General features: G+C 36.7%; 7 protein-coding genes, 1 long non-coding RNA gene and 1 pseudogene across 8 annotated transcripts; 5 read left to right on the forward strand and 4 right to left on the reverse strand.

Moving 5' to 3' along the window:
• The first annotated feature begins 1,857 nt into the window (after positions 1–1,857).
• Positions 1,858–3,356, forward strand: LOC132172867 (uncharacterized). The gene is made up of 2 exons (XR_009439208.1): positions 1,858–2,070; positions 2,961–3,356. It is a non-coding gene; the product is annotated as an uncharacterized LOC132172867 (long non-coding RNA).
• Positions 3,357–5,720: 2,364 nt separating this feature from the next.
• LOC132172866 (pentatricopeptide repeat-containing protein At5g04780, mitochondrial-like) lies at positions 5,721–9,024 on the forward strand. Its single transcript, XM_059584432.1, has one exon. It carries the CDS (start codon positions 5,828–5,830, stop codon positions 8,669–8,671), a length of 2,844 nt encoding a protein of 947 aa, XP_059440415.1. The 5' UTR covers positions 5,721–5,827; the 3' UTR covers positions 8,672–9,024.
• Positions 9,025–9,429: 405 nt separating this feature from the next.
• On the reverse strand, positions 9,430–14,802 carry LOC132172090 (MACPF domain-containing protein NSL1). The gene is made up of 7 exons (XM_059583529.1): positions 14,373–14,802; positions 13,468–13,706; positions 12,965–13,169; positions 12,240–12,323; positions 11,967–12,150; positions 11,217–11,383; positions 9,430–10,236 (listed from the first exon to the last, which is right to left on the reverse strand). Exons 1-7 carry the CDS (start codon positions 14,640–14,642, stop codon positions 9,547–9,549), a joined length of 1,839 nt encoding a protein of 612 aa, XP_059439512.1. The 5' UTR covers positions 14,643–14,802; the 3' UTR covers positions 9,430–9,546.
• An 11,626-nt stretch (positions 14,803–26,428) lies between these two features.
• On the forward strand, positions 26,429–27,663 carry LOC132170704 (ethylene-responsive transcription factor 4). The gene has a single exon (XM_059581785.1). It carries the CDS (start codon positions 26,647–26,649, stop codon positions 27,355–27,357), a length of 711 nt encoding a protein of 236 aa, XP_059437768.1. The 5' UTR covers positions 26,429–26,646; the 3' UTR covers positions 27,358–27,663.
• Positions 27,664–36,557: 8,894 nt separating this feature from the next.
• LOC132169814 (uncharacterized) lies at positions 36,558–40,703 on the reverse strand (annotated as a pseudogene).
• A 2,782-nt stretch (positions 40,704–43,485) lies between these two features.
• Positions 43,486–47,118, forward strand: LOC132169816 (uncharacterized). The gene is made up of 3 exons (XM_059580775.1): positions 43,486–45,116; positions 45,158–46,073; positions 46,627–47,118. Exons 1-3 carry the CDS (start codon positions 43,486–43,488, stop codon positions 47,116–47,118), a joined length of 3,039 nt encoding a protein of 1,012 aa, XP_059436758.1.
• Positions 47,119–48,296: 1,178 nt separating this feature from the next.
• On the reverse strand, positions 48,297–48,744 carry LOC132168582 (uncharacterized). The gene is made up of 2 exons (XM_059579578.1): positions 48,703–48,744; positions 48,297–48,637 (listed from the first exon to the last, which is right to left on the reverse strand). Exons 1-2 carry the CDS (start codon positions 48,721–48,723, stop codon positions 48,347–48,349), a joined length of 312 nt encoding a protein of 103 aa, XP_059435561.1. The 5' UTR covers positions 48,724–48,744; the 3' UTR covers positions 48,297–48,346.
• Positions 48,745–54,870: 6,126 nt separating this feature from the next.
• LOC132172721 (protein yippee-like At5g53940) lies at positions 54,871–59,958 on the forward strand. The gene is made up of 5 exons (XM_059584277.1): positions 54,871–55,080; positions 58,006–58,049; positions 59,249–59,357; positions 59,520–59,575; positions 59,657–59,958. Exons 1-5 carry the CDS (start codon positions 54,985–54,987, stop codon positions 59,733–59,735), a joined length of 384 nt encoding a protein of 127 aa, XP_059440260.1. The 5' UTR covers positions 54,871–54,984; the 3' UTR covers positions 59,736–59,958.
• An 8,463-nt stretch (positions 59,959–68,421) lies between these two features.
• LOC132171533 (ethylene-responsive transcription factor 12) lies at positions 68,422–69,264 on the reverse strand. The gene has a single exon (XM_059582870.1). The coding sequence runs from the start codon at positions 69,138–69,140 to the stop codon at positions 68,673–68,675; it is 468 nt and encodes a 155-aa protein (XP_059438853.1). The 5' UTR covers positions 69,141–69,264; the 3' UTR covers positions 68,422–68,672.
• Between the last annotated feature and the right edge of the window lie 2,134 nt (positions 69,265–71,398).

Raw genomic sequence — 71,398 nt, forward strand, 5'->3', positions numbered from 1 at the left:
TTATAAACACCAAAACCACGATGACATTGACATTGACATTGGCACTAATTTTTTCCACACCACTAGAAGTCTACAATAAAATCAACATCAAATAAAGACATGTGAAGCCCATTTCTCTAGCAATCAAATGATGATAAGCACAAATGATTGAAGTGCGCACAATAGTTAGTTGGGTGGCGGCTGGCGGTGCTGTTAAAGAATGACAGAAACGTCGTCACTTCAGCCAACCAAACATAAAAGAAATGCCAAATTCACGTGCGGCGACGCACTTACCTGCCGTTCTGCGAATTGCGATCCACAACAGCTGCACCATACGAATTTCCATCCACCCCCACCGCCTATCCACCCTGATTATCACAGCAAAGCGTCCGAATTAAAATCCCAAAAGACAAAGGAGATCCGACGGCTCTAATTAGGAATGAGTGAATAACGATAGAAGAGTAGCATGCGTTGGACAATAATATATCCAGTTATCCACCATGATATCCACCAATCAACAAAGGATCTAGTTTTTGTTGGAATAAGTGAATAACGATTAAATGAATACAACTATAATTTCTTTTTTTTCTTTTTTTTTTTTTTTTTTTTTTTATCGATGAGGACCGATAAAACAAGTACTTGACAAATAAACAGGTACTCATTTATTCTATACATGTAATTATTTTTTATGACGCTTAAAAGAACTTTATTATAAAAATACATATATAGGATAAACGTGTCATAAACAGGTCATGTCAAGGACCTATTTTGTCGGTCTTAAATTTTTGATTTGTGAAATAATTAATAATTTAATACGATATTAAGGAAATAATCAAATACCATAAAATAATAGTTACCTATGTCTTTATAAAAATTATAAAATCAGAAATAAACAATATTTTAAATAATTAAATGCATCTTTAATTTCTTTTAAATTTTTTTAAATGGTTTATAATTAAAATAAAAGAACAAAATGAAAAGTTAGTGACCGAAAACTTTTCGGAGTAAGCAAAAATATAAATAGGTCATTAGGCGTGTTTTTCATTAGAAAATGGAACATAACCCTTAACGTGTGAGCATCAATAATATTGGACCAAGTGTTTTTTAGATTAAAAAAATTAAAAAGAAATATAAAAACAAAAACAAAAGAAAAAATAAGGAGGGTGCATGTGATTCAGCCACCCTTTTTTTTTTTTTTTAATGTTTTATATTTAAGTTTTTATCTTTTTTTAATTTTTTTAATTCTAAATGATACAAGTTGCAGTATAATTAATGCTGACATAACATATTGATAGATTCCGTACAATTTTCTAACGAAAAATGTGTCCAGGAATCTATTTATATATATTTTTTTTTGTCTTAACCCAACAATTTTTCAGTTTATTTTTTTAAAAAAAATACTAGTTATTCTTCTAATGTTCTTCTGATGTCCTTCCAACTGTGATATGACTTTTAAAATCACCAATAGATTAAAAGTCAATAATGATAATCTCAAATTCAACGGTAATTTTAAAAGTCACATTATAGTTAAAAAGACAACAAAAATACACTAGAAGAACATCTAACATTTTTTTTTTTTTTTAAATCCTAAAAAATTATTTGCAAAATAGTGAAACACCAGGTGATCGAAGTGATTTGCATTTTTTTTTTCCTAAACTAAGCTCAAGCCTAGTTTACGTGAGTGACTCACAGAGTCTCACAGCCAATAACATAAAAACATCATCCTCGGATGATAAAAAGGTTGAAAAGTCAAAGCGAGCGCACGGTGAAACCCATCACATTCTAGATGGATACGATATAGGATATGGACGATGACGTCACTGAACGAACTATTCAATAACAAGAATATTAAGCTCCTTGTCGGATCCGACATTTATATAAGACTTGCTGTTTCTAGGTTGACGCGTTCTTTGCCTCTAGATTCCTCTGCGGGTGGTGGTTTAAGGCCGTGTTTGGCTGTCACAACAATATTAAGAAGGAGATGATGGTGGAGTTATTTGTGCTCGGGTGTACCGGAATCGTGGTGTTCCTCCACGGAGCCCATTTCTTCTTTCACCTTCTCTCCCAACACATGGCCATTCGATCCCTCAGGTACATATATATATATTGAGCTCTCTCATCTTTTCCTTTTACAAGGAAAGTATCCCCAACTTTTTCTCGGGAAAACTTTTTCTTTCCTGCAGCTCCATGAACTGTGCTGACTGTGTTGGCTTCGGATCGGAAAGTCAATAACTTTCCTTAATTTTTTTTTTTTTTTTTTTTTTTTTTTTTTTTTTTAAATTTCCTATTAATATTCGAGTTAAGATCATAATTTTTTTCAATGATTAACGGAATATTTCCGATGTTTTTTGTATAAACTTGTATTTTTATTTTTTATTTTTGGTCTGATCATTTCTATTAATTCCAAGGTAAAAGTAACATAATTTTAGGTGCTGTATCTTAATTTGTTTGAGAAATGGCTAGTCTTCCAATATGATAATCTTGAAGAATCGAAGATGCAATGTTTTGTTTTGTTTTGTTTTTTTTTTTTTGTGTGTGTGTTTGGAAGATGCAATGCATTTGTTCTTCCTCGTTGAAAATGCCATACACTACGTAGTGGTGAAAAGGCCATTAGAATTTGGAAGGTAGTGGAACAAATTATTAGCAGAAAAGTAAAGGTACCAATTAATCAACTATTCTATGCCAACCGTACAAAAATGACAAGAAAGGTGGTTCATATTTATAATTTGTTTTTTGATTCTACAATCATTGATGTATTACTGTATTATGCATTATACCCTTAGAGTTTTATTTTTTTATTTTTTTTAATAAGTACCGATTCAATAGTTAAATGGTTGAATTTCACTGATATTATCAAATTGAATGACAGTCTACTAAATAGTATTATTCAATAAGATAATTAATGTTGACTTGTTTTTAAAAGTTACATTAATGCATATACTTAACATGTGGGTTTTATTTTTTGTTGGGTTTTGTTTCAGTTTCTTGGGATTTGTTGGATGGTAGAGCAAAATGGGAATGAACAATATTGAAGCCATATGATATGATAAACAATTCTTCACGCCAAAGTTTTGATGAAGTATGGAGAATCATAATTACCTAACCAAAGAGGAAGTTCTTCTGAGATGGGAATTGGCTTGCACCTGCCGTGAGGCTTTGTATTTAATTATTATGATTGAATACATTTGGCAAGCTTTGGTGCATAAGGGGCAATAAAGCTTCAAATAAATGGGAGTTAGGCTTTTGTTGAAACTTACTACATATAGAGAGCTAAACCATTTTGTAAATTGTAGAATCCTTCAATGTTTGTTTCAAATTCTCCCACTTGAATAATGCTATATATAAAGAAGTAGTTAAATAATTACTTCCTCTATCAATGTTGTTGTATCAATTCTCAAAATGTTTGATGATTTTTAAGTGGTGGTGAGACCTACCTACCTCACCCACTGGCCTTGGCTTGCCCACAGTTGGTGACTTCCCACTTGATCACTTGGATCAGTCTAACGAGTGAAGTTTGTGATTCAGTGACCTTAAGAAAATTGGTTGAGCAATTACTAGAGTGAGAGTTCGACCTCCGCAATGAGAATATTTAAACCTAATTAGTATTAGTTATATTGGGTCCTACTGATGTTCTGTTGGGGATGGGTTAGACTATGGCTTAATCAAACTTGAAGGAGCACATGCAGTTTCTATCATCTAGACGTCTAATGCAGGGGCAGAAGTAGAATGTTTAGTTTTAAGGGGGCAAAATTAAAAAAATAAATAAAAAATTGGGGCAACCCTATGGCTTGGGGGGTCAGCCCCCCAAGCCAAGGGAGGGTTCTGCACCTGATCTCATGTGTGACTCTCAATAAATAGGTGCTACCATAGTTATGTTCAAGAGAAGTAGCCACTCTAATTGCTATTTCACGCATTTTTAATAGAAAAAGAAAAAAGAAAAAAAAGGTAATGTTAGAAACTACACTTTTATTTTTATCACTATCTAATCCTGTTGATGTAGCATGTCAATCAATCTTTGATTTTTTTTTTATTTTTTATTTTTTTAAGTAATACTACATACTACAATTTCATTTCACTAAATTGATATGATAACGCCCATTAACCCCTCATTAGCTTAATGGGATGGGAAAATATGCATAACCCATTGTCAACAATGAATTGGTAGGTATACCATACAAAACGAATAAACTGAGTTTTTTTTTTTAGTTGTTGGATTAACTTAAAATAGTAAGAGAGAGAGAGAGATTTTGATTGGAGTCGTAGGGGGCTTCTATGATATGGTAGGTTCACCACGTGAAGGGTAGCTAAGCTTTTACTTTCTTGAAGCACAATCATTCAAAGAATCTGAATCAACACTGTTTTTGGAATTGACGTTTTTAGATCATTTTTGGAAGGAAAATGATAGAGTCTCAATTTATTTGTCTAAACTTAAATTTGACTTTTGCTTTATTTTTTTATTTAAAAAAAAAAATTAAATAGCAAATAAAAAAAATGTGTGAAAGATATTTTTCTTCAGAAAAATATAATTTTCTTTTTAAAAAAAATACCAAATAAAAGAATGATAAAAAAAAAAAGATATTATTTCTTCACACATTTTTTTTTATTTGCTATTTATTTTTTAAATTCAAAAAAAAGAAGTAAAAATTGGACTTAAGTTGGACAAATAAATTACGTACCTATCCAATTGGTTGGAATTCTGGTTGGAAGTAATTTTGTATTAAAACTGCTGGGTCAGCATTCTTTTTATGTTTATTAAACATTTAATGTATAAAGGTAAACCATTAAATTAATTATATAAAGTATGATGGGAGACAAATTTCAGACTTTGTATATGTATAATTGTATGGTGTACAATATTACACATATAACCCTCAAATAATCTTCATTTTTTGATTTAAAAGAAAAAAAAAAAAAAAAAAAAAAAAAGGAAGACAGAATTTATAACTTTTACGGAGTCATCTAACATATAAAAGATATATAATCTATTGAATAGTTTAAAATCTAAATTATGTAAGGTGCATAATTACATGTAAAGAATAGGTATAACTTCATTGATCTGTATTCAACACTCTGTGCTTTCATGGTTTAAAAGTTGATCAAAAAACCTTTTTAGTATAGCATATTCGCCTATATATATATATATATATATATATATATGGTTGTCTTATAAAACAACGCGGTTTCGGGATTTAATCTCAAAACGAAGCTGTTTCATCTAGGAAATGAGTGAAAAAACAATTTTTTTATTTTTTTTAAATTTTTTAAACTATAGACTTATTTATATGGGCACATTTTATTTTATTTTATTTTTCAAAGCCTTTTATGAACTTTTTTTGATGGATTTAATCCAATTTTTGAATTAGATACATACGTAAATCCCAAAATGGTGTTTGGGGTAAAAAAATGAGCGCAAAATGCAAAGCAAATGTCACTGTCAATTAAAACAAACTAAGAGAGAGAAAAAAAATCCACCTGTGTATGGTTATGGGTGAATTCTGTCTACCCTGAATAGGCAAACGAATACTAGAATTCGCCATTTTCAATGCATATGCGAAATAAAGGTATTATCGTTCTATATAGTGCAATTTACTCCCATATCCAATAGACATCTCCCAAATAATAATAATAATAATAATACAAAATTTTAAAATAAATAAAAGGTCATAGAGAACACTAATTAGTAGGTTAATTGTCATGAACGACTGGACAAGTACCACGGAGAACCAGGCAGATTCAAAGAGTTCAGCTCAGCGCGCAAACATACTCTTCAAACTACGCTAAAGCTTCCTGGAGTTTGGACGGTTATGATCATCCTAGCGAAACTCTGTAGAAATCGCTGAGATACTAGATGATCAAATGGAACATGAAGCTTTGGGGCCTCCTTTCCCTCCAAAAACCTCTTCTTCAACGGCTATACCTACTATTTGAACCCTTTATTGTCCCAACCCATTTTCTCTTCCCCGCTAAATCTATCCAAACCTCCGCTAAATTTAGCGGAGACCCACAAACCACCGCTAGTTTAAGCTCAATCCAAAAGGGCAGCTTCGCACCTACATCTATATCCTACTCTAATCTCCTCTCAGAATGCACTGCTTCCAAGTCTGTAAGTTCAGGCATGGAAGTCCATGCCCACATAGTGAGATTCGGATTATCTGAGGACCCGAATGTTAGGAACCATTTGATTAATCTGTATTCGAAGTGTCGGCGTTTTGGGTATGCCCGGAAACTGGTTGAGGAAAGTACTGAACCGGATTTGGTTTCTTGGTCTGCTTTGATATCTGGGTATGCACAAAATGGGCTTGGTAAAGAAGCCGTTTTGGCGTTTCATGAGATGCACTTGTTGGGTGTTAAGTGCAATGAGTTTACGTTTCCGAGTGTTCTCAAGGCATGTTCAATAATGAAGGATTTGGAGCTAGGTAAGCAGGTTCATGGGATTGCGGTGGTAACGGGGTTTGAGTCTGATGTGTTTGTTGCAAATACTTTGGTTGTTATGTATGCAAAATGTTGGGAGTTTGGGGATTCAAGGAGACTGTTTGATGTGATTCCGGAAAGGAATGTTGTTTCGTGGAATGCGTTGTTTTCTTGTTATGTTCAGAGTGATTTCAGTGGAGAAGCCCTGGGTTTGTTTCAGGAAATGGTTTTGAATGGAATAAGACCCAATGAGTTTAGTTTGTCTAGTATTCTGAAAGCTTGCTCGGGTTTGGGGGATGGTGGTCAAGGAAGGAAAATTCATGGGTATTTGATAAAGCTTGGATATGATACTGATCTATTCTCAGCAAATACGCTTGTTGACATGTATGCCAAAGCAGGAGATATGGAAGATGCAATTACTGTTTTTGACGAAATTGCACAACCTGATATTGTTTCCTGGAATGCTGTTATTGCTGGCTGTGTTCTTTGTGAGTCCCATGAATGGGCTTTAAACTTGTTTGAGCAAATGAAAAGGTCAAAAATATGTCCAAATATGTTTACTTTATCAAGTGTTCTTAAAGCTTGTGCCGGAATGGGGCTCAAGGAATTGGGTAGACAGTTGCACTCTAAATTGATAAAGATGGATTTAGAATCAGATTTGTTTGTGGATGTAGGACTGATAGATGTGTACTCAAAGTGTAATATGATGGATGAAGCAAGGATGGTTTTTAATTTGATGCCAAAGAAGGACTTGATTGCATGTAATGCTGTTATCTCAGGACATTCACAGAACGGGGAAGACATGGAAGCCGTATCCTTTTTCGCTGAGATGTACAAGGAAGGACTAGGATTCAACCAGACGACTTTATTCACAGTCCTGAAATCTGCAGCTAGTTTGCAGGCTATCAATGTTTCTAGACAAGTTCATGGAATTTCTGTGAAATCAGGTTTTCATTCTGACATTTACGTCATAAACAGCATTCTTGATACATATGGAAAATGTAGCTGTGTAGACAACGCAGCAAGAATTTTTGAAGAATGCCCAATTGAAGATGTGGTGGCTTTCACATCCATGATCACTGCTTATGCTCAACATGGTCAAGGAGAGGAAGCTCTAAAGCTCTATTTGCAACTGCAAGATAGGGGAATCAAACCGGATCCATTTGTTTGCAGTTCCCTTCTGAATGCTTGTGCAAATTTATCAGCATATGAACAGGGGAAACAGATACATGTTCAAATTCTGAAGTTCGGGTTCATGTCTGATGTATTTGCCGGGAATTCTCTAGTGAACATGTACGCAAAATGTGGAAGCATAGATGATGCCGGTTGTGCATTCTCTGAGATACCTGAGAGAGGAATAGTATCGTGGTCTGCAATGATTGGAGGACTTGCGCAACATGGGCATGGGAAACAGGCCCTCCAATTGTTTAACCAGATGCTTAAAGATGGTGTTCCCCCAAATCATATAACTTTAGTTAGCGTCCTTTATGCATGCAATCATGCAGGCTTGGTAACTGAAGCCAGAAGATATTTTGATTCAATGGAAGATTTGTTCGGTATAGAACCTATGCAAGAGCATTATGCTTGTATGATTGATCTCCTTGGCCGTGCTGGGAAATTAAATGAGGCAATGGAACTTGTAAATACAATGCCATTTCAAGCTAATGCTTCAGTTTGGGGTGCACTTCTTGGTGCTGCAAGAATCCATAAAAACGTTCATCTTGGCCGACAAGCCGCTGAGATGCTCTTAACTCTTGAACCAGAGAAATCTGGTACCCACGTTCTTCTTGCAAACATTTATGCATCAGCTGGCATGTGGGAAAATGTTGCAAGCGTGAGAAGGCTTATGAGAGATAGCATGGTGAAGAAGGAACCTGGAATGAGCTGGATTGAGGTGAAAGACAAAGTATACACCTTTATAGTAGGAGATAGAAGCCATTATAGAAGCAAGGAAATATATGCCAAGCTTGATGACCTGGCTGACTTAATGAATAAAGCTGGCTATGTTCCCATGGTAGAGATTGACCTCCATGATCTGGAACAAAGTGAAAAGAAGCAGCTTCTCCTCCATCACAGTGAAAAACTTGCAGTGGCTTTTGGTTTGATTGCTACTCCACCAGGATCTCCCATTAGGGTGAAGAAGAATCTTCGGATCTGTGTGGACTGCCATACTGCATTCAAGTTCATCTGTAAAATTGTCTCGAGGGAGATTATCGTGAGAGACATCAATCGATTCCACCACTTTAAAGATGGTTGGTGTTCATGTGGAGACTATTGGTGATTTCTGTGAAGAAGTACTGCCCTTCTTTGCAACCAAGTATGCACCCTGTGTGTCTACTTCGCATTCTTTCTCTGACATATAGAGGAATATTGGAGGCCTATCATGAACCTATGGTTTTTTCCCAACCCCCAAAAGAATTTTTGTATTTCTTGGTATCTATTGATTTATGGTTTTATCCCAACTAACCCACAAAAGAATCTTTGCATTCCTTGGTATCTATTGACTTATGGTTTTATCCCAACTAACCCCCAAAAGAATCTTTGCATTCCTTGGTATCTATTAATGTAATATTTCATTCTTCACATGTAATTTTATTAATAAAAGTTATGGGCTTTAGATCATGTACTCCTACCATTTTCGGGGCAAAGAATTGTGGTTTTGAATATACCCAGAATGAACATATGAAGAATGACTTACAAGTTCTATTGTTAATCCCTAACGCATTCTGAATAGATTTCTGCTTGTGTGAGGCAACTTGAAAATGATTGTTTCCCTGGGAAGATATTTTTTGAACATGTATTTCCTGGACATGATTATTCAACAATGTATGAGCTTTGGACATGATTATTCAACAATGTATGAGCTTTCTTCTTCTACGGATGATGAAAAAACTTTACTTATCCTCCTGAATTATCACGTTTTTTTCAATGTCATGTCCAAACTACAAAAATTTACAATGTGGGTATTCGATGTATCGGCCCTATCAATTCTCCATGCCATTGGGATTTTTCGTTAACTCAATTGTTTATGAAGTGAAATATCTCTTATACGGCTTTGCGCCAAATAATAATATTGAAGCCGATTTTAAATACAAAATGTACATGACACATCTACAAACAAGGGAAAAAATTGCTTTTGTTCCCTGTTCGGTTTTCTCACATCAACATTATTGACTCCTCTGACATTATGGTCAACAGTGAGTATTTCACTTTGATTGAGATTCTGCCACCCTCTACACACAGCTTGGCTCCGGTGACCACCCAATATCCAGGCGGGTCCTCTGGGCCCCTCACCATTTCCTTTGTATTTACAAAGCTTGACATTTTCGGAGCCCTTGTCGGTAAAGGCGGTCCACCGGTATAAACTGCTGAATTCATATCCACCTTGGCTGGCTTATCAGGTGGATTCAGTCCTGCACTAAATCTTGTGCTAATCATCATTGAGATGAATCCTGACTTTCGAGATGAACTTGTGGTTCCATCCCATGCTGATCTACGTATCCTTGCAGATGCCACCATGGAGTATCCAAGCCTCAGGAACAAAACTTTCTTCATTCCAATACCCTTGACTTCAAACCAGGCCTTTGTCACAATAGAAGCAGAGTCATCAATGTGAGAGATGTACTGTATTGGGGCAGTGCAGACATGTGAGAATATGTTCCACTTAACAGGTTCAAAGTAGCCTCGTTCGATCGGCTCCTCTGTGGGCTCATAACTGTGATCATCTGAGAGTTGGAGGATCTTGGGAAGAGTTGAGAGATGCTGAAGATGAATTGCAAGATGGTCACATTTCTTGCCTTCCAAGTATAACCGGACCCCTGTCACTGGCCGATTTCCAGAGTCAACCTGAAAATTTTAAATTATAAACCAGGAATTCAGTGAAACTGTGACAAAATGCTTGAGTACTGGAAAATATATCCATAAATTTTTTCAGTAATGGTTAAAATGACCTGCTTCCTGAATGGTTATGAAGATAGTACAATATTCTGTGTGATTTCATATTTTAAGTGGCTTTTTCTTTTTAAATTAAATTTATGCCCAGACCTTAGCTATCTCAAACCCTAATGCATCAAAAGTAATGAACCTAAAAGTGTTTATCCTGGCGGCACAAACACAGACCTTTGTAGTTCAGATGGGTTTGTCAAGTATATAGTCAAGCTTATCAACTCACAGAAACGATTGTTACTGTCTCCACATCCCAAGTGCTCCATCATTAGGAACAAAGCCAGGATGTTTATTTAGAGGGAGACAGATATAATTCTGGCACAAGATTTAAGAAAATATATTTTTTTTCTAACAATTGATTTATGTCTAATCTTGTAATGTAATATCAATCATAAGTATATATATAGAAATGTTCAATTCAATTAACAAGTACAGAAGGAAAATAAATTGGAAACAGGCTCGATCTTAATGAAAAGAGACATTTTTACAAAATTCACGAGCACACAAATTTGAGCAATTTTTTAATTAACAAGTGTACAAAATTCAACTAAATGCACACAATAACAAACAAAAATTTATTATTCATATTCAGAAAAAAAAAAAAAAAAAAAAAGTCAATTCTCTAAGCTGTATATATTCAGATAAAAAATTTCTCTCAACTCACAAAAAATCCTCATAAATAGTGTTTTGGAGCTTTTTCTATTAATATCTTTATTAAAAGTTTTAGGGGGTCTATTTTAAAAGTTTTGACAAGCTTTAACAATGGGCATCCATCACTTTTTTTTTTTTTTACCAAAATCGTTGGGGGATATCACTGGTAAAATTGAGATTTTTAGTATGATGATATCACTATTTTTATAAGCTGCAACAGAAGAAATTACCTGCATGGTGTTAACATAAAGCCTGGGACCCATGAAAGTGAACTGAAGTGATGGGGATGCTTGTTTTCTGTGCCTAAGACCAAGAGGCAGATCACCATACATTGGAGCCCATTGTCGAGGCAATTGAAATTCTAGAAAGTGATGGAGTTCCTCTATTGGTGGTTTATCTGCATGAATTATCAACCATCAGAGAGCAATACAATCATACAAGTACTAATTGAGAGTAACAGGCCACAGTGATTCAAATGAAAATGGTAATTACATATACAATATTTCTCAGATATAAGACTTGCAGATTCATGCACAGGCTACACCCAATAATCAGTCACAGAAGAATTACTAAGCTAAACTTATGTGTAAGAGTTTCCATAATATCTGCAACAGTAAATGCCAATCATATCTGACATCAAGTTGGATGATAGGCACCAACAGGATTAAGAAATGAAACCAAAGACAGAATTACAAGGCGAACCAAGCAGGGAGCAATGCATGAGCAAAGTTTAAGGCCTATCTGGCTGGGAAGTATCTGCTCACACAAATATGCCAGCAAAATCAAGGATTAGGGGTCACCTCCCTTGTGTACAACGTAGTTGTGTCAGTGTTATTATATAGGACCTTCAATAATATTCCATTAATTAATGAGACATTAAACCTCGTTGACTTATAACATAATCAAAATCACATTTTGTGCTTCAGTGAATGCTTGATTGGATTATGCTGAAGCTCAAAGTGACAGATAAGCATACTCACATCTAAGGTACAAATTCACAGCATGACTTAGAAATCCACTTCCTTTGACACCAGTCAAGAGTGAAGTCATAGGAACAAAGGACATCGATACGACATTAGGAGACTGCGATATGGTTGAAAGCCATTGATTATGACTTTGGCTGAGATCAACACCTCCTCTTCGGACACAGATGTGCATTATATCCTGCATATAGATAAGATTTTTAATGTAGCCAGTTTCCCATTGGATGCATTTTAAGCAACAACTGCCATAACAGATATCAGAATGCTCACCTCATTCTTTGAGTAAGTGATATCAGGTGGCCTTACTGAGGCACCAAAACCGTTACGAAGATCCCAGGGCATAGAGTGTTCTTCCTGAAGAACAAATAGAAATATTAAAGTAGAACAAGGACTCTCCTCGTTGTTTTCCACAACTTCCTCTTTCATGGTAAAAAATTCTGAATATAACGGAAGCCCATAATTACTGTAAAGTCTGAAATAGGTGATTTAACTCGGAGGAAAAATAATGTTAGACCCATTTGACCCATCAAGTCACATTTTTAACTCAAAAGAGGGGGGAGAGAAAAACCAATTTCCTGGCAATTATTTGAGAAAGTGATGACAAAACAAAAACTATGTTTTATCTTGACTCAATAACTAAATGACAAAGTTGATAGTCAAGCATCAAAATGTTTTTGAAAATGTTATTTTGGGCTTTTTTTTCTAGAGGCTTCCTTTTTCTTTTTTTACGTTGATGACATTTTCTCATGAATCAGGGATAAGCTAAAAAGTAGAAACATCACCCTGAAGCTAAAAACTTGAAGGAATTAGATTTTACAAAATGTTTTTTGGACTTCCCATAGCAGCCAAACATTACCACGTCCAATCATTGGGCCATGTTCTCTTCCTTCTTTTTTATTACTCACCATTGTATTGCATCTTACAATCACTTTAACAACAGAAATGATGTTATCACATGACAATCATAATAATGTTGACATTAAGATCTTATGTACCTTCAGTTTTCCTGATATTTCAGCAGGGTTCGATATGAAACTTCCATTCACATCTTCAGAAAATCTCTTGTCAGCACATTCCTTTAACAATTTCTGCACTTCAGTGGGCTGCAGATTTGAATTTTCTAACTGCTTTATGTGAATTACATCCTTACCTCCCATCTTTACCCCAACAACAACATGAGTACCATATTTTTCAATGAACCTGGAAAATCGTGTTATCAAACATTAACAATTAAAATAATAATCTAGCAAAAAATTACAATTAAAACCTTAATTTCAACTGGAACATTATGTTAAAAACCATTATGGCATAGGCCATTATTCTTTGAGCTCGTGTAAACTTATCTTTGACTCTTTTTTTTTTTGTTTAATACACTACTTTCTTAGCATTAACAAATTGCATGTGAGTCACTGATATCAGTTTTGTGGATGCCTTGCTTATTCACCAAAAATGCTGAAAGGCATTCAACTACATATCTACATTTTTTTTTAAGTCTTACTCAGCAAGGGCAGCGGGATCCCATGAAGAAGGCACTTCTTGTTTGACATGCTTGGACAGCGTTATCTGGGACCTGTCTAATTCGATGTTATACAGACTTATGAACCAACCATCAAATGCAAGACTCTTTGTTGCAGCTGCGTCCTTCTGCCAGCACCCCTTGAAGTCGAACATTGAATTGAATGGCCCCGATGGAATTTTGCCCGATAATGCCATTTCCTGATTAACTAGCTCCGACATCTGGCGTAGATTAACACATATATTATCAGCAGATTATTTTATCAAGTCAGCAAGATGAGTTGGGGCATGTTAGTCGATGTATCAGCTGGAGCAAGATGATCTTGATCTGGACGAATTAGTTTTTTATTAATTGAACCAGTGTCTGTATTTATTAGTTTCTGTTATTCTTTCTGTACTTTTATAAATATGAACCATCGCTTGTATTAGATAACAAGAATGAATATTCAGATTCATTTTTCTTTCCATTTTTCTCTGCTTGCTTTCCTTTCTGTTTCCACGGCTCTGTTTCTGTAATATGGTATCACAACTCTGTTTCTCTAATACATATATACGCCATCTGCTCAGAAAATAAATAATAATATATATACACCATCTAATCATTGAACTTTCCCAACATAATATTAACAACTTTAATCTTTAATCACTATTATCATAGCAATAAGAAAGCCAATGCTGCCTTTATTTGTTACTTTTAACAATAAACAAGCATGGTTCCAAGACTTTAGGCAAGATGAATGTTCATTGAGTACTAGAATTACTATATCCTTCTTATTTTAGGCATAATTATAACATTTCCCAACACCAAAATAAGTTCTCAGCTTCTTCTTCTTGAGTCTTAAGAATAAGTATTTATCAAAAAAAAAAAAAATAGAAAAAAAAAAGTACCTGATGAAACGAAACGACATCGGAGCGAAACCTGGTGCGCTCGCCTTTGTCGCACTTGATGGAGGTGGGCACGTGCGGGACGACCACGCCGCCGGGAACCACGAGGTCCCGAGTCTGGGTCTGGTCCAGCTCGATCAGCCTCGACCCAGAAGGCCCAGACTTGCAGGAAGAGAGCCTGAGATCGTAGCAGAGATCATATCCGAGGCCGATCGCCGCCACAGCCTTCTCCGCCGTGAAATGGGGGTTCAGGCGGGGGCCGCCGAGAGCCATCGCTCCCTGATCGCACGGTGGAGGTTGTGCTCGTCTCGAGGGGTGACTTCTAGGGCTTTTGTTTGACAACGAAGAAGAAAAAGAAGAGGAAGAAGAAGAAGAAGACCCATTGGAGTGGTGTTTGGGTTTTCAGTCTGAGAGGGTTTTTTTTTTTTTTTTTTTTAATTTTTTACTTGAATTCTTTATTACTGAAACCGACAAGCTCCTTGGTCAAACCTTGGACTTCGGAAACCGCAATGTGAACTTAGAAGTTAGAACTAGGAATAGTAGGCGGCCGGCGGCTGTCCAGCCTGTCCCGCTGTTCCTCCACGTGTCGACGTAATACGGGTTGCCTTGCCTCTGTTCTTTTTCTTCTATTGGAGCAAGAGAGAGCTTCAAGAATGGAAAGTCTTCTCTCATTGGTGAGGTGGACTTGGTCTGACCGGATGACCGTACACGATACACCTTCAACAAGATGGAAGAATTTTTATTTTTTTTAATAGGAAAAATATGAAAAAATAAACCTAATTAGGGGTTACCATTGGTATTCACATGTCAAATTCGGTCTTATGGAAGTATGTGTATAAGATAATATCGATGAATCATAACTCAAACCTTTTAATTAAGTTGGTCAAACCCCTCGATCATAACCTTATAATTTTGTATTAAGTTTGTGTCAGATTTGCAATTCATGTCAAAAATTACTTGCAATCATCTCGTGTGTCAGGTTCAAGTCATGTCGGTCAGCTCTAACTCTTTAATTTTCTGTTAAGTTTGCAAGTTGTGTCAAAATTTATTAACCCTAATTAAAATTAGGGAGGATACTGTTATGGTGTAACTAAGGGGCAACATTTAGGAAAAAGAAAATGGAAATGTGATAATCATGTAACCTTTCTAAATTTGATGGAGGTGGAATTTGATCGTAAGCTCTTTGAGCTATTTAACCTTCAAATTTTATTAATAAATAAAGAGTTTCGGATATGTTTGTAATTGGAGTAAACTGTAAAAGCTCTACGTTACAATTTCAACAAATTAATATTTTGCAATAGAGATATGTTATAGTGCAATAAAATAATCATTGTTGGCCCATAAAAGTCCTAGGCGGTAAAAGGTCATAGGCTTATCAATGGGTAGGGTCACAACAATTATAGATGGGGCCTGTGATCTTTTGCCACCTAACAATTTATGGGCCAAAAATGATCATTTTATTACATTATAGCATTTCTCTTTGCAATTTCATATGCAATTGTAGATATTAACTAGGGTAAAATCCATTTACCCTAATTGAAAACTCAATAGGGGTAATTTCGTTATTTTGCTCGTATTAGGGGGTACATTATCATTGTTTTGATAGTTTGGGGGGTAAATTGTCGTAATCAATTACAACAATTTACCCTCCAAATTATCAAAACAATGACAATGTACCCTCAATTTTTTTTTTTTTTTTATAAAAAAATGATGATGATGAAATTACCTTTATAAAAATAAAAATACTAAATTTTAATTTTAATTTTTTTTTTTCAAAATTTTTAGGGTATTTTTGTCTTATTAAAAATTCTATAGGGGTAATTTCGTCATTTTGCTAGTATTGGGGGATACATTGTCATTGTTTTGATAGTTTGGATAGTAAATTGTCGTAATTAATAGTTTGAGGGTAGATTATCATTGGGATGGTAGTTTAAGGAAGTTAAGTAAACTTTACGGTCTTTACCTTATTAACTATTTAAAAACTTTTTTTTTTTTTTTTTTTTCTAATTAACAACAAAAAATTATGGATAGCAAACAAGCATAATGTTTTGTGTTTTTTTTTTTTTTTTTAAGGTTTAAAACGTGCTCCGTCATTTACAGCGTTGTCAATATGTTGCACGCTCTATGTTTACATACTTTTTGTTGATTTTTTGGGAAAATGAGATTTTGTGATTAAGTGCATGCATGGGCATACGATTTATCAAATAACAACAAACGGTATGATGCATCATCCCAAAAAATGATTCATCAATTGATGTGTTGCCCTTTTTTAAAAGTGACAAGTTGATAATGAACTTGCATTATTTGTTCCCTCGATTGAGACTTGCACATAAATTCAATAGTGATCCACACATCTCAAGACGTTGCACATTTAACTACTTGTGATATAATTGATTACGTGAGAGATGCAATGATTGTGCCGAGCATCATTTTTTTTTAGTAAAAAGGTAAGCCGAAGAAACTAATTGTAGCTATTTTACCTGAGCGTGACTATAGTAGTATTTATTTACTATGAGCCGCATAAGAGGGACTTAAACAGTGGGAACTGAAGGCGCTCCCTCAAGTCCGACTGAGCCATAGCTTGACCCAACCACACCATAAAATCAATGAAAATCTAAGACAGATTATACTAATCAAGCATATATTGATGCTATGTATTCCAGCAAAGGCTTCATGTTTGGATTGTGTAGTGAGAGTTTGAGCAACAGAGGATCAATTGTCTACTGAAAGGGCCCATTACACGAGCCATGGGATGGGCCACGCATGCAGGCCCATTGAACAGAACCTGAATAAGCAGCCCTTCTCATTTTCTATGTTCCTGGTTTTGAGTAATCCCTTCCCACTAAAACATAATGTTGGGCCTTTGCACAGACACACACACAGAGATGGAGAAAAGAAAAGGCCATGTTGGGCCACCTGGTCTAAATATAAAATACTGGTATTGGAGTGAAATGGAGTGGGCGCTACACAATTCTCTACAATTGTACGCCCAAATTGCATGAGAGGAAGATTCTGTGAGAACCATTTGTTTTAAGCCTGAACAGGTGAACTTCCCAACTTATTCTATGTGAAATTGCTTACATGCAATGTAGTACAGTCCAATTGTAAGGAATTATGATCCCATTATAAGATGTAAGACACATAAAATCATTGGAAAATAATATTTAGGGTTAATAACTTGTTTGGTACCTCGGTTTTAATGATTTTATTTTTTTCCTAAGTTTTAAAATATGACAAATATGATACCTCACATATGGGAAAAGACGAAATCACTATCTCTGTTAGTTTTCGTCAGTACCAATTAATGGAAGTCCACGTCATCTACATTTATATCGTGACGCGTGTCCTAAATTTTTTTTTTAAAACAAAAAACAAAAATTAAACCTAAAAAAAAAAGAAAAGAAAAAAAAAAAAGGGGTTATATGGGGGTGGCCTATTTTGGCCTTGCCACCATCAAGGCTGGTCTGTGGTGGCATAGAATTTTTTTTTTTTTTTTTTTTTAATTTTTAGGACGTGTCGTGATATAAACGTAGATGATGTGGACTTCCGTTAATTGGAACTGATAGAAAGTAACGGATGTAGTGATTTCGTCTTTTCCCATATGTGAGGCACTAGATTTGTCTGGTTTTAAAACCTAGGAGTGAAAAAATAAAAAGGTCAAAATCGAGGTACCAAAAAAGTTATTAATCCTAATATTTAAGGCAATACTCCATTTTCAAAAAAAAAAAAAAAAAAAAAACTTTTTCTACTAAAGCTATTAAGGGTTTGTTTGGGTGTGCGTTTGACGACATCAAATGCATGTGCATTTAACACTCCAAAAGCTCGTTTGAAAAAAAAAAAAAATACACGTTTGGTAAAAAAAAAAAAAATCAAAGTGCTTTTGAATGTCAAAAAGCCTAAGAATATGTTTGAGATTGTGTTTAAGAAATAGTGTTTTTAAGTCAAAAAAATGTTTTTTTGGCAAAAGCTTCATTTTTAAGTTTTTACCAAATGTTTTTTGGCAATTTTTTTAGGCATTTTGGACCATTAAAAGTGATTTCAATTTTTTTATCAAAAGGATATATATATAAACGGACTTTTTGAGTCTTAAATACACTTTTAAGTTCCTCAAACGTACACCCAAACATGCTCTAAAAATTGTCAAAACACACTTTGGGAAAAAGCTAAAAATAAAGCTTTTGTTAAAAAAAACTTTTTAATTTAAAAACTCTATTTTTCAAACACAATTCCATCTAAATATTTTCCCTTTGTGAGAACAAGTGTACTTCACAATATTTTTAGTATATTATCTCAAAAGCTTGCGGTAACCCTTTTAGAGATTGATTTCATAACTCCACATCTATATATTATCTCTATGTATCCAACTAATTACGGTATAATATTTATTATTTCATGTTATTCTTATAAAAGAAACATCAAACCAACCATCTCTAAATTTAGACACGCATAAATTAATATTATCAATTCCATTTGAAATGAAAATGATCCTTGTCCCAATACAACACATAATTATTGTATCTTAATAAATATTTATTAGGGACAATAGCTGATTTCCACCAAACTAATTTCTTTTTGCCACCAAAGGATCCTAAGTGGGGATAGTGTCATTGTTTGGAAGCAGCCTCAACTCAAATTTGGATCCTAAATTTCAAAAATTCATACAGTTATAAATGTTTTGGTCATTTAGAGTTTGTACTAAGTATGGATTTCATGGAAAAAAGAAAAACACGGTAAAACTTCGAGTTTTTTCACATTAACCGAACCCTAAATTTGCATATGAATTTGTACTTTAAAAAAAAAAAATTTGAATTTGCTTCCAAATTTTTACCCATTAAATTTATACAATAATAAGAGTATATATATCACAATAAATATTAGCTAAAAATTTTGAAGATTGCAGTGTAATTAAGCCAACACTATCCCACTAATTACCGTACTAGGCATCTAATGAGATCATATTTATGATAGTCATTTATTCCTATAAATAAATATTTGTTGAATTCTATCTCTTTTGAAACTCAATTATCATTGATAAGAATGAAAAGATCAAAAAATCACAAGGTAGGGAGAGAAATCTCCTTACTCACAATACCATAGATGCTTGGTGGGAATTCTCCCATCCAAGTTTTATCTATAACATGGTTGGTAGTCTCTTTTGCTAGCTCGTGAGCAATACAATTGGCGTCCCGCATTGCATGAGTAAAACTACAAGGCTGAAAATTACAAAGACCTGTTGGGTCCTTTCCACAAAATGTCCCTAGCAACTATTATTTTCCAAAGTCGAATTAATTGTGTTCACTATTTGCAACGCATCTCCTTCAAAAATAACATTTGTAAAGTCCATCTCCTGACTGAAAACCATTGCATAGAGTGTTGCTTGTGCTTCGACCATAACTGGATCCATAAAGCTACGCTGAGTGATGCTTCGGGCTGCCACCACCCTCCCTTCACTATCACGAGCTATGTTCGCCGAAGGGAAGCTCCAGAGTATATGTTCAACAATCTCATCATCTTTTTCACATATAGGGCATAACTTATCTTGAACTACCCCCCTGCGAAATAAATTTGTTTTTGTAGGGAGGCGGTTTTTGGCCTTTAAAATTTGTGCAACCAAAGAATTGGGATTTTGGAAGAGCCGCCAAATTTGTTTTCTAATAAAGCTTTGTTAAAAATCACCAAATCTCTAAAACCCATACCACCTTATGATTTAGCAACCTCCATTCTTTTTCAACTCATCCAATGAATCTTCAAATTTTTCTCTTTTTGTCCTCACCAGAATTTTTGCATCAGCACATTTATCTCATTGCATAAGGATATTGGTTGTTGAAAGACACTCATATATACAATAAGTAGGGATTGCTTGTGCCAGTACCTTTAACAAGATCTCTTTTCTTGCTTGCAACAAAAAATTCACCTTCTAGTTGTACAGGCAATTCCACACTCTATCTTGTATATTTTCAAACGCATGCGACCGCAATTTACCCACCAAAGCAAGCAATCCCAAACATTTATGATACCTTCTTGTACGTAGCTTGGAGGCCTGAAAGCTGAGTGATCGATCTCCTGTCGTCATTTTGGGCTCGTGTTATGGCTGAAAAATATAGAGGTTTTCTCCTTATTAAATATATGTCCTGAGGCAGCCTCGTACTTTTCTAGTATCCTTGTCAACCGACGCCATTCCACCAAGTTGGCCTTACAAAATATTGAGCTGTTGAATTCTATCTCTCAAATATAATTGTAAGCAAGAAGGTGAAAATGACTAAATGAGTTTGGAGAGAAAAAAACCAAGTAAAAATAAACAGTAGAGATTGGCCGCAATAAAAGAATAATTAGAAAGAATATTAGAGTACGTACGTAAGATTAGAATTAAAGAGAAATGAAACTGGGTGAAGGAGAAAATACTCGAGGAAATTAAAATAAATATGTAAGAAATTAGGAAGCTTGGTGTTGAAAGTATCAAGGGCGTGGGCGTGTGGGGCGAAGTTTCCAAGTTCCACCTTTTAATGCTGACCGAAAAGGATCCAAAGTCTCAATCTCAATCTCAATCTCAATCTTAATCTCATCCTTTTAAGTCCAAGTAAACCAAAAAGAATGCAAATTAGTGATGGTCAACACGCTGGTTCCAGAATTAGGCAACATGCAAAATGAGCCATTTTGACTCCATATATGCAGCCCCTCTGCACTTTCACACCCCCTACAGCTACACATGCATTTACTCGGTCTTTTTCTTTGTTTTGGAAACTGCTTGCTATCAGGTTGACTCTAATAACACGTTTCAACTACTTGGAAACGTGCATGTACACAACTGTTCCCCGGTCATCATACGGCTCGACCGGGGATGGGGTCATACAAAATAAAGAAAATTGTTATTGGAATCTGTTGGTTCTTTAGAGTGTTAATGACATTCCAATGGTTAAGTTAGTATTTTGTTTTACAGAGTTTGAGAGTTTTTAGAGACAAATAGAGAGAGATAAAACCATTAAATAGGAGAGAGTGTCCAAGTGAGGGGCCTGTTGTTAGCTAGAGCAAATTTTTCGACGCTTGGACCGGCGATGGAGCTTATGCAAAATGGAGAAAATAGTTATTGGAATATGTTAGTCCTTAAGGGGGGATCAAGAAGTCTTACAAAGAGAAGAATTAAGAGAGTTCTTAGAGAGAGAGAGAGACGTAATGTCTTGGTCTCTCTATTTTTGAAGAGAGTGTTCCTAAAATAAGGGGTTCGTTGAATATGCTCTCTTGATGCTTGTCATGTGACGAGTTCAGAGCTATCTGATTACTCTCATGTAATGAGCCGCTTGAGTAAATCTTTTATATTAAATGACATTCAAGTGTGAGCCCTAATACCAATCAACAATATTGTTGATCAATTCCATAATGAATATGGTTTTACCCACTCTAACTTTCAAATAGTTATATTTTTATATCTTTGTTTTTAGTTATTTTTTTTTTAAAATAAAAACATTAACAATTAAAAAAAAATCACAAAATATTCAAAATTACTTTCAAGAACACAGGATTAAAAAAAAAAAAAAAAACCCTAAAAAGTATTACCAATCAAACCATGTGACCAAAGTAAAAAAAACCCCAAGCACATTTTTTCTACAAGGCTTCTAGAGCAGAAAGTGATGGAATGGCAAATGACAGTATGACACTTATCCGCTGCTACGGTGGCTTGTCGCAGACTCAGCTCGTCAACACGTAAGGCGACACGTGTAATTCAACGTGTTTCACGATAGCCTACTATTGTACATCATCCTCTCTCAAACGCCCTCCTTATCTACAGAGACACCATTCAGCATTTGACACGTACCCTCGTGCAAATACACAGCCCCTGGATGCCAGTTGTCACAATCCTATGAACCGTATGGGCGCGAGAAGCAGATCCAAATCCAAAAAGTCAATCAAATTTTAAAATCAACCCGATATTTGGTGGGTCCTTTTATACCAAACCAGATTTTCTCTCAACATGAAATCTAGAAATGAATGGCGGTGGTTGTTTTAGGAAAGAAGAAGAAGAAATTTTATATGTTGTGTGCTTTTTTATGTTTTATTTTATAAAATTTTGGGACATGTTGGTAGACAAGGGTAATGTGATAACGATGCTGGATCTTTAAATCTATAATAATATAAGATATCTTACAAAATTGTCCTGTCGGTTTTTTTTTTTTTTTTTTTAATTGAAAACAGTATAGCATAACTTTCATTCATAAATCATTTTAAGCACTAGCGCTCAACAAAAATAATATAAAAATACATTGAAAGACATCCTCAAGAGTAACGTGTTTTTCGCCAAAAGAAAGTGTTTCATTTGCAAGACGATGAGCCACTCTATTTGCATTTCGAATGACATGATTTATCCTCAAATGTTGTAAACAGCTACTCTTATGGCATCCTCAATCAAATAGTTATCAGTTTTTTTTTTTTGGTATTTTCGAAACGCTTGCATCACCTGAAGAGCATCACCTTGATTGAGATTTTTTTTAATTAGAGGCATGGTGTGGTGCATGTGTTATGGATTTGGCTTACATGTTGTTATTAACATAACAGCATGTATGTTGTAGTTTAATCAACGGTCAATATTGAATTTCTCAAAATCTCTCTTCATTTTCCCTCTTCTATTAAAATCTTCTAAAAGTAAGTCAACTTTAAGATTCAATCTTAACCGTTGATTAAACTATAACATAAATGCTGTTATTAAAATAACAGCATGTAAGCTGAATCTCATGTGATATAAGGTTGAGCGGTTGTCATATAATAATGATTGTATTATTTGTACAAAAAAAAAAAAAAACTCTGAAATCATAGTCATTGGATCGTGAAGATTTGTAAAATAAAATAAATAAATTTAAACTCTTAAAAAATAATAGAAATTTCCTCCAAACTGGTTTGGAGGAAATTTCTTTCAACCTACTATAATAAGTAACAAGTGTCATCTCTTACATATTTTTTTTAATAATTTATCAGTCATTTATTGTCATGTCATTAACTGACCCAATATTAAATTTTTAAAAATTTAAAAATAAACCAATTTTTTTTTTAAAAAAATTCTGTCGTGGACGGATTTTTTACGTCACCTAAGTAAGCCAAATACGTTTGTAGAGTAAGAAAAAAGAAGTGGGAACATGAAGGCGTGCCGGCTAATTAATGCCTCTACATACTCGTAGCTGTAAAAATCAAGGAGAAAGACTTATTAACATCAACTGAAATGGACAAATATTTATTTTTAGATTTTAGATTTTTATTTTATAAATTCAATAATGTATATATTACCACCTTATTTAAAATTTTAAATAGCACAAAAAAATATTAATGATAAAATAAAAAAGAGAGAATCCTCTTGGAAATGGTAGGTTCGAATTTGCAAATTCGTAGATAGGCACACTAGCACACTATTTTTTTTTTGGAAAAATAACGTTTTATTTATTCCAATAATCAAAGAGATAAAGCAAATTGCTCTTCTCAGATAATTTACGAGATATAATCAGGAATCTCTCCCAGCCATTTTTTTGTCTAAACCCACTTGGACAGCCAATTTTGCAAAAGAATGACACACTATTTGTTGTACTTGAGCACGTCATAACATTAAAACATCTCAATATTTCTTTTAATTCGAAATATTTTATTAGCAAAAACTTTCTTCTTCTTTTTTTTTTTTTTTTTTTTTGAGATTTTCTGATGGGTTGGTAGAAGATGGATTTTTTTTTTAAAAAAAAAAAGTTATATTAATTAATTGCTTTAAAAAAGGAAAAAAAAAATGGATAATGGTATTAATTAAGGGTGCTGATCATGTAGCTATTGGACCATTTTATCAACCATTAAGCATAGCTATATTAATTTTCGAAGAAATAAATGCATAATATATTTAATTGATTATCAAGGTGTAACCACTAATCAAAATATAGTTGATTAGAGGGAGCCAACTCTCAATCTTTCTTCATTTCATCTCTCATATTAAAAGCTTTTCAAAATAAGTAAACTTTGAGATTCAATCTTAGCCGTTGTTTACACGATAGCATGTAAGCCAAATCCTCAATGCAAACTGCACACATTAAAGACACTAACATTCCCTAGCCCTATTTATTTAGTGCCCACCCTCTCTGGTCAAATCAAATTAAGTTTCTCTAATTTTCAAGCCCGAAAATAAAAGGTAGGTGCTATTTTTCTATTCAATCATTTGTCAAATTTATTATTAGATTTGTATCGAATGATTAATTTTTTTTTTAAAAAAAAATTAGGTTGTTATGAGCAAATATTTTGTTTAAGTTAGAAAAAAATTTATTAAAAAAAAAATGTATTTTTCATGTGTTACTAAAAAAAATATATGTAATTGTGACGTGTTAAGAAATATATAAAAATGTCATAGAATGAACTAGAGTAACTTTCTCGAACTAAGTTACAAAAAAAAAAAAAAAAAAAAAAAACAAACAAACGTAATTATTCATTTTATCAACCAAGACGTTCCATGGGTGTTTTAGGTGTTACGGGTTTTTTATGTTGTTCTCTTCATTGTACGTCGATGTTGTCTTTTAAAAAAGATGGAAAAAAACGTATCTCACCAATTCCTTATTAGAAAATAATATCAATGTAGGAAAAGGAGAAGAAAAAAAAAAGTAGTATTTTTGTTTACATTTTAAGTTGTTTTGAACTTTTGGCAATGACATATATATATATATATATATATATATATTGTTTTTGTTTTTGTTTTTGGTGAACGTGGTAAAGCCAACCAGCATAACATAAAATCATTAAATCTACAACTCATGCTTACGTAATACATATTAATTTCGCATGCCAAATATACAAAGATTTAAGAATGTCATCATCTTGGGTGATAGCTATCTCAATAGTATTTCAATTTATCCTCTCTATTTTAGTTAAAGAGAACATAAAATAATATATATATATATATATAAAAGGTTAAATATAATAAAATAAAACTTAGATCAACAATATTCTGATGGGATTTGTTTAGGGTTTAGGCACTATAAAAAAAAATAATAGCCACATCAATAAATTGGCAAAGTTCTTTTGGTTGGTCAAGGTGGATTTAGTACTAAAATTAATTAACCATATATCCACGGTGTAACGCTTGCCATGAGTTTCATTCCATTAAAATACATTTCCAAAAAAACCAACCAACCATAATTGATAAAGTGACTCAACATACCCTTATCGGGTAACAAGGGTAATTGCGTAACTCCGGCCGAATCGCGTGTAGGCCACGAAGAAGGAGAAGCGTGGGAGAATGAGCTGTCGGGTAAAATAGATACTCCCGTCAGAAAACCCAGTTCCAGCTGACGTTTGGGTACGTGGTTGCGTGAGTTCGCACCGCTTGCCTTTAAGACGCGTAAGGAACAAAAGACGCGTGTCGAGACGTGATTGAGTGGCGGGGGTAGGGGAACACCTGTTGGTCCAAGTGAGCGGTTCAAAGGGGTGTGGGGGGCCGATAAAGAGTGGGCAATAGCCTGGAAATTAAAGCAAAGCCACCCCCATGGCAGCCATCAATCAAATCATAAAGTCCAAAAATACCGATCCAAAACACGCGGCGAGATACCAGACTATGCCGACAACTTCTTCAACCTGCTATCCCCAGTTGCCACTCCTAAATTTCCTCACGCTCCCCACACCGCTCACCTGGAATTTAGTACATAATTAAACATCTGAATTTACGAAATATTCTACAAATTAAAAAATATATATATATATAATAAAATATGTGGGCATAGGTAGATTTATGTGATTAAATAACTTTCGAAATACCCAAGAATTAGTCAAAAAGAAGATGGAACTCGTAGCACGCGGTAATAAATTGAATTAAATGCCGGGGTTAATTAAAATGAGGAGAATGATGATAATATGATATAGGAAGCGAGTATAGTTACGCGCGGAAAGGGAGCGTGGAGGGTGGCAGCTGCACCGCACGCAAAGTACTATAGCGTATGCAGCCGTTAGATAAAGAAGGGGTGATGATGAAACGACCACTCACAGCGACAAAACCCACATGCCACGTAATTCGGAGACAACAATACTAAAATGCACCACCCACGCTCTCATTCCCAGCCGCCCTCCTCCCAAATTCTCAGTCAAATCCCTCGTTGACTGCGCCCCTTTCTCTCTCTCATCAATTTATCGCCGAATCCTCTCAACCCCTTCTATAAAACCAACCATCCTCGCACTTCTCAATTGCGAGACCGGCCTTTGCCATCTCTTTCTCTAGTTTCCCAAACTCAACCCACGTAGTTAAAGCGAAGGAGGCTAAAAAGAAAAAAAGGAATATATGGCGCCGAGGGAAAAAACGGCCGCCGTTAAGGGTAACGGAAACGGTAACGGAAAGGAGGTGCATTTTAGGGGAGTGAGGAAGAGGCCGTGGGGGAGATACGCGGCGGAGATCAGAGACCCCGGCAAGAAGAGCCGCGTTTGGCTCGGAACCTTCGACACGGCCGAGGAAGCGGCTCGGGCCTACGATGCCGCAGCCATAGAGTTCCGCGGCTCCAAGGCCAAGACCAACTTTCCTACGCCCCCCGAAACCGCGAACAAGAAGAATAATAATAGTGATAATAACAATCAGAGCCCGAGCCAGAGCAGCACGGTGGAATCGTCCAGCCGCGAGCCGGCTCTGATGATGGATTCCTCGCCGTTGGATCTGAACCTCACGGACTGCGGCGCGGGATTCGGCTCCTCCACTGTGAAGTTCCCCTTCCAGCAGCACAACCGGCAGGTCCCGACGGTCGGAGTGTTCGCCGGTGGTATGCCGGTGACGAACCAGATGATCTATTTCGACGCGATCGCTCGCGCCGGGCTGGTGGCGAGTCAGCCCTATCAACGGCCGAAACTCGATCATTTCCACTCGGCGGGGTTCGTCCGTGTGGCCCAGAGCGACTCGGACTCCTCGTCCGTCATCGATTTGAACCATCAGGATGTCAGGACCCGGAGAGCCCTCAATCTCAATATCGATCTCAACCACCCTCCGCCGCCGGAAATCGCCTAAGCTTTTCCCGGAAATCTACGGATTTTAATCTCGTTTCCTCGGTTTTTAATTTCGTTTTCGTTTTCTCTAAGTTAGGAAGAAAAAAAAAAAAGAAAACGAAAGTACCAAAAGCTCGATGTGAATACGTAGCTCATGATCTCCTTTTTTTTTGCAACAGTGTAACGAAACGTTGAGTTTCCTGCTGTTGTTCTAAGGCTCTATTTATTTTCCCTTTTCCCCGGTTGTAATCTCTGATTTCACGGCATTATTTTTCTTCACTGAATTAACATCGATAATTTCCCAAATAAAAGCATATGAAATTCTACAGTTTCCGTGTCTGATCCATTATCCGCCGATTAAATCGCCGGCGAACGCCGCCGGGAATTCTGAGAAAGGGAGACAAATGGGACGTGGGGGATCGGATCCATGATAGTACGGACAGCACACGAGTTTTGGTTGTGCATTGATCAGAGAGAGTAAAAAAATGGTAGATGCCCAGAATCGGTGCCGCGTGGCATTGTTTCCATTTTGACTTTGACTAAAAAAAATGCATCTGAGTATTGTGGGCGCGCGAGGACATGTGTCAATCATCGGTCGGCTAGTGCTACTATTATGGGTTTTATTCGGAGGTGCATAATCTGTACTTGATGGACTCTTGTCAATATTCCAAACTTTTTTTAGCGGATAACAAAAATGATATTCTCGTAGTAGGCCGGTCGCTTATCTTCTAATTATTAATTTATTAATATGTTAATAAATAAATAATCATACGTGCTTGCGACACAAGTGTCTCCGCGATTCATTCATATATTCTCGAGCATTGTGAGGAATGAGGATACCACTTTACTTTTTCTTTTTCTTTTTTTAATTTTGGTTGGATGTAAATTGGTCATACGTTGTCGTATGTGTTTGGTTGTTTTTGCATATAATTGGAAACAACTTTTCCTTTTTCTTTTAATAAATACAAAGGTGCAGGCCCGACGGATAAGGGGGAACATATATATATATATTTGGAAACAACTTGATCTCTCTCCAACCCCCAAAAAAAAAAATTAATTAATTAATTAATTAATTCAAAATTAGTGAATTAAAGGTTAAATTTTTTGATCTGTTTAACTAAGTGATTTGGATTCGGGTTAACTCATAATTGACAAAATGATTAAACAAAAATTTAGCTTGTTAATTTAATTAATTAGTGAGTTGGTGACTAACTTTTGTTAATTATATACACTTTATATCATTTCACCCAATATATAAGCTATCATGTTATTTTACTAAAAATAAATAAAATTGTAGTGTAAAAGTTTAAATATGTTAATCATTTTCCTACCAAACATATAGAGTAGACGTAAACGGAAATTAAAGATGAGAAGAACATAAATAGAATTAGATATAAAGTATATTATGGATTTGAATCATGAAACTTTAAGATGAGGATATTACGTTCATCAGGAGTAATTTTACAAGTCCCTCTTGAGTTCCTTCAGAAATAATGTGACAAGTAAATTTACAATTTAATTAAAATTCAATAATGATCGATCACAAGCTCAATAGTGAATTTAATAGCCACATCATTCTTGAAAAGACATAAGAGAGACTTGTAGCATTACTCGTTTGTCAGAGAGTCGCTCTCCTCCTATTCAATATTCTCTAAATAAAGATACAATTATTATTATTATTATTATTATTATTGTTGTTGTTATTTGAGATTCCCTGTTTTAAACTGTGTTGGCCTTTGGCGTGGAAGTTGATAAATGAGATGATGACATGGGTTGATAGTGAAAGAAGATAAATCTTGGAGGCCAAGTTTTGTCGGTAATTACAAAATTGAAAGCAAAAGGTTCTTTGCAAAAGGAAGGAAAGACGTCTTCTTGCAAGCGTCTAATCCACCAGAATAAACCAATTACTGCAAATTACTGTGACAACCACCAGTAATTTATACAGGAATTCTTTTGGAACCATGGGTCTTATTGGCGGATTTTACCCAGTTTGTCTCTATGATTAAGAATATCTTTCTTTCTTTTTTTAAAAATAAAAAATAAAAAAATAAAAATTGAAGTGTTGCATTCGTATGAGCCAACCAAGCACTCCCGTGGGTGTTAATGGTCTACATATTTTATAGTCTAATATTTTAAAAGGTGTTCCTTGATTTGCCAAGATTGTCATGCTTGACTAAGACATTCTTTAGATGGTTTTGGATTATACCATATCTTTGAGAAAATTTTTTGTAGACTTCACGTGTCCGAACAAGATAATTGACGGTTTAAAACCTGTTTAGACGTATGAGTTTTATAAGAACTTTCATATCTAGCAATTCGAACAATAAAATCATTCAGAATTTGTGAATATTAGAAAATTTATCTTATTTTCCATAACTGGTGAAATGCGAAAAATAAAAAAATAATAATAATAATTAAAAAAAAAACCAATAAACAAGCATTCACAAAATACAGAAATTTATATAGTTTACTACTAAGGTCTACCTCCATAAAATTTCAACGATATTTCACTATTTTTCGAGAGAAACATTACACAAGGTGTCAATAACACATCCTTAATTACCAAACCCTAATCAGAAACCTTCGCTCCGTGGATTAAGGGTCTGTTTGGGATTGTGTTTGAGAGGCAACACTCAAAAAGTCTGTTTGAAAAAAAAAAATACTCGTTTGGTAAAAAAATTAAAAGAGCTTCCAAGGATTCAAAAAGCTTAAAAATTACCAAAAAAATACTTTTGACAAAAATTTAAAAATGATGTTTTTGTCCAAAAGCTTTTTTTAACTTAAAAGCTCTATTTCTCAAACACAATCCCAAACAAATTATAAGCCTCAAATATTTAAATTATAAAGCTTCTAACGTTGAACCAGGTCGAATATAAAACCAAACTCCATGTATCCTAACACTGAAATTGGTTAATAAAACTTATTAGATTCTATCTTTTACTTTTTAAGTGAAGGACAATAATTTTGAATATTTTATGTTTTAAGTTGTTTTAATTTTGGTTAAAAAGCAAAAACTATCTTAAAAGGCATTGTGATACGAGTCATGTGTAGTGCAACAATTGGTCACCTCACCTTTTTAACAAACAAACAGTAACGAAGCACATTGTCTTGTACAAAGGGAACTTTTTTGAACGGAAGGGAATGGAAGGTATAATCAATCGTGCCTTTATAAAAGCACCCTTTTTTGACCCAAAAATAAAACAGTCGTACGAGGGGAATTCAACAAAAACCTTAATACTATATATATATATATTAATGTCGATTGCCTCGAAGCTGCATGTAATACCCATGCCACCATTAGTGCTCCTAATTTTTTACCTAAAATTTTGACCCAAAAGGTAAACGAAAAATGTTGGAAAGCCAAAAACATAAAAAATAATAATATAAGTATGCTGAAGTTTATGAAGTAAAGCAATGATGATAATTTATTATAAAAGAAAAAGAGTTAATAACTTTTTTTGGTACCTAGATTTTAATGCTTTTATTTTTTTTTTCCTAAGTTTTTTTAAAAATAAATCTAGTACCTTAGATTTTGAAAAAGATCGAATCACCATATCTGTTAATTTTCGTCCATCACTTTGGCCTTGAGGGTGGTTTTGCCACCCCCAGAGGGCCGCAAGGGTGGCCGAATCACCTCTAAAGTCAAACTGGGAGTGGCAGTTAATTGGGATGGACAGAAACTAACAAAAGTGGTGATTCAGTCTTTTTTTTAAATATGAAGTACTAAATTTATCTTTTTAAAAACGTAAAAAATATATATATATATATATATATATTAAAAATCAAGTACCAAAAAAAAATTATTAACCCTAAAAAAAAAAAAAAAACTATACATGATGTGGAAGGGGCGGCCGTCCGAAAAGGAATCCCCATGATTCACAAAAAATTAAAATAATAATAATACAGGACGAGGGTAAAAAGCGCGTGGGAAAGCAATAAAGCGGTATTGGTAGTTATGAGAGCGTGTAGTAATTCTGTGTTGACTATTTAAACCCTCGAGATTCGAGTACGAAGTGGTGGGGGTGCACGTGTCATTTTCCTTTGCAAATAAAAAACAATTGTTTAAATGAGGCGAAAAAGATGGGGGAGGGCCGGAGGGGGACAGAGGAGGGGTCCACGTGGACGCGGGTGTTGGATGTGGAACTGGGGAAGCGCGGCTGCCGCTCTTGAGTGGGGCCCGGTCTTCGGTCGTCGATGTCTACGCCACGGCACAAAAAAAGGCTGATATCACTTTCTATATTTAACACCCCAAAAAAAAAAAATAATAATAATAATAATAATAATAATAATTGCTTCCTAATTATAGTAGCTAATAATAATAATAATGAATGGGGTTTGTTGTTGTCTCTTTTTTTAGTACAAGACTTGAACTGTTGAGGCGTAACCACGAAGCACCTTGTGCATGATGAGCATTACCGGGGAAGGAGGGTGTCACAAGATAATGAGAAGAGCATTATAAGGCAATTTTAGGCATAATGGACATCACTTTGAATTCAATTTTATACATCTTACTGGGGGCCCATAGTTTTTCCGTATCGATCTTCAATAGCTATCATGTTAAGTATACTTATTGACCGGAGATGAGAACTAAGACCTTATAAATTTTTGAGAAATTTCTATAAGAGTTGTACCCACTCTTGACCTTGTTCACTCGCATTCTATTAAGATACGAGATATCCCTTCATCTAATTTTTCTCGTTGACTTAAGTGTAAGAGGTGGTTTTGCCAAGTTTCATCCATTAGACATCTAGAGTGGGGCTACTATGTTAATGAATATGTTCTCTTTGAACGTAGTGGGGGAGCCTCTCCTCCCCCGCCGCATCTTGCTTGCCATTGAATATGGGAGACATTGTGGCAATTTGCCCCAACATCAAGACCCCAAGTTGCTCGTTAACACCACTAGGTTGGACCAAGGCCAGATGACAAGGAAATTAAATACCCCAAATAAAGTAACCCACAACATAATACAAAATGACATCATCTCTCCCTTCGCATAAGCCATGGGAGATCTATTTTTTTAAATTATTGTTAATAATTTTTGAATATTTTAATCAAAATTTAATTATGTTTTTTTTTAATATTTTTAATTACATTTTTTAATCTTGCCTCAAGTTGAAAGAACATACATAAATTTAGGTAGTTTGCTCACCAATATTGATCATACACTTTATTTATTTATTTATTTTATATTATGTTCAATAGTGACATTGTCCTTTCGGTCCTAAATTGGATGATAATTATTTGGCTGTCTCATAATTTAATCTATTTCTTATATTTTCTTATCTTTTTTTTTTTTTAAAAAAAACTAACTTTATTATTAAAATAATGATTAAGTGATTAAATTTATCTCTTCTTATAAGCTTATACTTTTAGGATAACTGGTAATTTAATATAGTATCAGAACCAAAGATTCTAAAATAACAAGTAATTTAACATATATATATATATATATATACCACCTTTAATCGTATTACTTCAAATCATTCAATCTAATTTAAGATTTAACCCAAATAAAAATCAAATTATATCATAACACTTTTAATTTTTTTTTTTTTTTTTAAAAAAAATAAACAAACAAACAAACAAATTTACACAACTTGTGGGTATACAAATTTAGCACGTGGGCCTCACCTACCCTTTAAACGCTTTACCTAATACATGTAAATGATATTTTGTAAGGTAATTAAAAGAGGGTGCCCCTAGATTTGTTTTAGTCAATACCACAATGATTAATCCAAAATCCGGATTTCAATCCACCCAAAAAAAAAAAGAAAAAAAACAAAAACGTTTCATTGCTTTAGTCAATTATTCCATTGTAATTAGTGTTTAATTAATTAAATTAATTAATTAAGGAAGACAAATTTTGATCCGTGACATTTTTGTAACCATCAAAGCAAAATTCCCTTTCGGTGATTGGTCCACACTCTAAAAGGTACGGTATGGCATGCAATATGCATGCACTATGTATTTTATATATATATTTATATATATAGATGGGCCTGAGCATGCGTGACGTGTCGGATGCGGACAGACAGTTACGCCGGCGGGTCGGCGTGTTTGCGTAAGAGATACACATTGCTGGTGGTGGGACCCAATCACCCAATCCAACCACAAGAGAGATGACAAAGAGAGAGAGTGTTAGGTTGCCTGGTTATCCGCCACGTTTCGCTCCCATGAGAAGGCACCAAACAACAGAAAAAAGCAACCGCCAATTTTAAAAAAAGAGCAAGAAAAGTTAGGTTGTGGGCGGCTCGAGCTGCTCCTGCTCTGCTACCCACTGTCGTGGCGTTTTCCTTTAATTTAAGTGGACTTTTTTGTTGGCTTTGAGGTGACACTTATACGTACAAACGGCGTTACCAATACGTAAAGTTACAGACGGCGTCGTATCAATCGGCGGAATCATCCATCAAGATAAGCCGGCGCAGGAGAGAGAAGGATTAATTAAATAATTTATTTATTAAAGAACATGTTAAATGTTGAGAATAATAATAATATAAAGAATTTTCCTGATTCCGAGATAATAATTAACGGCTGACGATTGATGGGCTTTTCGGTGCTAAGAACAAATTTAATAAAAAAAGATGGGTGGGTTTTTGGATTATTATTATTATTTGACAGCTGTCAGAGTGGAATGTGAAGGGAGGAGAGAAGGAAAGTCACAATCGAGTGCGACAAGTATAATTATTATATTTATATGGGGCGAGGGGGCGGTAATCTAATTAATGAGATTAATTATTGTGTTTCTTTATCTGTTAATTATTGAGATTAGTTATGTTTCAACATTTTATTCACGTTGATGGCTTTCAAACGATAAGGTTTTTTTTTTTTTTAGGCCGTCAGACACGCTTGAGGCTTTGTGGTCTGACAGTGTTGCACGTGATTACACAATAATTGCACGTGCGACTCCACTTTGCTTCTTGGATGTTTCACGTCGGGTCGGGCACTTTTTTTTTTTTTTCCTGTAATAATTACCTCTACATCGAGAAGCTAAAAAGTAAAAAGTACTTTTTATTTTTTTATTTTACTTTTTATTTTGACAACGATGTGATTGAAATATTAGTGATGAATCACATTCGAGGAACACTTTGTGAAAACAGTTAAATAATTATCAAAAAGAGCTCGGAAAGAAGTTAAAATTAATTGTAAAACTTGTGTATATTGTGATATTATGAATAATTATCACGTAATTTAAAATTTTTAAATAGTATATTATTAGTTAGGGTAAAGTTCTTTTAGCCTCTTCAAATTATTACTCTAATGACATTCTCTCCCCAAACTATCAATTACGATAATCTCCCATTTAAACTACAAAAATAATAATAATATACCTCCTAATAGTAGTTAAATGACGAAATTATCCCTACAACATTTTCAATTAGATAAAAATACTCCTAAAAATTTGAAAAATATTAAATATATTTAAAATAAAAAAATTAACTATATTTAAAAAAAAAAAAAAAAAAAACAGGGGTTGTTCGAAAGAATCACCCCCATGAAGTTGGTGGTAGGGGGTAGCAAAGCCGCACCCAGGTTCATCGGGTGGCTTGTGGGTGGCCAAGCCACCCATAAAGGGTGCTCGGCCACCCCTAACCTCATTACTGGAGAGGCTGAGCCACCCCCAAGCTAATTTTGGGAGTGACCGGCTACCCCTAGAAAACTTTTCACCACCCCCAAAAACATCTGGGGTGGCTTGGCTTGGCTGCCCTAATAATGAGGCTATGGGGTGGATCTGCCGCCCTTGGAACCCATGAGGTGGTTCGAAGTTTTCTTTTTCATTTTTTTTAATATATTTAATTCTTTTTTAATTTTATAAATTTTATAAATAGTTAAATAAGTTTTAATATTTATTTATTTATTTTAGTAAGGTTAATTTCGTCAAATTATGAGTCTTAGGAGTGCATTGTCATTATTTTGGTAGTTTGAGGGCGGGAAAGATTGTCGTAATTGGTAGTTTGGAGGAAGATTATCATTGGAGTGGTAGTTTGAGGGAGTTAAGAGGGCTTTACCCATTTAGTTATAAAATAAGTTCCTTAATCCAAGCATATGTATGTTCTCAAAGTCATTTATGATAATGATGTTTCCAATCTGAATTACTATCAATTTGTTAGTTGAATGACTAATAATTTAAAAAATAAATATGAAACCGTTCTTATAAAGCTCGTTTATTCAAAACAAGTGGGTGAATTGCCTGAAATTTATTTCTAGAAATAGGCCTAGTAAACGCTTTATCACACTTAATATTCGAATTGTTGAAATCCATGTCCATGAAAGTTCCTTCATATTTAGGTAAGCTAAAAAGTAGATTCGCACAATTGCAACTAATACATGTTTTTGAAAAACTTTTTAGAATTATCTTAAGGAAACCAGTTACATCATCATAAACCAATTGTGGTGGAGTAATATTATTTAGTAAAACGTTATACGACTGTTAAATAATATAGCAGTAACAATAAGTTATTGGACCAATACTTGTAAAAGAAAAAAAAAAAAAAAACATTTTAATTATAAGTGGAGTTGCTTGTACACGTCATTGAAAGATTCATGGAAGTGAACTCAAGATTGGAAGGGACTTAAGTGAAAATCTAGGGTTGAATTGGTGAAAGGAAAATGGGAGAAGAAAGAAAGGGATGGTCAAAGACTCAATTTTGCCCACCAAATAGGTATACAAGTGGGCCCAACTCACCACCTTAACATCAATCATACCAAATACAGCGTTGAATTCAAAGTCTAATTCCATCATTGGATTCCTTTCTTTTCAATTACAAAGTAAGCTTCCTTTTATACCATTTTTCTTCTTCTTTCACTCTTTTGTTTTCTCATTTTTAAATAAAAATATTAAAAAAATAAAAAATAACCCCCCAAAACAAGACTCGAGACAACTTTTACTTTATATCACCTTTTTAAATAAAAAGTTAATTTTGAAAGAATTTGTATAGATTTTTTTAAAAAGAATTTGTCCAAATTTGAAATTATTATTATTAAGATAAATATTGATTGACATATGGTTGGTATCTTACCAAGTTTCCTTGGGTTTAGTCCCCAGTCACCCCACCAATCCTATAATAATCGAGTGCCTACTAACAATACTAACATATAGCTTTGGAGTAATTCAGAATATTCTCATTGTATTTCTACAAAAATAATGAGATTTTTTAAAAAAAATTAAAAATTAAAAATTTTAAAAACATAAATCTCTATCGGTGATTAGGAAAAAGAATCAACTTTCTAGATGTCATGTTCTTACTGATAGAGCAAATTTGACTCATCAAGTAACTCTTTACTCCACAGCCATGGCTGCCTTACAGTTTGAAATTGAAGGGGTAAGGGAAGGGTAAATAACAGTAAGTTGTTCTTGCTGGGGAGCTTCCAACCCAAATGCTCATAATGAACTGTCAATTGTATTGGACTCATTCTCAGATCCTTTGTAATTCATCAGCATATGGAGCGAGTACCAAGACATAACTAATGAGAAGATCATTTTTCTCAGCTGAGAGCCTTTTTGACACAGGAGAGAACACTGTTGAGAACTTCTGGTATAGAATGCTTGGAGTTTTGTGGCCCTTGAAAGAGGAAACACCATCCATGGAATGCTGATCTTTGTACTTTACAAGATGAGTAATGTATGACAATATGCAAGAATGTGTTCTATTCTCTTCCTCATCCTTAATCTCCTACAATTTATGGATTCTGTTGCAGACAAAGGTTGGGTAAAGTGTGGGAATACTGCTGCTCCCACTTGCAAAAGCTCAAAAATATCTTCAAAGAAGCCCCACTCTCCCTTGAGGATGATCTTGTCCAATGGATAAGCCTCCTGGGGAGAACATGCAGAAGCATCATATGGTGGAATATTGCAGGCGGAATTGGCATAAGTACTTTCAAGGGCCTCCTTGATTCTCCCATCCAGCTCCTGTTGAGTTTTGGGATTATCTTCTTGGTTCAAAGAGTGCTTCTTTTCGCCTGCCATATGATAATAAAGTTAAGGTCAACTGCTAAGTGCAAATGCTTCCAACAAAACTCAACTCTACTCAGCGCCACAAGGTGTTCTATCCAATTCTCAACTACTTTGGTTACACTGCTCAAAATTTCTACATAGCTCTAGGGCAAGGTCTTCCAATAACAAACGGAAGAACACGTTAAAATGATATATAAGTTCAATACGAGAAGAGGTCTTATCAGTGGAGCATTCCAAGTACCTGTAGCCGTAATATTGCTATACACGCATACCCACAAAATTCCCATATGCTAATGAATTCAATGAAAAATCAAAGAAGAGAAAATTCACCCCATGACACTAGCACCCATGGAAGGCCATTCAACTAATAACATTCCCTTAATGCCAACAGATACAATCCAAAAAGACAATAAAGTAGAGAATTGATCTAGTTCTACGAGGATCCATAGAGGCCCTAATCTCTCTCTCTCTCTATCTAAGAGGAGGTAATTCTACCTACTATATTTTTTTTTCCCTTAAATATCTATCTATTTATTTTGTACTTCTTGTAGGAGATGAGGGCAAGTAAAACAGCAAATGCTACGTCTTCACAATAGAGATAAACATTTGTAATATACATTACAAATAAAGAAATAAAAGAGATGGCTTGACAAATGTAGAAGCACCAAATGATATCCAAGTATTCCTTTATTTATTCATAATCTTTTCTTACATTCGCTAGTTCCAATCTAGTAGTAAGGTGAACTTGTATCTATGCACATCAAAATTGAGAATTATATATGGTTAAGATTATCCAAACAGCAGGACCAAATATTGCAACATTACTACGAAAATTATGGGTATATTTGTTAATGTGTTTTTGGGTTTTTTTTAAAAAAAAAAATTTGAAAAGGTGTTTTAATGTGACATAGATGTGAAAACATGTTTTTTTGTGTTTTGAAGAGTGTTTTATGTTTTGAGATTGTTGTTAATATATTTGTTTAGATAAGAGAAAACAAAAAAAATTAACAAACATGGCCTACATTTTTTTCATCCAAATTAAATTGGTCTCCATGTAATTTATGTTATTCCAATGAGCTCTAACTCAACATCCACACTTCCTGCCCGCATGATATAGAGTCGAAAATGAGGTTGTGGATTGAAGACCCACTACATGCATAATATATAACTTACCAATAAGAAAAAAAAAGGGTTTTAAAATAAGTCAGAATACATAGAAATACATCTCACATTCAAGGCAAATAAAACTAATATTATTCAAAAATGCAAACCTATCACAGGCCATTGCTTCCATTAATCAAAAAATTCTAGTGTCTCGACTAGTACAATGATTGTCAAACGTTGAATCCCTCCTCAAAAAGTCATACAAGCCCCATACTGTGTGGGACTTATGGGTATGTTTGTTAATTTATTTTTGGTTAAGCATTCTGATGTAAAATAATGGCGAAAACTGTTTTTTGAGAAGTTTTCCGAAGGTTAAGAATATGTTTTCCATAGAGCATACCTTATTTTGGAAAACCCAAATAGTTGTAAGGCCCTACTTGGTAAAACACTAAAATTAAAAGAGAAAAAAAAAAGGTAGAGATGGTCGTGCAGTAACCCGGATGGCATTGGGGTGGCCGCACAGCCACCCCGACAACTGCATGGGTGTGGCCACCCCTCCTCCACTTAGAGTAGCAACAAGGCCACTGTCTCTACCCTATTTAAATTTAAAATTTTTTAAATAATAACTTAGCTCTTGCCCTATAAAAGTTAAACACTTGTTTTGTCAAAATATTCCTACAAGAAGAGAAGAAGACGGATTTACAAAAAGTGTTGTGTTTTGAGTGGTGTTCTTGTGTTTTGAGTTGTTTGTTAATGTATTTGACTTGAAAAAAAAAAAAAAAAAAAAAAACTTTAACACACATGGCCTACTATGTTTCTTTCTCTTAAAAAAAGATGATAATAATTGCTAACTAACTTTTGCATCCGATGGTATTTCAACTTGCAACCTTATCCATCACTCCATACTTATGGAGGGTCGAAGTGACATTACACCCTAAGGCTACTGGCTATGAGACTTACATTTCTCATTAATCAAACTAAGTATATCATAAGAACTTTGACATGCCCAAGAAAAACCAATATAACTGTTAGACTACTATTTGAAAAACACTAATTGTTATTCACCAACCGACGACCACCTTCCTTGTATGATCGCTTATCTACTAATAAAAAGAACCTGCAAGTATAATAGAAAGCTAGGGAGGGCCAGGGGCTAGGCTTACCTCCTCTATTGACTTCTTTGTTCCATATCAACTAGTAATCTCTTTCATTTTGTCTGCGTTTTTTGTGCAGAAAGTTCTTCCTTCACCAAGCTTTCAAGTTCCTCGTTAGCAACATCTAACCCTCTGACTTTAGGTTCTAGTCCAAATACCTGAACAATCAAAACTTAAGAGTTCCATTCCATTGTGAATAACAAATAATTAAACAGTAAAGAAAATAATAGTAAATTCTCACCCACAATCAAATTGATAATGTATAAATTTTCTCAGCACCAACAAACAAGAAAATTTCAACATTTCATTGGCAATCAAATTGTCAATACCTAAACTCTCCAAATTTATCAATAACCATATTCCCCACACATCTGCATCAACCAATCAATAAATAAATAAAATTTTCCACATTTTCTCAGTGACCAAACACTAAAAGAATCAAAACTTCCATACATTTTCAGCAACCAAACAGCAAACTCACCCTGTCACATGCAATAGGCACAATCTTCAAGCTATGCTCTCATTGTCAAACACCCTGAGTGCGTACTTATATACAGCTGGCCAGTCGTGGCCTCACCAGAGTAGTTGGTCCCAACGAAATCCACCCTAGACTGAGATGTGCTCACCACCATCTGGACCCTCTTGAGCCACTTCTGGCTCTGAAAAACCCTAACCCTAGGCAACCTAGTCTCATCACTTTCCTCGGAATTGTTCCCACCGTAATTTTGAGGGAGTTGCAACTGGAGGTAAAACAGCCAACAAAAGGCAGGGCTTTTTGTGGGTTCCTGTGAAGGACTTGCACTTTGGCTTTGCCTTGGACTGGTGGCGGTGGTGGTCGGGCTCGATGCTTTTTCTTCTTTTTCTTTATTGGGGTCTCCTGGTTTTGGGTTAGTTGTGATTTGGCTTCTTCTGGTTCTGAGTTAATTGGAAGAGAATGACCCAAACTTTCAGCAAGAACAAGAAGGCCACCAGTTTTTTCAACAGCAACTTTGATTTCTGCAAACCCATAGATTTACAATGCCAAGAGTCAAAACATGATTAAATGCAATACACAATGCATAAAAGTTCTGATTATCAAATGAAAATGTGATGACTCTGATTTTTTAATTGGTTGTACCTATAAGCACTTAAAAGTTTGACATAGAGGCCAAAAGACATGTATCTGGCTTTTACAAGATACTAAGAATAAAATATGCCCAATGTATCTAGAATTAGCAAATCTGTAAATCCACAAAAACATTAAGACCAAAAGTGCCACTAAAGGTTCCCGCGACACCTCTATTCTACAACTCTAGTCTCTAGCCACACAAACCAAGACATGGGAAGAAGTTCAAGATACATCAAAGTTAATTGCTTAACCAAAATAGTCATCACCTCTGTTGGGTCATGGGTTAACTCATTTAAATTTTCAACAGTCTTTAGGCCCAATCTGATAAAGCCCAAGACTCGGACCCAAAACTCATAAGTCCGAGACTCCTGTCCGAGACCTTGTGAGCCGAGCCTCTCGAATCCGAGACTATCAAATCCGAGACCCCTATGCCGAGACCGTAAAGTCCGAGACTAACTCAGGACATAGAGGTCTCGGTGAAGGGAATGGCTCCGATATCCTAAAAGATACTGCTGTTAATAAATAAGTGATCTTGTTATTTATTAAGGTATCGTATCTATTTATAATCCGAATCCTCTATATATATCAGTAAAGATACGCCAGATGAGATCTGAGATCACATGGGCAACCGAATTCCACTCGGATGCGCTAAACCTAGCACAGCCTGAAAGTTATGACTCTGATCCCCTGATCTCGAGACACTAAAGTCGCGGAACAACTAACAAACATGATCTCTCATTCAAATGTTTGTTCAGCTGATATCAAGGGATAAGATTCCTGAATATACGGGAAATCAAATCCTCTCCCTGCCTATAAATACAAGTCTTGTTATCAAAGCAAAGGTAATCACAACTCTCGTTATAAAAACTTCGTAGTTGTTGACAATATCCCCTTTCTTTCTCTTTCCTGACTTAGGCATCGGAGTGTTCCCACCGGCTCACCCCCAGTCACTTCGATCCTTCTTTCTTCTTTGTTGTGCAGTCAAATAGTTCGTGAGTTCGTGTGTTGGTCAACTCAAGCTCGGCAGGCGTGCCACGTCATCATTTGGAAAACTGTGCATCAACAGTTTGGCGCCGTCTGTGGGAAAAGTTGATTTTCATCAGTTCTCTACTAATCCAAAATGGTGACTACCCGTTCCACTACTGCAGCCTCCAACGCACCACCACCATCCGATCTAGCCGAATTCATGAAGCAGATGTCTAAATCCATGAAGGCTCTGAAAAAGCAGAATGAAGACCTGGCTATAAGGCTCACAGCCGCTGAGGGCCGTAATAGCCAGAGGGACCAAGAGCGAGCAAGAAGGCGTGAGAGGGAAAGACGAAGGGAAATTCACGATGGGAAGCAAACTGCAGGTTCACATCGCGATGAGGAAGCAAGTTCAGTCCAAGCTAGCCATCATACTACTGTCCAGAATGAGGAGCATCGTGAGCAGCAGAACCCAAAGAGGTCTCAGCATACTAGGCCTCGAAGGGTGCAATTTCAAGGGCGAAATGAGACCCAGATGAATGCTGACATGGAAGATTTAAAGAAGAAGTACGAAGAGCTAACTCGCAAGTTGGCTGCAAAGGATGAAAAAACCCTTGCTGCGGGGTTTATGGATAACACCGACCTGCCTTTCACTGATCGAGTGTTAAGTTTCCCTTTGCCTGAAAACTTCAAGATGTCTCGCGTCAAGGAGTTTAACGGTAGTGGCGACCCTTCTGAACATATGGAAAGCGTCCGTTGCCACTTTTCCCTTCATAGGTTTCCAGATGAAATAGCATGCAAAATCTTTCCTCTCACTTTGAAAGGAGTTGCTCAGGACTGGTTTGCCAGATTGCTTGCCAAGTCAATAGACAGTTTCAAAGAACTTGGAAGTCTCTTTTTAAGCCAATTCCTGGCTACTAAGAAGAGGAGGAAGCACTCGGCTTGCTTACTGTCATTGCGTCAAGGGAAGGAAGAAAGCCTGAAAGATTTCATGCATAGTTTTAATAAAGAAAAATTGTTAGTGGATAACCGGGGGATCAAACGGTATTATCCGCATTATGGCATGGAGTCAGGCCAAATGGGCCTCTAATGGCCGAAGTATCAAAGAGTTCGACAGAAATAACTCTTCCCGAGTTTATCGCCAAGACAGAGGAGTATATTAATCAGGAGGAAATGATTAAGGCTCTCACGAAAGGTCAGGAGGAAGAAGACCAAGAGAAGGAGGACGCCAAAAAGGAAGAGGACGCCAAAAAGGAGCCACCTATAGCATCCGCTCCGAAGGAAGAAAGGTTTCAGAAGAGAATAGTAAAGAAGGCTGTACCATCAGTCCCAAAGACAGAACCCCGGCGGCGTGAAGATCGAAGGTTCACACCTTTGAATACCAGGGTCAACAAAGTGTTTATGGAAATCAGAAGAGACCCAGCTTTCAGGTGGCCGAGTAAGTTGCGGGGTGATCCGAGGAAGCGAGATCGGACGAAGTTCTGCGAGTACCATAATGATCACGAGCATTTGACGGAAGACTGTATAACCTTGCGACAGGAAATCGAAACTTTCATTAGAAATGGAAGGTTGGTAAGATTCCTAGCAGGAGAAAGGAACCGAGACGCGGTGCACCAGCAGACCCTCCTGTTGGATGCAAACCGAGCTGAAAGGGGACGAGAGTCGAGACGTGATCAGGATGATGGTCCTAGAGAAGATCCGAGACCCCCTCGGGAATAAGGAGTGGTAGGCGAGATCCACATCATCGCTGGAGGAATAGCTGGTGGAGGACAGTCTAATTCGGCCAGGAAAGCCCACGCTAGGAAGACACAGGCTAAGGAAGTCTTTACAGTACAGAGACCGTCCAAAGTTGCAAGAAAGGATTCAATGACCCTTTCTTTCTCTGAAGAAGATGCCAGGGGGGTAATGCAGCCGCATGATGATCCGTTAGTCGTAACAGTGACAGTGGCCAACCATATGATCCATATAATTTTGGTGGACAATGGAAGCTCGACCGATGTGCTGTACTGGCCAGTTTTTAAGCAAATGGGTATCGATCGTGATAGGATCACACCATTTAGCTCTCCCCTAGTTGGATTTGCAGGAGAGCAGGTCCAGCCGATTGGTCTTATTTCACCCCCTGTAACGGCAGGGACAACACCTAAGCAGAAAACTGTGATGGTAAATTTCCTGGTTATTGACCGACCAGGTGCCTACAATGCCATTATCAGTAGACCTGCTTTGAATAAGTTGAAGGCCGTAACTTCAACATACCATTTGATGATGAAGTTCCCGACGGAAGGAGTCGGAGAAGTGAAGGGGGATCAGACCCAAGCGAGAAGATGTTACAATACGTCTCTCAAGAGGGTCTCGGATCCGACTCCTATTGTAATTGGTACAGTAGGTAGTAATAACAGGAATGACCCAAAGGGAGAGCCAGCTAAACCTCTGGAAGATGTGGTAGTAAGTGGAGACAAGACTTTGAAGATTGGGACACAACTCAGTCCCAGAATCCGAGACGACCTTATCACCTTCTTAAGAGGGAATTTAGAAGTTTTCGCATGGACTCATAAAGATATGCTAGGAATTGATCCTGAAGACATCCTCCACCAGCTAAATGTGGATCCGAGTGTGAAGCCGATGAAGCAAAAAAGAAGAAAATTCGCTCCTGAGCGGAATGTGGCCATACCTGAAGAAGTGGAGAAGCTTCTCAAAGCTCGTTTCATCGAAGAAGTATATTATCCCGATTGGTTAGCCAATGTAGTATTGGTCAAAAAATCCAATGGGAAGTGGAGAATGTGCGTGGATTTCACTGACCTCAATAAAGCTTGCCCAAAAGACAGTTTTACATTACCTCGCATTGATGCATTGGTGGACTCAACAGCTGGATATGGCTTACTCAGCTTCATGGACGCCTTCTCTGGTTACAATCAGATATACATGCATCCAGAAGACTACGAGAAAACTGCGTTCATAACTGACCGAGACCTATACTGTTACAAAGTCATGCCCTTCGGTTTGAAGAACGCAGGAGCAACCTACCAGAGGCTGGTAAACAAGATGTTCCGAGACCAAATCGGACGCAATATGAAAGTGTACGTCGATAACATGCTAGTCAAGAGTGTGCTGTCACGGGGCCATGTACTCGATTTGCAAGAGACGTTCGCAACCTTGAAGAAGTACGAGATGAAGTTGAATCCCTCAAAGTGTGCATTCGGAGTTTCATTAGGAAAGTTCCTCGGTTACATGGTGTCCAGCCGAGGAATAGAAGCTAATTCTGAAAAGATACAAGCTGTCTTGGATATGCAGTCTCCAAAAAACTTGAAGCAGCTCCAGCAATTGACAGGAAGGGTAGTGGCACTGAATCGGTTCATTTCACGATCGACCGATAAGTGTCTTCCGTTTTTCAAAGTCTTGCGAAAGACCTTTGAATGGGCAAACGAATGTGAAGAAGCCTTCGAACAGCTAAAAGAGTATCTAATGAGCCCTCCTTTGCTGAGCCAGACAATACCTGGGAGGTACTATATTTGTATTTAGCCGTATCTCAAACGGCTGTCAGTGCTGCATTAATCCGAGAAGAAGAAGGAATTCAAAAGCCTATATACTTCATAAGTAGAGCTTTGAGAGGCGTTGAAGAAAGATATCCCCAGATGGAGAAACTGGCTTTCGCCTTGGTTATAGCATCCAGGAAGCTCCGACCTTACTTCCAAGCTCATACTATCAGGGTATTGACTGAATACCCTTTAAAAAAAGTACTAAGAAAGCTAGATCTGTCGGGAAGATTAGCTAATTGGGCTATAGAGCTAGGAGAATTCAACATTGAGTTTCTCCCTCTGAATTCTCTCAAGGGCCAGGTACTGGCTGATTTTCTGGCAAAATTCACTAGTTTGCCAGACGTCACCAGCTGGCCAAGTGATGAGACCTGGGTAATTTATGTAGATGGATCATCTACTAAGAAGCATGGTGGAGTTGGGATAGTAATGATCACACCCGATGGGGAAGAATTGTGTAATTCAGTGAAGTTGAAGTTTAAAACCACAAATAACGAGGCCGAGTACAAGGCAGTCTTGGCAGGACTCGGTTTAGCTCTTGAAATGGGAGCCAAATTTGTGAAAATACGGAGTGATTCCCAGGTCGTCGTAGGACACATCCGAGGCGAATTTGAAGCCAAGGGAGACAAAATGAAGTTATACTTATCTAAAGTACAAGACCTGCGAAGTTTGTTCAATAAATTCAGCATTGTGAAAGTTCCGAGGCCGAAAAATGAGAGAGCAGACCAATTGGCCCGAATAGCCTCAACAGCTAACGAAGAGATGAAAGCCGAAACTCATATCCAAATTCTTCCACAATCATCCGTTACCGAGACAGTGTCGGTCTCGACAGCCGAGACCATACCCGATTGGCAACTGAAAATCGTGGAATACCTGAAAAGAGGAGTACTTCCTTCAGATAAAAAACTGGCTATCCGGTTGAAGGTAAGAGCATAAAGGTTTACAATGATAAATGGAATCCTTTACAAAAGGGGTTTCATGTTGCCACTCTTAAAATGTGTTTCAAAGGAAGAATGAGGTTATATCCTTAGAGAAATCCATGAAGGGATTTGTGGAAGCCATTCTGGAGCCAGAATATTGGCACATAAAGCAGTCCGAGCGGGTTTCTATTGGCCCAACATGGATCGGGACAAGGCGAATATAGTCAGGAATTTGACAAGTGCCAACGATTCGCTAATATCACTCATCAACTTCCTGAAGACCTGAGTGCAATCTCTTCACCTTGGCCTTCTCCCAATGGGGGGTAGATATAGTAGGACCATTGCCTCGGAGCAGGGGAGGTGTACGGTTCGCGGTTGTTGCTGTAGACTATTTCACTAAATGGGCAGAGATTAAAGCCTTAGTGAATATCACAGCCAAGACAATAGAACGATTCTTATGGAAGAACATAATATGCCGTTATGGCATTCCTCACGCTATTGTCACAGATAACGGCAAGCAGTTTGACTGCGACTCATTCCGAGCCTAGTGTGTCCAGCTTCGAATAAGGAACTATTATTCGTCTCCAGGGCACCCTCAAGCTAATGGACAGGTAGAGGCTACCAACAAAACAATCTTCAAGATTTTGAAAAAGAAGCTAGATGATCGAAAAGTTAACTGGGCGGAAGACCTTCCCGAAGTATTATGGGCATACGGAACAACCAAGAGAATTCCAACCGAGGAGACGCCATATGCCTTAGCATTTGGGACCGAGGCAGTCATTCCAGCCGAGGTAGGCTCGGGCAGCAATCGTGTAGAGACCTTCAGATCCGAGACGAATAACGAGGGTTTACAGCTACACTTGGACTTGCTACAAGAAAAGCGGGATCAAGCCCAGGTGACTATGGCAGCATACCAGGCAAAAGTGACTCAATATTTCAATAGGAAGGTCAAGCCTCGAAGCTTCAAAGTGGGAGACATGGTCCTACGTAAAGCTACTCTGGCAACCAAGGACCCTGCTGAGGGAAAACTGGCCCCTAATTGGGAATGACCTTATAGGGTGATCGAGTGCAGAAGAGCAGGAGCATACCACTTGGAAGATTCCAAAGGTAAGGCTCTTCCGAGGCCATGGAACGCTGAGCACTTTAAAAAGTACTATGTCTGAATACTGTGATAAATGATTTTCTTTGTCATTTCATTATTTTCATTTGAATGAATAAAAGTATCTCAGAGTTATGCAGTTTATAAAGCTCAGATGTACAAGATAAATAATTCTATGAGTCTCGAAAAAGATGTCTGTAAAGTCTCTTCCAATTCCTAAAAGAGATGCAACTGAAAGGAGTCTTCCCTTAACATAACATAACCCAGATTTAAAAGCCTAATAGAATTACCCTGAAGTTAACTCGGAGTAGCATAACTATGAGCAAGTCTGAGGTTAGATCAAAAAATCTAAATTAAACTCCCCGAGACCTGACTCGGGGTAGCAATCAAACTCCCCGAGACCTGACTCAGGGTAGCAATCGACTTCCCCGAGACCTGACTCGGGGTAGCAATCAAACTCCCCGAGACCAAACTCGGGGTAGCTCAACTAAAAGTTAGATTAAAATCACCAAACAAACATCAAAAGGTTATTCTTCCAAGATCCGTGTCAATACAAAATCCATTTCATTAAAAAGAAATCGGAAGTGTATACAATTACATCATTTTTCTTTAGAAGCAAAAACATGAGTAACGTTGGGAGCCTCGGCCGATGCGGACTCGGCAGTATTGGCCTCATCATGGTCGGATTCGGCATCTTGACGCTGTTGATCTGAAAAGGGGTCAAAGAAAAATTCTTTTATCCCAGCTGCATCAGCCATTTGTTCTTGGCCTAAGTTTACCAGTTGCGCCATAGCTGCATCTGAACAGGGGATGTCCTCGATCTTCACCCTGTCAAGATCTATCTTCCGGGTCGAGTCCTTAGCCCATGCTCGAAAGGTTTCGAAGCCGAGAATGAGTCTGTCAGCCCAGACAGAGTTTCGAACCCATGAAGCAAAGGATAGCTGATGCAAATAATTGGCAGCTTGGCCTTTAGCCTCCTTCAACTGAGCCCTCACCTGGACGTATTTGCCTTTGAAGAACTTCAATTTCTCCTCGGCAACCACCTTGGCTTCAGTTGTCTTCGCCACCAAGGCTTTCTGCTCCAGGAGTTCAGTCTGAGCCAATTCCAGCTGATCCAAGACCCCCATGTGCGTTTCTCCCAACTGGTTCAGATATTCTCTTATAATGGAATTGTCCTCCTAGAGTCGGTTTATTTCAGCTCGGAGACCCTCAATCTCGGCCGCCAACTCCGTGGCCTTAGACTCAGCCCTTGTCCGAGCCGTAGCCATCTCGGAAGTTTCGGCCTGCATTATTGACTGCTGTTGGCCCAAGAGCAGCAGCTCCTCGTCTTGCTTAGCCACTACCTCCTTTAGCCTAGCATTTTCGGCTTCCAGATCAGTGACTAAGCCTTGGAGGGTGTTAGTCTTAGTGGTCGAGTCATTAGCTACCTTCCAGAAGTAGCAGTACAAAACCAACGACCTCATAATACCCTGAGACAAGGATTTTGTCAGTATATGTATGTATGAAGAAAGAAAGAGAAAGGTAGTATACTTACAGTAAGTTGGAAAAAAATCATATGCTCTGTAATGCCTTGAGCAGAGATATCACGTTCCATTGTAAGGCTCTCGTGCGGAATTAAATCCACCAGTGCTAAGAAAGGGTTGCCCTTCAGGTCACCACTGAATTCCGCAAGACGTCCGCCGACAGTCCAATCCACTCCCTGAGGTCTTATTGGCGAAACGAAAGAGAATGAGGTCTCGGCAACAGACCCTTTCTCGCCTTCCGAGGCCTTCTCGGTAACTTTAGCCTTCCTGGCTGGTGTGGGTGTCGACGTCCGAGCCTTTGCAGCTTTAGGAGCATGGGCTTCCGGCACTACCTCGACAACAGGGGAGAGAGGTCAAGCTCCTTCGACAGCTACAGTAGGCTCCTCGGTCCTCTCACACACCATCGCTACGGAGCTGTCTGAATGTTCCACCAACTCTTTATCATCCAAGATGTGTTGGATATTAGAGCCCAAGGGTTGGAGCGATAGAGATCCAACAGGGATTGCAGTCCTAGCCTCGGCTCCAGCCAAGACCAAGGGAGTGGCATTCAATGGCCGTGCCTGGACAAGCTCGTTCGCAAGAAAGGCCTCAACCTCCGCCACTGGTTTTACCACAGGTCCAGGGGCAGCCTTTCGCCTGGCAGCCAGCAAGCTGGCAAATTGGTCATGCACCTTCACCTCTGCCGCTTTTACCAGTGTTCTCTTTTTAGGGTAAGGAGCTTCGGGTTCCTCAAATTCCTCAGGATCGTCAACCAAGTGCAGAGCCCTAGCTACCCGAGGAGGAGGGTTAAGTTTTGTAGCCCTCGCGTCCATTTTCAGCGGCCCCGTAGTTCAAAATTGCAGAGCGGCAGGTGGGTCCGCTCTCCCACCAATCTTTAGGGCTCCACCTGTTCGAAGTGGAGGATTCTTCTGCTTGGGTGACTCGTCCAGTTTGCCTTTACCTTTATCAAGTCTGGCCTTCCGCGGAGTAGCTCCCCAGGTGTTGGCCGCCGGAGGGTCTGAGATAGCAACCTTTGGGTCTCGGACGACCACGGAAGCAGGTCCCTTTTTACCTCCGCCATCACCTCTTTCCAGTGTGACGAGGCCTCTTCCTTCCGAGGCCGTACTCATTAGCAATGAATAGCTCAGTAGGCTCTCATGTTTCTGAGTCCACCTTAAGACATCATTCACACGCTGTTGTTCGTCATCAGTGAGGGCTGGCTCTTTAGAGGCATTCGCTGCAGGAACGCTGGTTTCCCGAGGCACTCTCGGACCTTGGGCAACTTCAGTAGTATGAAATTCCCACCTGCCTGTTGCAAAAAAGTACTTTCCCTTCCACGCATGGTTGCTGGAATATTTCTCATCTACGTGAACGAATTTTACTCGTCGTGACTGGAAGTTGTATAAACCATCGCACTTCGGGTTCTTTTGGAGCTGATATACCATAAAAATTCTCGAGCAATGAGATGGTGTCCCGGTCCGAGCGCCAAAGGCCACAGCAACACGCATGCATAGATAAGTCTCCAGGCGTTGGGCACAATCTAATGGGGAGCCAGATTCAGATAGCTCAGCAACTCTCGTATAATCGGTGGAAAGGGTAGTTGGAAACCAGCATGGAACATCATCTTGTACAGACAAACTTCGTGCGCATCAGAACGCACTATAGCACCTACCCGTTCATCATCGAATCGCAGCTTTACGGATTTGGGGATAAAACACTCCTTCCGAATTCTGGCTTCATCAGCCTTAGTTAACAACGGCCGCCAGCAGGCTAGGTAGGTGTTGCCGCCGAGGCCGTCAGATCCTGATCCCTCATCTCCAGACATGGTGTATAGGAAGAAGAAAGAAAGCTTTCGAAGAACAAAGGAAGAGCAGAAAACTAGAACTTGAGCGAAAGATAGAGAATGAAAAAAGAAAAGAAGACCACTGTGTTTTAATAAGACCGCCTTGGTAACGTGCGCATTAAATGCGCTGTGTGGGGCAGGCCTCGGCTAGCGACACGTGGACATACTTTATGACTAGGTTCAATATACCGATAAGGTCTCGGAATACCAACCGACGCAGCCTAGAAATTTGAAATTCAAATTTTCCCTCCGAAATTTGAAATTTGAATTTTTCCTCCGAAATTTGAAATTTAAATTTTCCGCCTTAATTGTCCGAGACAAGACTCGAAAGATCATTGGTCGTCTCGAAACTTCTCCCAAAAAGCAGGTCTTGGGAGGTAAATTTAAATTTCTTTAGTTCTACAAACATCGAAATTGGGGGGTAACTGTTGGGTCATGGGTCAACCCATTTAAATTTTCAACAGTCTTTAGGCCCAATCTGATAAAGCCCAAGACTCGGACCCAAAACTCATAAGTCCGAGACTCTTGTCCGAGACCTTGTGAGCCGAGCCTCTCGAATTCGAGACTATCAAATCCGAGACCCCTATGCCGAGACCGTAAAGTCCGAGACTAACTCAGGACGTAGAGGTCTCGGTGAAGGGAATGACTCCGATATCCTAAAAGATACTGCTGTTAATAAATAAGTGATCTTGTTATTTATTAAGGTATCGTATCTATTTATAATCCGAATCTTTTATATATATCAGTAAAGATACGCCAGATGAGATCTGAGATCACAAGGGCAACCGAATTCCACTCGGATGCACTAAACCTAGCACAGCCTGAAAGCTATGACTCTGATCCCCTGATCTCGAGACACTAAAGTCGCGGAACAACTAACAAACATGATCTCTCATTCAAATGTTTGTTCAACTGATATCAAGGGATAAGATTCCTGAATATACGGGAAATCAAAGCCTCTCCCTGCCTATAAATACAAGTCCTGTTATCAAAGCAAAGGTAATCACAACTCTCGTTATAAAAAACTTCGTAGTTGTTGACAATATCCCCTTTCTTTCTCATCCTGACTTAGGCATCGGAGTGTTCCCGCCGGCTCACCCCCGGTCACTTCGATCCTTCTTTCTTCTTTGTTGTGCAGTCAAATAGTTCGTGAGTTCGTGTGTTGGTCAACTCAAGCTCAGCAGGCGTGCCACGTCATCATTTGGAAAACTGTGCATCAACAACCTCTTTGGGTTGCAAAGAACAATTAAAATAAAGAAGAAACTGAAATTTTGAATCTTATACATTTTACACTTTTTTCTTTTGGACTCAAGATGTTTTACACAATGGAGATCCTAGCAAACACAAACCTCCATCACGATTAATCTTAACACAATCATCTAATATATAATATACATATATACTGTATGATATAAACACTAAATGCAATTATATATATATATATATATATATATTCAAGCATATGGTATGTACCATATCATAAGTCTGTTTATATCATACAGCAAAATCAAGCCATCTACAGAATTCCATAACCAAATGAGCGCAAACAAAACAAGAAAATCAAAGACAAGCAAGCATGTTTGCTTAACCAAAAAAAAATAAAAATAAAAATAGAGCGCAAACACTCTATGGTTGTGTTAAACGAAAAGAGATTGATCTGACCTCAAACATCTACATACTGAATGAAAATACTAAAGTTTGAAACTTTCAATCGTAGATGGCTTTAGAACTGAGCATTCATGAATAACACCCTTACACACAACCTGATGTATGTTAACAAAAAATAACTGGGGTACCCTCCAAAACTGCGTCAGCATACAAAACACACCCCGTATGCAAACAAAACAACCTTTTGGGCCTTGAAATGTCCTCATATTCTTGCATAAACACTTCCCAAAAACACAAGTCCACTACTAAGTAAACGATGAAATTGTTTGTATATATGGCCATGTTTTAACATTCACAATAAAAAATATGTATATATCTATGTACGAAATATGTATATATGTATGTACGCAATACTAGGACGATGGTCGACGGAGGCTTACCAGCGACAGAGGTTTGTGTGAGGGGCAGAGATCCCTGAGGAGCCTAGGGAAGGCGAGGATTTACAGAGAGTGAGTGAGAGATTCATTCGGATTTACCAAGCTCGATTAAACGATGCGTTTCACACGAGTCGACCGTCGGATATTCCCCACTCGGCAGGTTGTGGGGGACCTCTTTGAATTAAAATTCTCGTACTGTCTTTAAAGGTTTATGAGGTGAAGTTTTAAATTGATAATTATTTTTTATTAAAAATTTGATGATATATATATATAAACTGAGAAACTTAAACTATTTAATTATAAATCATTATTGTTATTTTTATAACTTGATTGTAGGATAATCTATAAAACATGATCCGTTTTTAACCGTCAAAAAAATAGTTTGTATCCGTTTTAGATTCACTTGATAAGTTTAATACATCCATATTTGGCAGAAATTTCATACAAATTAGATCATAGAATTTTTATTTATAAATTAGTTAAAAAAACAAAATAATAAAAAAAATGACCATCCCCATTCTTGTCATAAGGGTGGCCCGACCACCCCATTTGCCACGCCAAAGGCAAACCCAAATGAATGAGAAAAAAAAAAATTTGCCTTTGGGGTGGCCGAACCACCCTCAAATAAACTTTAAATAATAGTTTATTATTTTTTTTATTACAAGGACATGTGTCCTATTTGTGGCATTTGGATTTCTAATAAAAAATCTTAGCCATTAACTAGATACTCTTCGGTCCAAAATGGATTGGAGAGGATTCAGATCCCTTTAATAAGTGACAAGTGTCATTTTTCACATGTTTTTTTTAATATTTTAATAGCTATTTATTGTCATTCCACTAATCTAGGAATCAAAACATTAATTTTTTAAAAACTAAAAAATATTGAATGACATTTATCACTTTCTCTTTTTTTTTCCTTTTTTTTTTTTAAAGTTCACTTCTTCATTAATCAAAATCAAGCAGAAGCAATTTGTTCCGCTTGAACAATATCACAGATTCAGTCAGGTATCTCATCCCTCCATATTCGATTTATGACACTTCTAGTAGCGAATTTTGCTAATAAATGGGCTACAACATTTATATTTCGTCGTACATGGTTAGGTTTCCAATTTGATAGGGAATTCAAAATCAATTTTGCATCCTCCACTAGTTGACCATACATATTACCATTATGCTCCTTATCTTATAGCACCATGATAATTACCTATGCATCTCCTTCTAGAATTACATTGTTCAATCCCATTTCTTTGCAAAAATGGGCTGCTTGGACCATGACCATTGCCTCAATAGTTGTTGGGTCTAAACATCCCCTTCGCATGAAGCTGCAAAGATCTTTCCTCCATGATCTCTAATAATTATACCCCCTCACATCAAGCCCTTTTTGACATCAACAGTCGCATCATAGTTGATCTTATACCATCTTTGAGGATGTCTCGTCCACTTCTTAAATATTGCCTCACTGTTGGTGTCATCAACAGGCTTCGATGCATTACATCGCATGAATTCCTCCACAACCATAGACGCCATTCTGTCCACTTCATTTGGAGGAGTGAATAAACCTTCATGAATTCACTTATTCCTGTGAAACCAAAATTTTCTTGTTGTTTCCACAAAAATGGTAAACTCTTCTCCTTCCCTTTTTTGATATAATTCCTCCGCCAATAGTAGAAAATCAGGGGCTTGTGGGATGAATTTCTGGAAAAGCCGTGAACCTCCACTCTATACGTCCATCGAGGATGGACATGCCCATAGTATATGGAAAGTAGTTTCGGCTTCTAACCCACATATCGGACACATTGGATCAATAGCAATTTTCTTCCGAACTAGATTGTCTCGAGTCGGTAGTAGATCATGACACGCTCGCCACATGAAGTTCTTACTTGTATTTGCCATTTTTAACCCTTATATACCCTGCCAGATAGGACTGTCTCTATTCCGGAATACTTATCCCTTATTAGAATAGGTTGAATGAAATTTTCTTAAAAAATATGTCTTTTTTTTAGTACTATTCACTTTTTATATAGTTTGTTAATAGCATTAATTTTTTTAAAAAAATGGAATTCTCGCATGCTTAATAAATACATAACATTTTCTCCAAAAAAAAAAAAAAAATAGATACATAACACTTTTAAATAATTATACAATCTAGTTACTGGGAAATTTATATCCATTCATATTATATTGATATTATTATTATTATTATTATTATTATTATTATTAGAATTTTTTTTTCAATATATAAGATTTATACTTGCAAATTTTGACCATTCAACTTTAATGTAATTATTACCACAACAAAAAACGAAAAAGCACTGGAATTTCCCGGTTCCGGTAGTTGAAACGTCAACTGCCAAACCTGTAACTTAGTGGCTCATTGCCGCTGTAACCCCGAAAGCAAGAGTTGAATTTGGAGCAACGGGTTCAACATGGGGAGGGTGTTTCTGGTAGACCTCGAAGGCAAGACTTACCGATGCAGATTCTGCGAGAACGCTCTTGCTCTTGCCGACGACGTACTCTCTAGGGTACTCTCTCCCTCTTTCTTCCATTTACATATGATGCTAGTTATTACCCACATGCCCAAAGTTTTTTCCTTTGATTTGTGTTCATATGTTGCAACGGATCAAAATTTGAAAAGGGTTTATAAAGCCTTGCTAGATGGTAATTGGGTGTGCAATATTTTGTGGGAATCGGTAACCATTTTGTTGTTATTGAGCTGGGATTAAGAGCCTTGCTAGGAGGTAATTGGGTGTTTAGTGCCTGGTGAAAACTGGGGTGTTTTTGAATCATGCATGGTTTAGATTTGGGTGCCATTGTGATTATTTGTGTTTTGATTGTGGTTTTGTTGAGCTGAGAGTTTTTTTTTTTTTTATAAGTAACGATGATATAAAAGAGCGCAAAGGGGCGCAACCCATATACACGGGAAGTATAAATAGAGAGCGCCTAGGAGGGATAGAAATGAAAAAGAAAATCAGAGAAACTAATCACTAAAGGAGCTAGCCAAGCGGCCGTCCAAGAGTAAAAAGTAAAGAAAAAGAAATGAGTCAATTCCTCTATGGTCCTAGTGGAATTTTCAAAACATCTAGCATTTCTTTCATTCCAGATACACCACATAAGACACAGAGGAATCATCTTCCGAACAACCGCGCTTCGAGAACGACCTCCCGACATGCAATAGGATGGTTTGTCAGGGCATGCAAACGTGTGGATGGTGATGGTGTAGACTGCTTGAAAATGAAAGAAATGATGGTGAAGAGTTTTGGTTAATTTACCAAAACAATACTTGTATTCAAATATTTATACAGCACCTGCAGTACACGAATTTGTGTTCTAGTACAACTAAAACTATCTACTACAACTGAAAGGAATTTAAATGAAAATAAATCTACACTTAGCCAACTAAATTACAGATTATCAAGTCTTCTCATTCTTGTTATGCTGCTGATGAGTTTCAGTAGTTTGGTCTTTCTGAACTTCTGCATTATCCTTAGAAAATATCTTTGGTAAGGTTGTGGGGATAAGAAAATGGTGGCTTTGGTGGAGGAGAAATTTTAAGCAATGAGTCAGACATTGTTGTTGGGGGGTACACCATTTTAATAAGTTGTTTAGGGAACTTCGCATGAGATAAAATCATTGGGAAATGTAAAATTTAAATTCATGACAGAAAGGTCCAGCATGGAAGTTGGTTTGTTAGTTAGGGTGATCATGAAAAGATGAAGAAGCGAGAAAATATTTGTCATAGAAATTACAAGTAATCGGGCACTGAGATCCTATGGTGGATAGTATAAATTAGATAGTGATGTGATCAAGGATTTATACATGCATGGTTTAGAACAACAGGCTTAGGCTTTAGTTCATGTACCCGAGGTCTGGGGTGCAACTCTCCTGGATTGCCAATGCACGAGGTTTTCAGGTAATTAAGTGAATAGAGAAATAATAGCAATGAGAAAAAGGGTTCGTAAGTGGTTACTGGCTGAAATTCAACAGAAAGAGTGAATATTCAAGCACAAGTGGTTACTGACATAAATAAATTGAAACAGAAATAAACAACAGCTAAGGATGAACTGGAGCTGGTTTTCAATCACCCCCCTTGCCCCAGCCTATTTCCCTTAATGCATCCATCAATTGGACCTTTGTTTTATCCTCGCATTTTCCTGCTTCTCCTTTTATAACAGTTGTTGAGTTATTAGTAGTTCATAGTTTTAATATCCTATAAATACACAGCTTTTCTGGTTAGTCCTTTCCTTTGTCCTAGCTGACACAAGCAGAGAAACAGAGAAACTGAGCCGCTTAGGACTCTAGCAGATAATAGTTTTGACCATACCTCCATTTTTCCTTCATAGGGACGAAGTTAGAACTCAGAATAGGTAAAGAAGGTTGGTTGGGGATGAGGGTGAAATTTTAAACTGGGGTTGAGCTTCCAAGCTAAAGCTTTGAAGTTTCTCTATCATTTCTCTTCATGATGTTTGAATTCTTTATGGGTATACTCTTATGGATGTATTTAAATGCAAAAAAGTATACTTTTAACAAGGAAAAGTAAAAGAACGGTGTGTTTCTGACCCTATGAGGTGGGCTTGGACTGGTTTTGCTCAGCATTGGTCTCAATAGGATTATAGGTGGTATCAGAACTGATCAGCCCCAATACTCTTTCCTATTCTTTGCCACTTCTAATTGTCAGTTCTTTTTAATGTTATATATTATAGTGACTTGCCCAAAAAATATATATGTTCGACTGCAGTTTATTTGCATTTGCCTAACTATGTGAAAAGAAATAATGTGGTAGTTTTTGTAGGAAAGTGGAGGCATTAACTTATTCAGTCGATGCTTTTTCAGTCCAACTATGTCTCTGTTACTTCACTTCTGACGTGGATCTGCTTGAAACTATGCTCAGTTGGCTATATTATTTTGTACAATTGAAAATGTGCCTTACACATTTATCCACCCCTTCTTTGGAATAACAGTGAGGCTACCTGAAGTTCAACTGGTAACTTTAGAAACAAATCCTTCAGGTTTCCTAAGCCATTTTGGTTTGAATTGCTACAAGAAGAATGGACAAAATGTTGACATATATCTGTGTGTATTTGTCTCTACATATACATACATAAATACATAAGGTTTGGATCATTTGATAATTTTGGATGTTCTCATTCTCTTTTACATTATCACAAAATATGCTGATAGTTATAGTGGAGCTTTAGTGCTAATGATGGATGCAAATCATCTTTTTATTGTTCTCCGTCTTCCTAAATATATTTGCTTGATGACATAAAAGAAAGTCAGAGCAGGAGAAAACATAAAACCTGATCTATCAATTCCTAGATTTTTGCATCTTATTCTAAGTTTTAAAGTTTTGTCTCTACTATTTTATTTTTGCATAGAATATTACTTAAGTTGATATGCCTTGATTTTCAATAATATGACTCTAGCTTGTTGCTCTGTAATGTGATCAGCATTTCAATTGCAGTCGGGGGAGGGCATACCTTTTCAGCAATGTGTAAGTTCTATATTTTTTGTTCTTTATCTTGCTTTTATGTAATTTGTGACTGCATTATGGGCTTACATATAAAGTGGTGGACAATTATGTTTCTTTGTGGCAATGAATGAGGTCGGAGGCTGAAGTGACCTAGAAACTTCATTTCCATCTTTTTGTGCCTTTTGTCCCTTATTCTATTTTATTTATAACTATACCTCTGGCTTGATTTTAAGCCAATTCCTGAGCTGTCTTTATTATTTGATTCGTATTCCTGAGCTACTATGGGAGGTTGTTTTTTCTGTTACCAAATTAAGTGTCCTTCTGACATTAACCAAACATGATGTACCTTTCTACTAGTGACCATTCCTCTCCTCCAACTCTGCCACCAGTTGCAAGCCCTCTCCCTCCTATTCTCATGAAATGGTTTACTTTTTTTTTCCCTCTCTTTTAAATCCCTTTTGACTTTAGATTTTCAGCGATTTCTAGTTCAAATCTTGGCTTTCCCCTCTCCTTGGGGATAATTTCTTTTTTCTGACACAATTTCAATCTTTATTTAAGGTGCTAATTGCTCCAATACACTGGTACCCATTTTTGCTAGGTTTTGTCAATGGCCATTGTTTTAACCATTTGTGTTCTTTTTACTCTTGTCCACTTCTCCGTTGGCGCCTTATCATTGTAGTTTCTCATCCCTCCAGTTTTTCAAAAATTCAGACATTAAATAGATTAAAATAGAAATAGCATTATAATTTTCAAGTGCTTGGGGATTGAATAATAACACAAAAAGTTGGTACTTTGCGTAGGGGAGGGGCATAGGTTGAGGGTGTCACCAGATTCAAGAGAGAGAGAGAGAGAGAGAGAGAGATGGATTTGACCTTTTGTCTTTGAATTTTTACTCAACTGCCCTTTTCATGTAAAAGAGGGACAGTTTGGTCAAGAAAAAATGGGAATAACTAACCTCCAGATGAAACTTGGGACGGTAGGGCCCCCCCTATCTTGATATATATGGATATATTGGAGTTATTCAACATGTTGATCTCAATGATATGAACTTTGATATAATTGTGTGATCTGTTTGCAGTTAGAAATCTGTCTTATGATTAAAACCTGATTAATGTCTGACAAAATAAGATATTATTGTTCTTCTTGTTCAGGAGAAATGAGAAAATCTGAGTGCATGCTTTAGTCCTTAATAATTTCTGACCAATGGAAGTTTCATCCAGGGTAAATATAACACTTGGACATCAGGAAGAGCGGCTGATGCTTTCTGGTTTGCATACTGTAGAAGATATTTTCTGCTGCTGCTGTGGACAATATGTTGGTTGGAAATATGTAAGCTTCCACTTCATAAGTCAAAATGCTTTCCTAGGAACATATGAACTGTTTGTTTCAATAGAATATTTATTGAGAGAAATCTTGAAAACCAACGATATGGTTTTTTCATAAACATATTGTCTAGACATGATAAATTCTTCATAAGTTACATTCCAATAGGTGGCAGCACATGACAAGAGCCAAAAATACAAGGAAGGGAAGTTTGTTCTTGAAAGGTAGACTTTTCTACATTTCTCTGGATCTATCAAATTCTATAGCTAAACTAAGATCTTTAAATCTTCGCATCCATGCAACAGATGGAGGATAGTTGAGGAGGTCACAGAGGAATTCCATTTGGATGCCCGCCCTGGTTCGAGTGATGCAGAAAATCCATAGAAAGTTGCTGCTTTTTTCTTCTTCTTTTTCAAAATCAAATGCTAAATTCTAGAAAATATAGTAATGTATCATTCTGGAGTCTCACCGCCAAGATTCATATGATGCAGGAGGATGACATTTTGACCACAAATGTTCTTATTAATCACCCCATCATTGAAATCGATTTCGGAAACTTCTTTGAGGAGTTACATAGAATAAATCAAATGAAATAGTTTTGATGCCATGATAATGCCCTTCTAGTATTTATCTCTTAGTTAAGGTTTATTGTTGATTATCTTAGAGACTTGTTGCTTCAACCTAAAAATTTTACCTTTTTAGGGGTGTACATAGGATTGGAGTTGAAACCCATGATTTTGCATTTCGCCTCCATTAGCGTCGGAAGAATCGAAAAACCTCCTACTCTTCTTCCGACAGAGACTATTTCCGTCTGTACTGCCTCTGCCTTCAAAATGTTGGAGGTGAAGTTGGGTGGAAGTGTCAAAGATGGCTAGAGACGAATAGATCTCAAATCTCTGTCTTCGTCTCCAATGAAGATGCTTTGGGATGCATTTGTGCAAAGATAGTCGAGAAAACTATCTTTGAACGAATGAATGGCACAAGTGAAGAAGACTCTATGGCTTAAAATGATGAATATATGTGACTTTGAAGCAATACCGTTTTGCCTTAAAAAGTATATAATTAAAATATTAAACTCAAAATGTTGTTTTGCAAATATTTTTTAAAATATTAAAAAGAGACATGTCAAGTTGGTGTACGGATCACCGCAACAACTTCAGGCCGCGTTTCAGGGAGGAGCTCTATCTGCAAAAGAGGTAGAAGACGTTAAAAGCCCGCTGGCTTTAGAGAATTGAATAGACTCCAACACTCAAATCAGTAGGGGGCTAGAGGGAGAGCTCAAATCAGTAGGGGGCTAGAGGGAGAGCTCTTTGATAAGGAGAGTATTAGTGATCATGTGGAATGGTGAAATTGTGTATCTTAGGCCTTATATGCATGCATATAGCCTTTTAGAGTATTCTGAAGTTTGCTGAAAGGGGTCATAGTGGCTTAAGCTCACTTGTTAGGCGAGTATTATTGGATCCTACAAGAGTCTCCCCATTCCCTTTAATGATTAGTAAATCTATCCATTATAATTTTGAGACGCGTGCTTTTAGCCCGAAAGTGAGGTTCACTTAGATTTTCTGGCGGTGAAGTACACAAGTATTACAATGTCGGAAACCATAAAAAATATAAAAATCCTTTTGCCATTGTCTTTGACTTTTGCTAAAAATTAAAAATCACATCCGATCTTGTCTCTACTTGTCGTTGGAAGCAGCCTGTGCAAGTCGACTTCGTGCCGACAGTTGAAACGTAAGAAACTTGCACACCCTAAAACTGTTTTTTTTTTTTTTTTTTTTTCCCAAACTTTTGAGCTGTGACATGAATAAGTTAAAAAGCCTAACCACTACGATTTTTCTGGGAGAATCTGAGTCATATGGCGGTGCTTTTTGGTCCCCTAAACCTTAGTGAAAGTCCAGACTTTGAGACAAAGTCTCAAGATATTATAAAATTCGTATTGAGTAAGAAAGAGTTCATGCATTTAACCACAATGAAATAAGATGATTTTTCCTTGATTCCAAGTTTCCAACACAATCATACGTACCTGAGTATACTGTAGATCAGTGATTTTGAAGCAGACCATAACCAAAAAAGTAAGTGAATATCAAAAAAAAAAAAAGGTATTGGTTTGGTGGCGTATTGTACCTCAAGAATCAAAATGTGTCCCACATCGATTAGAAACAATCTGTGGGTTGGAGGGAGTTGTCAATTGTCATGGGTGGCTCGTACTGGGTCCAACTTTGCTTCTCTGATTATGAGCCACGCGGCTATACGGCTTGACAACACGTGGAGCGCGACAGAAAGCCACCAACGTGGTTAGCCCACTGTTTTTCTAAACCCTCTCTTTGCAATTCCACTTCTAATAACTTAACTATTTTCAGGAGGTATAATTATGAGCCACAAGATTTTTAAAATGACCCAAAAAAAACATTCTTTATATATATATATATATAATTTATTATTTTATTTAACTCTTCTAATTTTTTTTTTTTTAAGAATATATTTATCCCGGTGTCGGTCCCCTTATGTGTTGTCTTTCTACGTCCTAAACTTCTCTTCTAATTTAGCAAGTCAGGCCAAAAGAAATACCTTCTTTTTTTTAAAAAAAAAAAATGAAAATGAAAAAAGCAGAGACCCCTCAACAATGAGATTACTTCCGCTTCTGCCACGTCCGACAGCGCCAACTCAGTCCAACTTTTGGGTGTGTTTGACAAAAGAGCGGGCCGAGCTAGATGCAAAAATCCAAAAAAATTTCTCTCAAAATTAATACTAATCAATACTAATATTTTTATTTTTACGTTACATCAATCATTTTTTATTACTATTCAAATAAAAAAAAAATTACAAAACAAATTTTTTTATTTTTTTACACAATATTTTTACTTTTTTTTTTTTCTCTCATTAATCAAATTTATTAGAATTTCGGTCCACTTCCTTTTTTGAAATCCTTTTGCCAAAAACACCAAAAGGCTGGAATTTAAATTTCGTGTATTTAAATTAATATATATATATATATATATATATATATATATATATCCCCTTTCATGACATTCACTATGCATGATGAGCCATGACATGACGATGTTATTACAAATCTTCATGCCCCCATGAGTCCATGACATGATCGCGACATTTCCCATGTGAGATACGTGATACCCAAGTTAACGGAGCAGTTAACCCCACCATCCCCTGATTGGAGGGTTAACCAACAAAACGACGGCGCACCGCCGCCGCCGTCACCGACAGAGTCACGGAGTTTCTGTACGACAAAAGCACCAACAACAAACAAAAGCGTGCGAGTGTTTGTGTGTGTGTGGTTTGGTTGCTTTAGACCGCCGTGACGCCTCTGCTGCCGACAGATTCGCTCGTGGGCGGGGACCACTCGGACTGGTGCCGCCACGTGCAGCACGAGGGTCCCACTGAGTGCAGAGAAGAGGGGACCACATGGGGAGGTGGGGGGTGGTGGTTAGGGTCAAATCGGTCGTCGAAAAGAGTGAAATGACGGCCGAGCTGTGGTGCAGGTGCAGGTGCAGCAGCGCAGCGCTGATGGTGCTGCAGCAGCGTGTGGGTACGTACTGCAACGCTGATGATGGTGCTGACGCATATAGTAGGTGAAAGCTTGTAAGAGCAAAAGGTCGCACCTTTGCGTGTGTGAGTGTTTTTTGTGATAATGTGTGTTTTTATTTTATTCACTGGCTGTTGTTTGCACCCTGTACTTCTCTGACAAATATACTGTTTCTTCTCCCTCACCATCTTATTTTATATATTTTTATTTGAAATAATATTTTAATGTGACATAAAAATTTAAATATTTATTTATTATTATTATTATTATTTTTTGGTGTTTTGTGTTTTTGGGTTACATGTTTATTTATGTTTTTATTTCGAGAACAGGAAACAAAGGACAAAAGAATAAAATATTATTTTAACAATTTTCAGCTTGCAAGTAATAAAAGAGTTTTTAACATGTCCGTGTAGAAGGAGATAAAGATTTGAACTAGTGAACTTTGTTTTATTAGGTGTGATTTCAGCAAATTGTGCTACCTCTTGGAGACTAAGTAGTAAAAGAGTTGGTTTTATACAATGCAACGTACGACATAATTAAATAGCACATTGTTATTAAATGATTACGGAAATTTTACTTTAGACTCCTAAGTTATTGTACGTTTTGAGAAGATCTTTCAAAATTTAAAAACTCCCAATTTATATTTGTGAACTTTCAATTTCAATCAATTTACCTCTTTCGTCAAATTTTAAACGTTAAAAGTGATAAAATGACGTTTATACCCTCTAACTTTTTTTTATCAAATTTTAAATCTACCCTTAATTTTCTTTTTTGAAATTAAAAAAAAAAAACAAAAAAAGGAAAATCGGAAGGTAATTTGGTCTTTTTAGGCATTTCCGTAAGAAGTTTAATGGTTAAAACTAGAGGAGGGGGTAAATTGACTGAACTGAAAAGTTTAGAGGTGAAAATTGAAAGTTTTTGAATTTTGAGAGTCTTCTCAAAGCGCATGGTAATTCAGAAGTTTAAAGTGAAGTTTCTCCAAATAATTATTTGTATTGAAAATGTCTTACTAATGAAACTCCTTTTCTCTCTTTGTTTTTCCTTTTTTAGTTCAAGACATTACGGACGTATTAGGGTGCATTTAACATTACGATTTTATATACAAAAAGTGTAATTTTAAATTAAATCGCAGAAAATATATTGTTTGGCATTGCATTTTTAAATCTTCGCATCCATAAAACAAATGGAAGATAGTTAAAAGTGTACAATTTTAAATGTACAACTGCAATTTTGCTAAACGATTTAATTGCGTTTTTAAAAATCACATTTTTAAATCATAAATTTCAACGGGCCCATAATAAATTATACTTAAAAAAAAATTTTCAATTCGCCAAAAGCCGTCCAAACATTGGAATCAACGGCAGATTGATTGACAAACAGCTTGGAATTATGGGGCACCTATATAAAAATTAAATTAATCTTTGTGGGAAATAACACTAGCTAGAGAGAGATGTCTCGTTTTTTTTTTGTTTTATAGCTGTGGGTTTTCAATCTTTGTCCATGATATAAAATGTTAGATTCGAGATTAATAAATACTAATAAATTACCTTAATAATTTAATAATATTTATCATTCTTCTGATGTGGAATCATAGTTTTGTTGAAAATGAACGTCCAACCTTCAAATCAAAAGTAATGTTCTTGACAGTAGACTAAAATAATAAACAAATGGAAGATTATTGTAGAACTTTTGCTTTTGTTTTTTTTTTTTTTTTTGAAAATGACACCAAATTTAAAATAACCTATGTGTGCCGACCTTGATTTTTTTAAATAGTATATTAGACAGAGCTTTCGTACAAATTTTATTACAATAAATTATTAAAAATTTCCAAAAAATCAAATTAAAAGAAATGGGAAACTTCACAAATTCATTTATGAACTTCTATGCATTTTGAAATTACTTCTATAATGTTTATTATAGTAAAAAAATAGGGATAAATGTAAATTAGTTATTGTGGTTGGCCAAAATTATAAATCACTATATGTGGTATAAAAAATAATTGATAAGTCTCTGTAGTTGGCCTAAATTACAAATCATTCATCGTGCGTAATCCTCTCTCATCTTCATCTTCAACAGCCACTTCACAAAATGCGACTGTCAAATTCTCTTAAAATGCTTCTAAATCGTGGCGAGGAAGATGAAAATTAGAGAGGGTTACGCGCGGAGTAAAATTTTGGAGATATAAGAGATTAGGTTAATTTATGGTAGCAGTATGATGTGGAGTGAGGGATGATGTGTAATCTTAGTTAGCGTCCTAAAATGATGTGAAAAATTCTAGTTGTCATTTTTTAAAGTCAAAAATTAATAATAACACTTATAGCATTTTTATTGGGTATGAGGTGGCAAAGTAACAAATTCTGTTAAGTTACTTAATAGAAATTAATTTCAAAGAGTAAACTATTATTTTAGCCTACCATGAGGACCTATAAATTATTTTTTATACTATAGGGGTGATTTTTAATTTAGGCGAACTATAAAGACCTATAAATTATTTGTTATACCACATGGAGTGATTTGTAATTTAAGTCAATCACATGGATCAATTTTGCATTTATCCCTAAAAAATAAGGGTACTTTGAAAATTTTTACAAGATTTAACGAAAAATTCTATACCCCAGATTAAATTTTTTTAAGCATTTAAAAAGTAACGTCAAAATACTTAATGAGGTTCTCAAGGGGTAACTTAATCGGCTGTGAACTACGTCTCATGAAGTGGTGGTCACTAGGTTGAGTCTCTCTTCCCTTTCCTTGTCTGAACATAATAATAATAATAATAATAATAATAATAATGAGAGTTTTGTAAAATTTTTCCTTCAAAGAAAACTTTGTCCTAGTATGTTTTGTAACAACCGCGGTCCTAAAGGGGCCAAATACAGGGAACTTTGACCAAAATATGGTGGCAATCTCATCCATTACCCTTTCATTGCTTTCTTTTTTGGTGCTTCAATGCCTCTACTTTATTGTTTATTGGAAAGTTGTTGGTTATATAATGAGCATGAACCTAATAAGTCAAGAAAGTGTAATCTTTTTTTTTTTTCTTGGTAAGAAAATAAAGTGCCTTGTGTGTACTTTTATCAGCCGCCCAACCTATTTGATTGCATACAATTTTCTAAGTTAACTTTTATGTTGCCGTTTAAGTGACTTTAGCAACTACGTCAGTTGTAATTAAATTTAATTATTTAATAATTAACGTGATAAGTATGAATCTTTTTGGTAGACATAATTGCATGTTTATGGCATAAACAATAATCATATTTCTAGATAATTCTTGAAAGAAATGCTAATTTAATAAGTGTCGTGTAAACTCAACAATCAATTTGTAATAACTTATACTAAAATTTATAGGAAAAACTTCTAAAAACTCTCATGAACTTCTACTCGTTGGAAAAGTACTCCCTAAAGTTCAAAAACTCTCAATTAAGGGTATCGGATTTTCAATTTATTTCAACTACCCAATTCCATTAAAATTTTCTCTTAAATATTGTCAAAATTCCCAAATACTCATGTTTATAATAAGAAATTAAATAACAAATTATAAAAATATGGGTATTTTGGACATTTTGACAAAAAATTATAATTTGGTGATGAAAAAAAAAAAAAACTCAAGATTAGAGTAGCATTGAGGTTAAAACAAACGTGCAATGAGTGGTCAGTTTCAGACACACTGATTAGTATTCTCCAATGTGTTAAGTCACCATGAGGCATGAGAGGTCAATTTCAAAACCGAAATATCCGAGCAGAATACGTTGCCCACAGTTTCGGACCTAGGATCCACTTTATTGGATGGTTCATAGCACCTCGGAAAATCAAATAATTGGTGGATTATTATACATTACCATCTTTCATTTTTCATTTAATTTTCATAACTATTTCCTAATTTAAAATTTTCACCCCTTTAATTTTTTTTATAGCTAAAATTTCATTAAAAATCAAGACGAAGCATCTTGATCAACAAGTACAATGTCTTGAAAAAATAAAAAAATATGCTCCGGTAATTGTTGGATTGCGGCCTTTGTTTGACGGACTGATATGGTTCATAACAAGACGTAAAATGGCGGAATACTAAACTTTTTACTAGAATCTTTTACAAATTAATGTAATAGTTTATGTGTCAAGTAGTGGTCGTATATATAGCATTACCACATAACTGCAATACAATTAAATTATTTAGTGATGGATATAATAAGTCTTACGTTAAGCTAAGCTGTTAAGAACTAATATATATATATATATTACCCCAACAACACTTTAACAATAATTATGGGGCATGGGGGGACCAAATGACCTCAAAATATGAGCCGTAGCCTGTGTTAGCTTTTAACTAATAAGACTAAAACAAGTAACATGAACAAAAATTTCTTCTAAATTAGTTCAAAAGAAATATTTTTCAACCCAGTTAATAAATTGTTATTAATGACTTCAAAAATTTAATTTATTTTTTAAAATATTTATAAACACTTGATATTCTAAAGATCATGTTTTTATCCTTCGAAAGTTTATGTGACTTTCAAAATTACCATTAAATCAAAATTTAATTATAATTAATCTAAAATTTAATAATAATTTTAAAAAACACCTTAACTTTAAAAAAATAATAATAATAATTTATAACATTACTCTATTTTAAATAGATTAGAGAAATATTTATTCGGGACTCTTATGATGGATATTTATGTCCTTTATCGTATTAGATTGTTGAATAAGCTTTAATCAATGATTTCGATTATGGGATGGACCACGGATTCCAAGATGACGGAAAAGCGGGTTGAGGAAAATTAAAAAAAGAACCAAAAGCCGGCACATGAACAACGAGCCCCATTTCCTAACAACGACAAAGTGACGTCGCCAAATAAAGCAACTTATCCGAAACCATTGTAGACCCGCCTGGTCCCCCTCCCCAACCTACGATAAAATCACTTCGATTTTCTCGTACCGTATCGTCTAAAGACTAAACCCTTGTAGAGCCGCGCGTGTATTTTGTTTAATGATTAATTAAAGCAAAAGCAACACGACATGTTGACTGTTTAGGGTTCACGAAAGGGGGGCAGTTGAGTCATGAAAATTCAGGACGCGCACGCGCGCTGTAAACAGCGAGTGGGTCTGCGTTCAATGAATGTTATCCGATGCTAAACATTATCGGAACCAGATCTCTGAGTTATCTGACTAAAAAAGGAATGCTAATTATGCTTGAGCCCACACGCTCGCTTCGCAGTTAGCGCTCTCCGATGACGAAGCCTTCGGTCTCAACGAAGCGTAACCTACTGTCATTTCACTGGCGCGTTTACAGCACGCGCGTTGTCAGGCTTCATAGTTGTTTGTAGTAGTTGAAATAAAAAAATATATATATATATATATCACCGTTTGGATCAGTGGGCCTAGCCTAAGGTATCAACGGTCGGAAGCCGGAGGTGTCAACGGTCGACAACATTTTCGCCGATGGTCAGCGAACAAGCTCAGAAGTTTGGTCAGCGAACAAGCTCAGAAGTTTCTAGAACAACGAAGTAGATCAACAGAAGAAACCAAACATAAAGCAAGAACTCGATAGTATTTAATGGAAACAAAAACCAAAAACATAGGGTTATATATACATGCATATGGTTTTCATTTCTTGATTTTTTTTTTTTTTTTCGTTGCTCGCTCTCAAAGTCTCAAAAACAGAGAAAAAGAAAAAGAAAAACTACGCAATGGAGAGTAAGAACAAGCGGAAATTAAAGCAGTGATGAAGAGAGCAAAACGACGCCGTAAAAAAAGGGTCCAGACAACGATCTTGCATTCGCTCAAAGCCAAAACGGAGGAGGCTCGTTGAGATCAACAGGCAAGCCGCGGCGCACGAGCCCCAGAAACGATGCCGTGGCGGATGTCTCGGGCACCGAAGGTCCAACGGGGGAGACGGAAACTTGAGGCTCTCGCTTAACCGGGAACGGAGGCGAAGAAGAAGGGTCGGGAAGCTGGTCTTTGAGGACGCCGGTGTGGAGGAACTCGCCGAGGACGAGGCGGCCGGAGGAGGGGAGGTTGAGGTCGAGGGGGAGTCCGGCGGAGGTTACCGGAGGCGGGAAGTTGGTCTTGGCCTTGGGTCCGCGGAGCGAGCGAGCGGCACCGTCGTAAGCGAGCGCAGCCTCTTCTGGCGTGTCGAAGGTTCCGAGCCAAACCCTCGTCTTCTTCCATGGGTCACGTATCTCGGCGGCGTAGCGACCCCATGGCCTCTTCCGCACCCCTCTGTAGTGCCCTTCTCGAGTCGACGCCATATGATGAAATGAAACAGCGAAAACGGAAAACCTTCCCACCCACAAACACAAAGCACAGGGAAGAGAGTATGTAGAAAGTGGAGGGGGACCCACTGAGTCTCTCCCGTAATCGTCGGCTGGACGGCATGGCCTTTCTCGCTTTTATTTATATATAGATATATATATAGATATTCAAAACTGGCCCGCATCGTATGTTGCTTGCGTTTGCTATCTCCCAGTCATCTGAACCGTGTGATTCTGAGTATTATCTGATCCAACGGGTGAGGGGTAGGGAGAACGTACTCGTGAGAGGCAGGAAGAGAAAAGGCTACAGCCAAGGAGAGGGAAAGGGAGTGGGGCCTAGTAAAAGCACATAGCCGCCGCCTGATTAGACGTGTGCGTGTTGTGTGTATGTGTGTGACAGATGAGCTCTCGGCGTCTAGCGGTGACGTAAGCCCTACCCACATTGTACGGCGCTGCGAATCGGCGCCTACCTTCTTTTTTTATATATAAATATATATATTTGTGGGGTTTTAAAAAAAAAATAGTTGAAAAGGGAGAGGGGGGCGAATGATTAATCATAATGAACAATCAGATTTTGGGGGGTGGCGTGTCGAGTAGGGAGTGGAGGAGTGAGAGAGAGTGAGAGAGGCGCCCACGTGGAAGGTACATAGGTGGTGTCTGAGTTGCAGGGGACAGGGGGAGAGGGGGGGGGCTGAGTTATGGTTGGCGTGTTTGACTCGGCTGGGGCAGTGTGGACAGAGAGAAATTTATGGGGGTGGTGGTCCTTTGGGGCTGGCTTTGGGCCCGAAAGGTTAAAAAGGCCCTGTTGATGGTCGTACGGGGTGGTGATGTGGGTGAATGACTGGCCATTCTGCCGCTGCTGCTGCGTCACAGACGCATGTTCACGTGAATGGATTTTTTTTTTTTTTTCTTAATTTTGATTTTGATTTTTTTGGGGTGGATTTGAATTGGACACGGGTGAGTGTAAATGGGTATTTGGACTTTTCCTTATTTGGGCACTTTTTTGTTTGTCAAATAGAACGAGTCGTTGCGTATTTGTTGGGGGCATATTAAGTCATAAGGAGACCCATTTGTTTGTCAAAGTATATCGAATTATTCACTTAAAAAAAAAAAAAAAAAATCTCATTTATGACACCTATTGAGCATTTCCAATGGCATATTTCTATTTAAAATAACTAATCAAAATTTATTTTATTTATTTTAGTTAATGACATTTGAAATATATCATATATCTCTTCCTTTTTTTTTCTTTTTTTTTTTTGAGAAAAAGAATTGTGGTAACTTCATCAATATTAAAGACGAATTAAAGGTTGCTCAGAAGCAATGAGTTCCTTGATACAAGTTGGTGGATCAGAAAACCACACAGTATCCATACTTTGTTTCGTTGCCATTGTCTACCTGGTTTGCCTCCTTCCCAACATGAGTAAACGTCCAGCGAGAAAACGTTTGTGTGTTTGATTGTATAACATCAGTAATATGGCCCTTCCTACTCCAATCAGCCTCCTCAGAGGTCACCGCATCCACTACCGATTACACATCTCCCACAAACTTGATCCAGTCATACCCTAACTCACGGCAGAACTGAGTGGCTTCCAGAGTTGCGAGAGCTTCGACGTCAGCAAACTCTAAATACCCCCGCTGAGAGGAGCATTTCGCCGCAAGTAGCATCCTTGCATGGTCACGCAAGATCACCCCTAGACATCATCTCCCCCGATTATGATCGATCGCAACGTCCCAATTTGCCATTATATCATATATCTCAGGGTGAATGAAAAGAGCACGCGGCGTGCTCAGTACACCAGTGCAAATTTTTTATTTTTTTTTGCATTAAAATATTAAAAAAAAACTTTTCCTTCACGGCGTGCTAGTCACGCCGTGTAATCTGTATCACGGCTGTATATCTCATTATCTATTCTTCCTATACTTTTTCGGAAGTTTGGAATAAGGAGTTGTTTGCTATTTATGTTTAACGCATGAAATTTTAAGTTACATGTTAAACTTAAGAGAGCTTATTGCAAATTAATTCAATCACAGATTAATTTTACATTTGTTTTTCCCCTAAAGAATAACATGTGATGTAGCAGTAGCACCTTATTACTCTTCCGGTCTCACCCTGCTAGCTAGGGTCTCTCTTTGAAAGCTTCCCTTTTTCTTTTTTATTTTTCTACTTAAAAGGTCAAGTAGGCCAAAATGATAAAAATTCTAGTGTTTCCAGAAATCTGACTAAGCAATAATCTAACCCAGTCTTATGACCA

This window comes from Corylus avellana, chromosome ca2 (genome assembly GCF_901000735.1).
Source record: "Corylus avellana chromosome ca2, CavTom2PMs-1.0".
Lineage (NCBI taxonomy): Eukaryota > Viridiplantae > Streptophyta > Magnoliopsida > Fagales > Betulaceae > Corylus > Corylus avellana.

Coding starts and splice junctions, on each gene's coding strand:
- LOC132170704 (XM_059581785.1), top strand. CDS start 26,647: ATGGCGCCGAGGGAAAAAACGGCCGCCGTTAAGGGTAACGGAAACGGT.
- LOC132172090 (XM_059583529.1), bottom strand. CDS start 14,642: ATGGCTCTCGGCGGCCCCCGCCTGAACCCCCATTTCACGGCGGAGAAG. Junction 12,324..12,964: donor AAATATCAGGAAAACTGAAG/GTACATAAGATC, acceptor TTTGTTCTTCAG/GAAGAACACTCTATGCCCTG. Junction 11,384..11,966: donor TGTGAATTTGTACCTTAGAT/GTGAGTATGCTT, acceptor TAATTCATGCAG/ATAAACCACCAATAGAGGAA.
- LOC132168582 (XM_059579578.1), bottom strand. CDS start 48,723: ATGATTTTTTTCCAACTTACT. Junction 48,638..48,702: donor TGATTTTTTTCCAACTTACT/GTAAGTATACTA, acceptor TCCTTGTCTCAG/GGTATTATGAGGTCGTTGGT.
- LOC132169816 (XM_059580775.1), top strand. CDS start 43,486: ATGACCCTTTCTTTCTCTGAAGAAGATGCCAGGGGGGTAATGCAGCCG. Junction 45,117..45,157: donor AGCCAGACAATACCTGGGAG/GTACTATATTTG, acceptor AACGGCTGTCAG/TGCTGCATTAATCCGAGAAG. Junction 46,074..46,626: donor AACTGGCTATCCGGTTGAAG/GTAAGAGCATAA, acceptor TAGTGTGTCCAG/CTTCGAATAAGGAACTATTA.
- LOC132172721 (XM_059584277.1), top strand. CDS start 54,985: ATGGGGAGGGTGTTTCTGGTAGACCTCGAAGGCAAGACTTACCGATGC. Junction 58,050..59,248: donor GCATACCTTTTCAGCAATGT/GTAAGTTCTATA, acceptor AGTTTCATCCAG/GGTAAATATAACACTTGGAC. Junction 59,576..59,656: donor GGGAAGTTTGTTCTTGAAAG/GTAGACTTTTCT, acceptor TCCATGCAACAG/ATGGAGGATAGTTGAGGAGG.
- LOC132171533 (XM_059582870.1), bottom strand. CDS start 69,140: ATGGCGTCGACTCGAGAAGGGCACTACAGAGGGGTGCGGAAGAGGCCA.
- LOC132172866 (XM_059584432.1), top strand. CDS start 5,828: ATGATCAAATGGAACATGAAGCTTTGGGGCCTCCTTTCCCTCCAAAAA.